General features: G+C 47.2%; 1 protein-coding gene across 1 annotated transcript; it reads right to left on the bottom strand.

The window, feature by feature from the left end:
• Positions 1-9604: 9604 nt before the first annotated feature.
• Positions 9605-38856, bottom strand: BRPF3 (bromodomain and PHD finger containing 3; the record flags this gene model as incomplete). The annotated part of the gene is made up of 12 exons (XM_079713014.1): positions 9605-9788; positions 11112-11266; positions 15366-15463; positions 18278-18375; positions 21934-22027; positions 24928-25437; positions 27059-27361; positions 28103-28415; positions 28709-28837; positions 31174-31305; positions 33660-33816; positions 37406-38856. The coding sequence occupies 12 exons, from the start codon at positions 38854-38856 to the stop codon at positions 9605-9607; spliced, it is 3624 nt and encodes a 1207-aa protein (XP_079569140.1).
• Between the last annotated feature and the right edge of the window lie 11856 nt (positions 38857-50712).

Here is a 50712-nt window from a genome sequence, read left to right as displayed (position 1 = left end):
TAGTCAGATTTCCATATGATGGAACACTCTCCAGTCCAAGAAAAGAGGAGGAAGTCCTTACCGCTCTGATACAGGACAATTGCCAAAATATATTTTAAGTAAAAAAATTCAAAGTGCATAATCAGGGAAATAAAAAATTTAAACCACAATGAGTTATGATCCCACATGTATCAGCCTGTAAAATTTTAAAAACTGATAATTCCAAGCATCGGTGAGGGAGTGAAGCAAAGGGAACTCTCAAACAGCTGGCAAGTATGTGAACTGACACGACCACTCTGGGAAACAGTTTGCCCTTATCAACTGGAGTTGACAATAATGTGTGTTCCCTAGGCCCCTGCAAATGCCCCACGGAAATCCTTACCCCAACCAACCCCCCAAACATACATACACACCAGGAGAAACAATTAAGAACATTCACGCCAGCACTGATCCTAGCAGCAAAAAATTGGAAGCAACCCAAATGTCCTTAAATAGTGCAATGAAAACTTAATTGTGGTATCTTCATACGATGGAATTCCATACCACAGTGGAAATGATTGGCATCACTCAACTGAACCTCAAGACCCTTAAACTAATCGTGGGTGGGATACAAGCAAGCTGTAGAAGACTGCAGGCAGTACACTTCCTTCCCTTCAAAATCCAAAAAGGTGAGACACTACCCCATACTTATTGTATGGTGACATGAACATATGGCAGGACTATAAAGGAAAAAAGGGCATAATAGCATAACACTTAGGACAGTATTTAGGGGAAGAAAAGGTGAGGCTGGGAAGGGCCACAAAGAGGATTTTAAAGGCCCTCTTTCTTTGTCTAGGAGAGGTGGTAGGTACCAGGTGGCTTATTGTATCATGTTTTTTTTTTTAATAGATATATATTGTATAACTACTATTTTTATAACTAATCAATATTTAATAAAAACAATTTAAAAAAATGAGGGCTAGACCAATGTGAACGGTGTGCTACCATTTGTATAAAAAAAGGGACACACACACCCACAGACACACATGTGCGCACGTGCACACGTACGCTGATATTAAACTACCTCTGGAAAGTTACATACGCAACTGGAAGAATCAGTTGCCTGTGGGAGGGGAACTAGGAGGCTGGGGACAAGGAGGGAGACTTTCCTGAATATTTAAATTTTCTGAATCACTTAAATCAATTGGAGTTAAAAATAATAAAGAATAATAAAATTTGAAGAGAGACAGAGAGGGAGACACAGAGGGGAGGGAGAAAGGGAAGGGAGGGTGTGAGGAAGGGAGGAGGGAGGGACAGGGGCAGGAGGAGGAGGAATGGCGGGGCTCTGGCCGCCAAAACCTTCCAAAACCTTGGGAGTGTGTCCAAAACCATAAGTGGACCCAGAAGCCCCACTGGACAGCCCAGGGAAGCCTGTGTCCTCATCCCACAGCTTGGCCTAGACCCCAACACGTTCTTGCACCTAAGGACAGGGCTGGCTTCACACGATTGCCCACATCAATTCGGGCTCTGCAATCTTTTGTTTCCAGAGCTTTGTTCCCAAACAAACAAGACTCCCTCTCTGGGCCTCTTCCCCTGACCCTATGGTCTTATCTCAGACCTTCACCCACCTGTGATCTGAACAATTCCTCTGAAGTCGATTTAGTGAGCCGTCATCCTTGATGGCTCTGAAATGTGTGTCTGTGTCACCAAGGTCAGCCAAAAGCAAATAGGCCCTTTTCATCCCCTCTTTAATCCTCCCCTCAAGGACCCGGTGTCCTTTGCTCTACTGCCTCATCAAGACCTGCTCACACATTCTTTATCACGCTGGGATACCAGTAATTCAAAGGAAACCAGGGCCACAGGCATGTCCCCAAGGATCACGGCCTTGAGAGGTAAAGGCATGAAGTGCTAATGGAATTTCAGATACCAGCCAGTGGGCGAGGAAGGATTTGGATACAATGTGCAGGGGATGCCTTCTCCCCTGCTTGTATCCAGGATGACTGAGGAGTGAAGTATTGGCAGTGTGGGTCTGTATGAGAGAGGGAGCCCCTGAAGCTGGGCTCAGTCCCCCAGAGTCCAATGGCCAGGGATGAGGAGGAGGGGGCCAGGGAGGATTGTGTTACTCTGAACTAAGAAGTTCCTTATTCCCCAAAGAGCCAAAGCAGGATCTGGGTGGCACCATAGTACAGAGGTAGGTGCTAAGAGAAGGCTGAGCCACACAGGACAGGATCAGTTCTTCCACCTCACCCATCCCCTCAATGGGGGGTTCCCTAGTTGAAAACACCTTGGCAGTTCATAACTCTCCCTTGGGAGCAAGGTAGTGTTGTACAGGAAGAAAGAAGCCTTGCTGTATGATGGCTCTTAGCGGAAGTTGTTCAACAAGCAGGTCTAGAGCAAACATCATGGGCTGACAATACTAAGTGCTGGCAAGGATATGGAACACCTGGACTGCCATTCACGGCTACAAGAGTGTAAATCATCCAACCAATGGAAAACTGTTTGGTAGAACTACTAAAACTAAACACACAACCAACCAGTGACCTAGCAATTCCACTCCTGGGGATTTTCTGAAGAGAAATGAGCATTGTGTCCACCAAATGACATGTACAAGAATGTTCATAGCAGTGTTACTATGGCAGCTCAACATAGAAACAACCTAATGTCCACCAGCACAAGAATAAACACACTATGGTATATTTGTACAATAGAATACTACTCAAAACAAGCTACAGCTACGTGCATAACAGGAATAGAGCCCAGAGACATGATATTGAATGAGAGAAGCCAGACAAAAAAGTACACACACTGTCTGATTCCATTCATATGAAGTTCAAGAACAGGCAACACGGATCTATGGTCATAAAATCCTGGAAAATAGTTACCCTTGGGGGATGGGGGGAGTAGATATTGACTAGGATGGAACATGAGGAACTTTCTGGGGCACTGGAAATGTTCTGTATTTTGATCTGGGTGGTGGTTTCATGGATGGTTACAAATGTAAAAATTCACAGAGATTCAAGGTTGTGTATCTTAATTACTGTATGTAAAGTTATATCAAAAACAACAAAAATTGTTTCTGGGTCTAAAGCTCTGTTGCTCTGGCCCTCTGACCCACCTACTCAGCAGCTGGTTTTGCACTCAAAAGAGTTTTGTGTCCACCTTGGAATGACCTTTCATGCCAGGTGCTGGTGCTGTACCAGAGGGCAGAGAGTGGGAACTTCTCAAGCTGAAGAAGAAAGTATATGGCCTTTTGGGGGCCACCTCGCTCACAGGTGTTTGAACATGGGGTGGAATTTGGTCCAAGACTTATTTCCATGAAATGTACCCCCAATAGCAAAAGTTCTTAGGATGGAGAACTATAGCTCTCATTCAATTTCAACTGTTAGAGTCTACCAATATCTTAGCAAAATGACGGGAACAAGCAAACAACAATAACAGGCAATGGTTGGCACAGACCAGTTCATGATACTCAGCAAGTGAGGAAAAGTTAAACTTGGGCAGAAGAGCTGTTGGGCCTTGTGTTCCAGTCATGCTGAGAACTTCTGCAGTGACTGCAGACAGCTATCAACTGATTTCCCACAACCCAGTACAAGAAACTAAAATACATGCATGCTCTACCTAGAAAAAATGAGACAGTAAGGAATTACATTAAAATGGTGGAAATGGTTATTTCTAAGTGGTTAAAATAGTCTTACTTTCTCCTTTGCACTTAAAATTTTTTTTTCCCAAATTAGATAGCAAATAACAAATTTTATATTTTTTTGTGACCAGCTCAGATAAAATCCTTCGGCAGTCTTCTGGACTGTGAAGCTGGGGTGGGTGGGGAGGGCCTCCTCTGGACCCCTATGCATCCTGCACTCTTGCCCACCAGGAACCATCAACACTGCATCCCCCCAACTATCTTTACGGCCCCAAAAGAAGCCAATACAAAGCAGAAAGGAAGAGGAAGGAACTCAAACACTGCTTCAGAAGTGAGGGGAGTTAGACTGAAACCCTCCACTTCCAACCAGCCTTACAGGTGCCAAGCAAAGGACACACAGTGTTCTTTGAAATAACAACACAACAACCCTTTTGAAGTTTGGGGACAATTCGCTTTTTCTACTCCATGTAGTCTGTGAGTCCTGGCCCTCTTAAGAATATTAAAATTGTAGAGAATACTAACATATATGTAATTATATTGCAATATATATAATATATAATATAGCATGCAATATATAAGTAAATACAAACACATCTTTATCTTTTCTTTCCACCCTTTAAGGCAAAGGACAAGCAGAAGGGAACCCCCAAGTGCCAAGGTCAAGTCAGAGTTCCCCTCCAGCTCTGGCCCAGACACACACCTCCTTGGCCCCTCTTCTCCACCACACAGTCAGGCAGAAACTTCTTCCCCATCTTTTGAAGAAACTATTTTCCTCCTTCAAAGACCTCCTTCCTTTGTTCCTGGTAAAGGCCAGACTGGCTGCAGTTGGCAGGACCAGATGTTCACACTACTTGCCCTACAGATACTGTGGAGAGCCTGCAGAGCCAGGGGCAGACAAGGCTCCCATACTCAATCTCCCTTCAGCACCTGTCCCAGAGCCTAGCAGTCCTACCATTCACCCCCTCTTCTCTCAAAGCTCACAGCCTGGCCAGGTCAGAAGAGTCTATCTGAAAAGCAAATTCACACTCAAATGTTAATGGCAACTATTACATTAATGAAAGTGGCCAAGCTGACCAGGGTTTTGGCAAATGCTTTTAATGATTTTTTTTTTTTTTTTTTTTGCGGTACGCGGGCCTCTCACTGTTGTGGCCTCTCCCGTTGTGGAGCACAGGCTCCGGAGCACAGGCTCAGCGGCCATGGTTCACGGGCCCAGCCGCTCCGCGGCATGTGGGATCTTCCCGGACCGGGGCACGAACCCACGTCCCCTGCATCAGCAAGCGGACTCTCAACCACTGCGCCACCAGGGAAGCCCCTAATGATATTTTTTTAACTTGCTAGGAAAGTGAGATTTTCTTTTCCTGGTCGGAGTGCCTCCACATGCTCCAGTATCATATTTCAGACTTGAAGCCATGAATTTTAATAACAGCAGTGATCAAATTAATTAAGGAAAAGTCTACTCACTTCCAGGGCTCTGAATATGTGGGTATGGAAAGAGTAGAAAGTGCTGGGTTCTGGATTGCGATCCAGCACTGCCTCTTCCTGCTCTGTGATGCTGAGCACACCTGACCTGCCTCTCTGTGTGAAGTGAGTTGGTGGGGGGGTGGGTTGGTGGCTAGATGATCCTTAGGGCTTGACATTGTGTCAGGCCCTCCCTGGGGGCCAGATACCTCTGAAGGCGCTGTCTCCATCCTCTGTCCCCCAGCCCCATCCTCTAAACGTAAGAGGCTTTCCTCAGCTCTGCCCTTCCCCCTCCCTCCCCTTGGCCATTCTCCTAACTACACTGATGGGCTTCACTGGCTCCACAGTTCTGTCATCTGCTCCTACCTTCCTCTGGAACTCCAGGTGCAGTTCCATCTGCTTGTTGGGGGTTTTTCAGATGTCCTGGGCTTCCCTGGTGGCACAGTGGTTGAGAGTCCGCCTGCCGATGCAGGGGACACGGGTTCATGCCCTGGTCCGGGAAGATCCCACATGCCGCAGAGCGGCTAGGCCTGTGATCCATGGTTGCTGAGTCTGTGCGTCCAGAGCCTGTGCTCCGCAACGGGAGAGGCCACAACAGTTAGAGGCCCGCGTACCGCAAAAAAGACAAACAAACAAACAAAAACAAACAAACAAACAGATGTCCTGTAGGCAACATAAACTCATCAGAAACTAAACTCTTCCTCCCTCCTCACCCAGCAAACCCACTGCTGGTCCCTCCAGCCACACAGTGACCCTGCCATAACACTCCTTTTGGACTCTGATGTCTAATTAGTTGCCAAGCCGCAATCAAGTTTCTTCCCTATTCAAATCCTTCAATAGATGCTGCCGCCTACCATGTACTAATGCCTCACCCTGGCTTCGGGGTCCTCTATTAAATCAGTCTGAGAGAGGCTCAGAGAGGTCCAGTACCATGCTTGAGGTCACACAGCAAGTGAGTGACAGGGCTGTTAATCCCAACACACTGCCTCACTCCCTAAATTGTTTCCAGTCAAAGGGGATGGCAGTTGGTCACTGGAGTTGGAATACACACCATACCTCCCAGAGGCTGCCCTTTGTTTAAGCTGCTTCATCTATTTACAATGACTTCTTTTTATCCTCCTCTACTAAAATCCTACTCATCTGGTCATTTTTCCTTTATTTGCAAAATGTTCTATAGGGTGAGCTTGTAATTTCGCTCTAAACTGCTTTTGTAATTCAAAATATAAATTCATATATAGGTATTTTTAACCCCACTTGAATTAATTGCTTCATTCTTCTGGAAGCTTTTACAGAGTTGTCTGCAATGTGTCTTATAAATCAGGTTGTTAACTTCCTGGGATTAGGAGTGTGTAGCTTTGCACTCTAACACATAATATAAGGACTATCAGTACATTAGAGATACTTTGTTAATGTTATACTAGATTGACAGACTTTACACTTCAGTGACTTCAGTGATAAGAATTTCAAAGGCCCTGTGGAGGAGGTGATCAGGAGACTTCTGTGTCCTCCAGCCACACACTGAGATACGTAACTCCCAGCCAAGCACAGGAGCCAGGCAGAACCAGAGAGAATGGGTCAGGGAAAAGCTATCCTAGGCCCAACAGTTTGTCCCAGGGAATACTCCTGCTTCTGCTCAAGATATCCCTTTCCAGAAATGTTGGAGCCAGAGCCACAGAGAGGGGAGGGAGGCACCGAGCAGGCCAGCATAGCCTTGAAATTCTATGGAGCCCACAAAAAAAGCCTTGGCCAGATCGTCGTCCCACAATTCTGCCACCGTTTCTTGGCTGGCTGACCTTGGCCAAGTTTTTTAATCTTGCTGGTCTGTTTCCACATCTGCAAAATGAAGACCAGGTAAGCTCAAGGCTCGCTTCCAGCTCTAAAAGGAGTCAGGCTCATGTTCTGACTGTGTGTTCCGGCTCCCTCCCTCTCTATAGAATGGGGATGGCAATAATGTCAAAGGAGGTGGGAGCAGCCTAGACTCTCCAATTCTGCAAGCTTGGTGAACAGGTGCCCGAGATGTCCAAAGGGCCACTTCTCCCACTGAACAAGGAGCAGATGCTCCTAAAGGAATGGGGCTACAGAGCAGCCAAGGCATGGGAAGTAGGCTGGACCTTCCACAACTCCCAAAAGGCAGTGCTGTTGGGGAGGAAAACGTCAGAAATCATTCTTGCACCCCTCCCAGAGGTCCAAGAGACAGACAGGCAGGCAGGCAGACAGAGAGACAGAGCCCTGTCCAGCTGGGAGTCTGCAGCAGCTAGACAACCCCATTCTTAATAGGCCCTGGTGTCTTGAAGAGAGGGAGGGCTGCAGAGATTAGGAAGAGAAAGGCAGGCCCCACTGACGACATCAAACACACACAGCAACTGCTGCCCATTAGAACATTTATTTCTCAGAGAGAAAATAAGTTTAAGACAGTCATATTACAGTAGGTAAAATTAACTTTTGTATTCTTTACAAGCATAGATTTTTCTCTGTTTATTACCTCTCTTATACCATCTGTTATAAACAATTCTAGAAAGCAAATAAAGTCACTTTCTACAATAAATAGAGCATCGTGTGCTTCACAGCAGACGCGACTGAGACACATAGGCCCCATGCCACAGCAGGATCTGAGCCGTTTCCCGTTCTAAAAGAGCAGTTTTAAAAATGAGACTCAGAGAGAGACTGAAAGATTCAGAGACTGAAAAAAAAAAAAAAGGGAGAGAGAGAGAGAGAGACTAAGAAAGAGAAAGTGTTGGGGGGAAGAAAGAGACAGACACAGAAAGAGAGAGGGAAAGCCCCGAGATCTTACAACACAGGTTGAGACGAAGGTCACATAGTCCACAGCCGACCGACTACCTGGGGAGGGGGGACGCATTGGCTCCTTTAAATAAACCACACTGTGTGCATTTAAAATACTCAGCCACACAATGGAGGACTCCAGTAATGGAAACTATAGGCCTGAATAATTTAGAACAGTATTTTACAACTATATACACTATGTCCTTCCCTAGCCATAGGCTGTATTGTAGTATTATTATTGTACAAAATCCAAAACCCCATCCTTTACGTTATAGAGAGTTTTGTTGGTTCCCTTTTAAACTCTGGCTCATGTCCCAAACGTATAAGAAGTCGTGGCGGTTGGTTGGTTGTATTTTTAAAAAGTGTGTAAAAATGGCAGTGATCTCCCCAGTGACTTTGTTTTGTCCAAAGCTCCCCTATGAAAAATTTAAAACAATTAAAAAGAACGTCAGGTTAAAAATCAACATGGCAATCAGTGGCCTGCAACCTGGCCCTGCAACTTTGGTGCTTAAGAGGTGAAAAGAAACATCCAGAGAACAGACATCGAAGCCTCTGAAAGTTGTGTTGGTTTGTCAGTCAGCATTCCCGTTTCACAGTTTTTTTTCCTTCTGTTTTTGAGAAGGTAAAGGTGGAGAGGGGGTTGAAGGAAAAGAGGGCAAGGGACAGAGGGTTTGAAATCAAAGACTGTGTTCCCTGGAGTTCAGAGCAGCAGAGGCTGGGCAGGGCAGAGCGCAGGACAGGAAGATGCTGGACTGCAGGCCCCACGCCATCCCTAGTGGTAGAGAGAGGCTAGAGGCTGCAGGTGCAGAAAAGGAAAAGCCCACGAGGAGACGCTAGGAGGAGTGAAAGGGCAGACCCAGCCAAAGGGCACAGCTTCACCCAACAACCCTCAGAATCCACGTGGACAGATGGACACTGACACAAGCAGCCTGGTCTGCTGACAGGAGCCCGTCCAGCCTGAGCCCACCTCTCTGCAAGACAGAAGAGGGCTGGAGGGACCCTGCCTCAATCTAAGCGGGCAAGCTCTCACAGGCTGGCCTCAGCTGTTTGTCTATAGCACATGTAAGGGGGTGGGGAGGTGTGCTGGTGAAGGGGTCACCCAAGTGGTAGGCTAGCAGCTGGCCTCAAAGGGAATGAGCCATAAAAAGAAAAAGATCAGTTTGGTGATGGTTTCTGTCAGTTTGGCACAAGAGGAAGTCGGGAAAGGAACAAGGGAAAGAGACTGGGCAGAGGTGCAGAAGATGGGACAGGGAAGAGGTATGAGGACGGGTGATGGAGAGAGAGGGTGAGCTCCGTGAGATTCCCCGCGGGACCCTAGTGTATCCACAGCACCTCTGGGGTCAGTGTCAAAGCCTCGCTCACCCTGAGGTGTAGTTAGTTGGGAATGGGTTGGAGGGGGCCAGGCACACCCTTGAGAAAGCCTAAGACCTCTTGCTTTCTGGGGCCAGGTCTATCTCCTCGGCTGGGCCCAAGCCTCACAGCTGTTTCTATTTCTAACTGGTTCTTCGGTGGACCAGCCCGAGGGAGCTCGGTGGACCAGCCCCTGAGGGAGCTCAGGTGGGAGTTTTTGGCACACAGCAGGCCCACCAGGGGAACCATGCAGTTAGTCAAAACTGGGGCCTTGTCCTTGGGGAGGATACAGCCCAGTCCCTGGCCTGCCATGGAAGGGGCAAGCTGCCAGCCGTACGTCTGGCTGGGGTAGGAAGAGGCTTCTCTGTGCCCCACAGGACGGAGGCAGGGCAGGCAGATGCAGGCCAGGCCCTGCCCTTACAGGTAGCTGGAGGTGACAAAGGAGTGGGGTCCCCGCACTCGGCTCAGGTGGATCATCGCACGGTCGTAGGCCACCTGCACTGACTTGCGGATGCTGGTCTTGCGGCCTTCCAGCATCTTGAGCTTGTCCACAGTGTCTTCCACACCCAGGGGCAGGACTTTGTCCCTCGGAAGCCACTGCCTAAAATACAAGCACAGTAAGAAGGCTGGACCGTGGTGGGTCCCAAAGGAGGCTCTTCTGGACCCACTTGCCCAGGGCCAGCAAAGCCAGGGGGAGGGGACAGGGCAGAGGGAGGCAGACTGGGATGCCACAGGCAGGAAGCCACCAAGGGACTTATTTTGCAGCCAGGCCCTTGCCTGGGCCCAGAACACTCACTCAGCTTAGACGGTTGCCAGAGGGAAGCCCGTGTGCCCCCAGGGAGACTAGCTGAGTCATCTGGAGGGCTCTGAGCCTCACCCTGCCTTGCGGAGTCAGGGAGCTACAGCTAGGAAGTGGAGCTGATGCCAGGAATCGATGAAATGATCTCTGGTGGGGCCTGCACCTGGTGTTTTTTAAAAGGTCCCTGGGTGAATATAACATGTGGCTAGGAGCCCAGCCTTTGGAGCCAGATCTTGGTTTGTATCCCAGTTCTGGCTATGGATTCTTGGCTTTCTGAGCCTCAGCTTCCTCATCTGCAAAATGGATTGGGAGGGGATTAATGAAGATTTAAATGAGGACCAAATGAAATCATGCATGTAAAGCAATTTGCATAAGGAAATAGAGAAAATGCTCAATAAATGATAGCTATTAGCTAGTCCTACCTCCTCACTCTACAGAAGCAGAGGTGAAAGAATCCTCCTGCTGGTGTTTGTAAGTCACGAGCAGACAAGCCCCTTGCGGTGGATCCTGCACTGCCCAGAACTCTCCGCCCAGGACTGAGACATGCTTCCCTGCAGCCGCTGGGAGTGTTGGCAGATTACAGGCTCTCAAGTGAGTCCCGCTCCAGGAATCAACCCCCATCAATGCCACCCCCCTCCCCAGGCGCAGCCAGCATTCAATGACTGGTTGACATGGGGGTACAAAGGCACAGCCCCAATCCCTGACATCTCTAATGAGCCACCCAGCTCCAGAGCTCCAAACAGGATGAGGCTTGCGGCAAGCGCACTGCAGTTCAACTGTTTCCTCTGCCCAGTGCTGCGCCCCCTCACCCTCACAGCTCCTCCCAATGACTCCTAATACAAATCTCCATCTCAGAGTGTTTCACAAGGAATCTGATCTGCCATACCCCTTAGTTACTATTAACACCATTAATCAGTGTTATTAGTAACACCAGGTTACTGTTAACATGGCAAATGCAGACCAGCTGCTGGCAGGTAACCCTTCACTTCACCTGGGTGGAGGCAGGGTGGCCGAGTCCACAGCCCCTCTGTGTACCTCTCCGGCACGTCAGCATTAGAACAGCCACCTGGTTGGGCCCCTCAGCCTGCATCCTGGTGCACCCTCCCAGCAGCAGCACCCACTCACCAGGTGCGTTTGTTGTCAAAGAAGAGGACAAGGAAGAGCTTCTCTCCAGCCTCGGCCTGTTTCTGCTCTCCCAGCTTCAGCACATCCAGTGGGGGGACGGGGATGGGGACGCCATTGTGCAGAAGGCCCTCCCGGGGCATCTTGGGATCGATGATCTGGAAGCAGGAGACAGCATTCAGCGGCGGGTGGACGGGGTGACCAGTGCACTCTGCTGTAGGACTAACCACTGAACCACCGTACACCAAAGCTATGCAGGGGATTGGCTCTGCCCACAATGCAGTGGTGGAGGGGCTGACCTCTTCCAATGACCCTCAGTACCCCAAACAGAAATTCTGACTCTGTTTCCCCAGGTATTGTCCTAATCCTTTGGCCCTTTCCAATCAGACCTTCCGACAAGGGAGCTTGCTCCATCAACTGTCAGGCCCCAGAGCTGAAAGAGAAGTACTGGGAAGCCAGGGTGGGGGGTTTCAGAAGTGAGTGGAGCATCTCTGACATCCAGGCCAAATAGACAAACGCCTTCCTCCCAATGTCCCTTAGGGGAGAGGAATGGAGGCCATTTTTTCCCCTGTCAATTTCCCTTTAGAACCTGTGCAATTCATTTCAAAATCTCAGGGGCTTCCTAGACACCATGGCTGTGAAGAAGGTCCTGAATCGGCCAGAGGGCCCATCCCTTTGGTTCTACCTAAACAGATCTCCTGGTTACCCACCACCTTCCTGTCTGACAATAATCCTTCCTGGTGCATAGACCAGATACAATTTTAGCACCTCCACGGTAAAATCAGAGAGAAGGCAAAAGACTGAGTGTGGAGGGTTGCTGAAGAGGGGAGAATGATGTGGTCGGAAACAAGGGCCACTGGAAGAATGAGTCCTTGAGGCTGCAGGCTCCACAAGGGCAAGAGCTCAGCAAAATGCCTGGTGGCATCAACACAACAATAATTCTCCAGCTCTGTGGAGCACTGACAAAGTTACCAAAGCTCCTAATTATTCACACATCATCTTATTTCATCCTCTTGCTGATGCTGAGAAGTCTGCTGACAAGTATTAGCTGACAGAGGAGAACGCCAAGCACAGAAGGATGTAGCTGGCTGGGACTAAAACCAGGCGCCTGGACAAGGCTTGGGCCTCTGCTGCCCACTGCCTCCTACACAGCCCCTGCTTCCAGAGCAGCTGGCTGATAATCTCTGTGCACCAAGGCCAGGGAGACTTTGAAACTTACGGAGGAGGCAGCTTTCTCCAGAGATGGAGCAATCTTAATTCCTATACCCTGCCCCAGGGAGCCTCTTATAATAATACATTGCTCTATTTACTTCTGGGTGTCTGCCAGCTTCCCTGCATCCTTCTCAAGATAAGCAGCTAAAAGCAGGTCCTCTAGTTAAGAGTTTACTCTAAGGAAGAACCACCACTACCCTGCCCCCAGCTGTGTGATTTGGTAAAAAGTCTAACTCCCAGCCTGTCTGTCCCTCCTGGGACTGAAGCTAAGGGTCCTAATGAGAACCACCAGACAAGCCCTCCTGAACTTCCTCGATTATCCACAGTGGGGATAGTGCCTGGCTTGAAAAGTGGGCAGACTGTGAAAAGTGTCCCCCCAAGGGCAGAAGCAAGATGGGCAAGCCTGCCTCTTAAGGGGAGCTCGCCTCCCTTTTTAAAGAAGACAGAGGCAAATGTATCCCCAAATAATAAATAATGGTCCATTCACTCAAATGTCATGCAGATGTAAAACAACATGGAAATAAAGTCTGCGATAACATTTAACACATTACATAACAAATGTGTACACACAATATTGTTACAGCTATAATATATAAACGATAAATAGAAGCAACAATACAAAATGCTTATAGATGATGTCATAATGTTGCGATTTGTGTTGATTTTCTCTTTTTCCAAAGCTTCTGTAATGTAGATATATAATTTTTACAGAAAAACAAAAAACAGTTTTTTAAAGAACAAGAGCCTCAGAAATTTAAAAACCGTATAGTCACTATATGCACAAGTACATATTTAAGTATGCAGAGGAAAACGACTGGGAGAGCATAAACCAAAATAAAAACACAGGTTGTATTCAGGTGGTGGGTTTTTTCAGGTGGTGGCTGAATTTCTTTATCACAAAAGAAAATGTATGATTAAGAAGGTAATTAAAAAGGAAAAAAAGAGGGGCTTCCTTGGTGGCAGAGTGGTTAAGAATCTGCCTGCCAATGCAGGGGGACACGGGTTCGATCCCTGGTTCGGGAAGATCCCACATGCTGTGGAGCAACTAAGCCCGTGCGCCACAACTACTGAGCTTGTGCTCTAGAGCCCACGAGCCACAACTACTAAGCCCGCAAGCCACAACTACTGAGCCCCCATGCCACAACTACTGAAGCCCACACGGCTAGAGCCCATGCTCTGCAACAAGAGAAGCCACGACAATGAGAAGCTCGCACACCCCAACGAAGAGTAGCCCCCGCTCACCAAAACTAGAGAAAGCCCGTGCACAGCAACGAAGACCCAACACAGCCAAAAAATAAATAAATAAATTTAAACAAAAAAAAGAGAAAAAAAAAAGAGACTAGTTTTAGACTGGCTTTCTTTGTATTGTGAGATTAAAAAAAAAACAAAACTAAACCTGCACAGTCTTAATCAATTCTTCAACAACTAAGCTGGAGGTCTCACTGACAGCTGGGCATGGAGCCTGTGAAGGCAGCCCCAGGTCCAACCTCCTCAGTGCTGGATCACAATGTGGATCTCCCACCTGCCACTGCTAAGCAGGGGGTGAGGCAGGTAGCATGGGTTCCAATATGACTCCAGCAAGGCGTATAACCTCTTGGAGCTACAGTTTCCTCAGCTGTCCAAAAAGGATCAGAGTTCCTGCACTCTTCACCTTAAGAGGCTGCTGTCTATGAAAAGAGCCATAGACACAAATGCGCTGGGAGAGGCTCAGAGCTCTGTGTGCACGCATAGGCTGGCAGGGCGGTTCTCAACACCCACTATAGATCAGCTGGGGAGTGTTAAAAAAATTCATAAAAAAAGAAACAAAAATATTCACGCCTTGGTCTGGCTTTAGAGAGTCTAATACAGTTGTTCTGAGATGGCGCCCCAGTATCTACATTGTTTAAAAAATTCCCCCAGATGATTGTGACATGCCCCAAAGGTTAGAATCAGTATTTTCAGGGCCAGATGGATATTACCTCCCTAATATAGAAAGAGCCCTAAGACATAACAATCAGGGTGGTAAAAATTAGAATTTTTAGCTACTGCTACTATGGAAAAAATGGAAATTTTAGCTACTGTTGGTGGGAGTATAAACCGGAACTCATGTTCTAAGGGGCAACTTGGCAATTTGCATCAGAATTTTACATAGATGCCCCAAGAAGGCATTCCTAAGACTTCTTCACTGTGAAGAAATAACCATGGATGCGCACAAATGTTAAGCTACAGTGATGCTTACTGCTGGCTGTTTATCATAGTGAAAAATTCAAAATGATCTAAATGACCAACTAGGGAACGGTTAAAATAAGGTACACGCATACGACTGAAGATGATGCAGTAATGAAAGTGTTGCTGATGAAGAATGTTTAATGGCGTAAGACATGCATGCTCATGGTGTGTTGTTAAGTGAAGGGGAGGTTAAACAGAGTATGGTCTCATATTTATGCACATTTATGCGTTAAACAGAAAAAAAAGGGCTGAGGATACACATCAAGAGGTAATCTCTGAATAGATGGGACTGTGGGTGATTTTGAACTCAGTGGCTCAGAACACAGGCTTTGACATCACACACTTTGTGCCCTGGGCTCAAATTCCAACCCTGCCGCTTAATAGCTAGATGACCATGGTAGCAAATAGATCTTCAGTTTTTTCCCCTAAAAAATGAGAATAACCATACCTTCTTCAGCATTTCAAGAACTTAGCATGACAGACATTTAGTAAAACACCTAAGCATTATTAACAGCTTTTACAATTTTCTACAATGAGCACATATTAGTTTTATGCATAATAATAGATAAATTTTTTATTTAGCAAATAAATACATGCTATTAAATCGCTAAGAGCCCTAGCTTCTGTCTGCATACTTTAACCTATTTTAAGTGCCTTAAGCAGGGAGTCTAGCTGGTGTGACCCACCCAGGCTGGGATAAAACCTCCCTCCCCTTCTGCAGCTAAAGGCACCCTGACTCCCAATCACACTCTCCTGGCTTGATCCAATCAGATAAGCCCCCAAGGCAAGGCAGGGGCCAGACCACCCAGGGGAGGGAGGAGGATCAGGCAGACTCACCAAGGCGGGGTAGGAGGGATAACCTCGGCACTTGGCCCACACCAGCTCCAGGGGCTCCAGGTCTCCACGGTCTTCAAAGGGCATCAGGAGGCTTCTGCCTGGGGGTGGGGGAGGGGAGGAGACAGTGCCCAAGGGGGCATGGAATGGTGCCCAGGAGGCCTGCCCGGGGCCTCCATTTGACTGGGGCAGCCCAGGAATGAGTCAGCAACATCCCCTCCACCCTTCCTCTTCCCTACCCTCTCCTTAGTTCTTAAGACTAGATCAGGAGACGACAAACTTGTTCTTTAAAAGGCCAAATAGTAAGTATTTTAGGTTTTGCAGTCTCCACTGCAACTACTCAACTCTACTATTGTAGCATGAAAGCAGCCATAGACAATTGGTAAATGAACAAGCACTGCCGTATCCCCATAAAACTTTATTCCTGGACACTGAAATCTGAATTTTGTGTAATTTTCATGTGTTACAAAATATCATTCTTCTTTTGATTTTCAATCATTTGAAAATGTAAAAAACATTCTTAGCTCGTGGGCCCTACAAAAACAGGCAACAGGTTACAGTTTGCTGACCTCTGAACTAGAACCCTAGGTTGATGTTCCTTGGAAAAATATAACTGCTTCATCACCAGGACACCAGGAAGAAGGACTATAACCCATCTTGGCAAAGCCACAGACTGCTCTCTGGGCCTCCCTGACTGGTGGGCCTCATGGAAAAAGATGCCTGGGATGGACATCCCAGTAAAACTATTTGCTAAATGAGTTCTTTTCTGACAGGGCCATACCTGGCTATCCAGGACACCTGGCTGCACAGCACTCAGCAGAGCCAAGCAGGTCTGCAGATTCTTTTCTTGCCTGTTTTGTCAGAACCTTACACAGGGTGTCCTGCCTGGGGCAGGCACCTCATCTCTTCGGCTTACTTTGTTCTGCACCTAATGCATTAGCACACATGGATGGGTACTTCACAAATGTCTCTGAACACACAGAGGAACCTCCCTTCCCCTCCCCAGTCTATAAGCTGGCAACAGGGAGGTGACCACACTCAACTAAGGAAAAGATCCAAACTCCACAGAGTAGAAATTATGTTCCTAAGGAAACATTACCGTCTACATATATAATTTTTTATAAAGTGTATTCCTGATAATGAGGTCTTGTTTTCTGTCTATTAAATCCATAGCAATAACAACAAAAAGACAAAATCCAATACTGAAGAGGCAGGCTGTGGGGAAACTGGTGCAATCATATACTGCTGAGGAAATTGCAGACCAGTCTAATCCTTTCAGAATATAATTTGGCAGTAAGTCTCAAGAGCCATTAAAAAAAAAGTATGAACAATCTACTCCAGTGAATTCTTTCCCTGGGAATTTGTTCTAAGAAAAATAACTTTTAAAATGAATAAGAGGCTTTTGAACAAAAATATGGGTTCACTACATTATGTATAATGTTAAAAGTTGGAAATAACCAAATTCTAACAATGAAACAAGTAAATTATAATGCATTGATTGGAAGATAACATTGAAAAAAGCAGAATATGAAAGAGCACGTGTTTTGGATTAGCATTTTGTTAAAAATGTGCCTGAAATAAATAGAAGGCAACATAGAGAAATGAAGACAATTGTGTTAAGGTGATGGAACAGTGGAAGGTCAGTTTCCTTTTTAAATTTCCTTTGGCATCATTTTAATAATTACGTGGTTTTAAAAATAAGAATAAAATGTCACCACCAGAAGCACAAAGTACGTGCCAATCCGCTCCCAGTTTTGCACTAGATGCTGTACAAATTAACCTAGACATAAGCCCTGCCTTCTGGGCACTGACAGTCAGACAGTAATGAAACATGCAGGCATGCATTCATCAACACACATATGAAAAAGAAACTGATGCTAAGGGAAAATAAAGCGGTTGGAAAAAGGAAAGAGGGGAAGAGAAGCCCTGAAGGCTGAGTGTTAGATGGAAGCTTCAAAGACAGGGCATCCAGAGTGCACACCCCCCATAGGAGGGCTGGACAGAGGTGTGCTCAGAGAACAGCCAGCCCTGCACCTGTTCCACCTGAGCACCACCCAGTCCTCTCCTTTGGCTCTGCCCTGTCCTTTATTCCTTCAGTCCCAGGAGATAAGATCCATGTGTTTTACTGTTTGGACCTGCTGGAGTAGAATGGAGACATTCTACTCCAGTAGAGAGTAGAAGCATTGGATCACATGAAATTACAGGGTTATGTGTGAAATTGAGTGACACAGGATATCATATTACTCCTGTGAGGGCAGACTGGAAATATCTATCAAAATTACAAATGCATACTTCCTTCAGTACAGCAATAGAGTATATCTATAGATATACTCCCCAGGAATACAAAATGATCTTTGTACAAGGTTGCTCACTGCAACACTGACTATGACAATTAAACGAAAACAATCTAAATGTCCATCTGCAGAGGGCCAGCTAAGTAAATGATAGCACACCTATGTAATGGGACATTAGGCAGCCAATAAAAAGCACAAAAGAATCTCCAAGATATATTATTAACTGAAAAAAGGCCTGGTTTAGAGGAATGTGCAGGTTAGGCTTCTCTGCTCACTCTTTTAAATATACACACAAGTTTTTGGTTTGTGTACGTATGGATTACATCTGGAAAGACACAAAAGAAACCGCTAACAGTGGCTATTCTAGGGAGGGGAGAACTGGCTTTTCATTATGCACCCTTTTGTACGTTTCTGATTTTTGTCACCATGGTATGTGTTACTTATTCAAAATAAGATGAATTTAAAAAAAAGAAAAAGGAGTATGAATGACCTGGGAGGAAGGGCCATTTCCCTGACCAGTGCCCCCAGGTTTGGAGGAGCTCAGGGTCTGGCTGCAGCCCGCAGAACTGGTTCTCTGGAAGGCCTGGTCCCCCAAGATGCACCTTGTACATCACTCCTCACCTGAGCCGTTGTAGTCAGAGTCTCCGTTCATACCTTCCAGGAAGGGCACTCGAGACAGGGCTGGCTTCCCTCGGCTGCGTTTGGGGGGTGTCAGACCACTGCATATAGAGCAGGGAGGGAGAGAGGAGCGAAATGAACAATTTCAATGAGTAACACATCCACTCCTGCTCTCCCATCTCTGCTAGGAGCAGAGCTGCAAAAACCCTTCAAGGAGAATGGTTTCTCACCTTCCCCTAAAAACTCATATTAACCCATGATATACTTCTGACCAGAATGTTCCCACGAGGCTTAAGGAAACATTTCATCCATGTGGAAGGACTGAACTTGGAAAGAAAGGCCTGCTCCCCTGCCCAGGGACACTGGATTTCATCCAGAGGGAAGGTCACCCAGGCACTTGTCAATCCTTCCAGAGTCTAAGCAGCCTGGCCATGAGGAGGGCCTGCCTCACATCTGCCCAGAATTCTTAACTCTCTGGTTCACACTGCTTCTCTAGAAACCAATTTATTTCTGAGGTACAAAAATCTGCCTCTTCCCCAAATTTTCTATAATGGACATGCCTTACTTCCTTAATTAGAAAAGACTTTTTAAATTGGAAAAACAATCCACTTCTCACTTCTACTTTATGTGTGTGACGTTTTTCTTAGACAGAGATGGATTTTTTTTTAACTACCAAGCAGACCGTTTTTTTTAAAAATATGGCTACTGCAAAGAGATAAAAAATATATAGTAGACAAAGACTAGAAGGTAATAGGCAAAAATGAGAACAGTAATACAAGAATAATGGTATAAATAGAACCCACCCAGGCATCAGTATTTTTAAATTGCTCCCAATGCAATTCTAATGTACAATCACAGTTAGAAAGCCTCTGGGCAAGAATGATGTGGCTATGGTTTTTTCCCATTCAAACTTTAAAAAATATTACTGCTATATAATTATTTCAACAAAAAAAATTGCTTAAAAGACAAGTCAACAACCTGTAGTAGAGCAAAAATGCTTAAGAAACCCCTAATGGGATACGAAGAGGCCAGGGTTAAGACTGGTTGGAGAGTAGGGTACTCCTGCATTACTGAATCATAACTGACTTTATCATGGTCTTATACAGAAAACCTGGCACAATGAGAAGCTGATGAATCATAATCCTTCAGTTACTAGTAGGTTGGGAGCTTTCTTCCTGCTAGTCAAAATTAGGACCTGTTGGGGAAAAAACAACACCCAGTTCACATTCAGGATTCAGTTCCCATGCACCCTACAAAAATCTGTCACTGGACTTAAAGAATCTGAGTCCTTATAAAAATGTAAGGTACTGGTAGTTCTATTAGGAACGCCTCTCCAAGTTCACATCATGGATCTGGGGAGACATCTCCAAATACAACAGAGGAGGGCACAACCAAGCAGTTAAGAGAGAAACTCTGGAGCCAGACTACCTGGGTTCAGAACCTCACTTTTCTACTCATTCATTCTGTGACCCTGAGCAAGTTAACCTCTCTGAGGCTTGTGTTCCTCATATGTTGCTGTGAGGATTTAATGGATTAATACACAGAAAGCACTCAGTACAGAACACACCAAGTATTCAATAAATAGCAGTTATACAGTAAATATTATTATATAAACGGCAGTAAATTTTAATGTCTCACTTGAATATTATAAACTACCAACATTATACTATCAGAGGATGAGCTCTGAGAAGGTTGAGCTCAATGAAATAGGATGCAACACCAAAACGAGGTCCATATGTTCCTGTTTCATAGAAAAACGCACAAGTGACTCGATCGTGGCCTGCATTTCAGCCCTCTCTCTAAGTTACCCAGGTCTAAGCAGACAGCCCAATCTATAATTATTTTGCTTACTGGCTTAACATTTATCTCTCCCTTCTAGATGATAAGCTCCTTGAGAACACCTTATCAGGGCTTAGAACAGTACCTGGCTCACCATAAGTGCTCAATTAATAATTGAACGAGTGACCCAAAGAAGAGGGTGCAGCTCCAAACTGCTCAGAAAACCATGAGAAAAGATAAACCCAGGGACAGGATGGGAAGGGGATGGGATTAGTGACCAGAAAGTCTTTCAAGGTTCTTTATTCTGCGATTATATGATTCTGGTCTAATTAATAAGATCTTCCTTTATGTACTTACCCCCACAATGTAGGAAAAAAGAAAAGAAAGAAAAAGAAAAAAAACCCCCTATAGTTGAAGTTCTGAATCTCCTGTTGTAAACCGCGAAATTCTACTGAGAACCACTGAGCTAAAGAGGAAGCACCTTCCAAGGGCATTGTTCCCACACTGAGCAGGGCCCCAGAGAAATTGGTGGCTTTGGCATATTCTGCAGAAAGGCAAGTAGTCTGAATGGGCAGGCTAACCAGAGCCTGGCCTGGTTTGCTCCTTGCGGCTCACAGCTGGGAAGAGCACCCATTGTGGAGGGAGGGGCCGAACACACCTTCTACCTTTAGTCAAGGACTAAGAGGGGACAGTTTGATAACCCCACTCCTACCCCACCCCAGTGAACTGGGTTTCCAGGCACCTTATCTTTGAAGGGAGTCAGGAACTCCAACCCGGGACCGGGCTAGAAGCATCCTGTATGATTTTGAAATCTCTGCCTCTTCTCTATGCCTGGTAACTGTGTTTTCCCATCCACTCCTCCTATATCTCTAGAGCTGCAACATGGAGGGAGACAGCTAGGACATTTCTGAGGCTTGGTGGGGAAGAAAATCTCTAAGGAGCCACTGAAAGCTGGGCCCTGCTACAGCAGGGGAGCAGTCCAGGCCCAAGGGGCCATCTGGGGGCCTCCAAGAGCCCAGAACCAGTGTAGAGTGAGAACCCAATAGAACCTACACCCAGCCTGACTTTGAAGCACTTCAAACACAGACACATAGTATTTTGGTGTTGCCCTGGGACCTCTCCTCCCCTGCTCTGAACCCAGAATCCATCCAGTAGCCATGTGGAGGGACCATGAGGTCAGCCTTCAGGACAAGTCATTCTTCTTCTGTGGCACCGAAGGTCTCCCATTTGCAAGAGTCCCACACTCCCTGGTGTCTTGCAGAGCATACAAATACAGAGCAGAGATTCAATAAATTCTTAGTCGTGGAAGAAAGTTGAAGGTTCTGGCCTCGGAAATCCTCCCTTCAGGTGAAAGAATGGGAAAAGAAACCCATCCCTTCCCAGCTCAAAGGTGGTAGAAGAGCTGGGGCCTTTGTCAGACTAAAAGCCAATTCCAAATTTCCTATCTGCCCATTTCTTATTCCTACACCACACTTCTAAAGAGGCCACTGCTATGAAGCCCCGAAAGGCAAAGGGCGAAACCATGTCTATCACTGGGTTATCTAAATGGGCCGGGGGTGGGGGTGGGTGGGGATTGGCTCAAATGCTAACTTCACTGGGCAATACAGAGGGTGTCCCCACCCTCTGGAGCCAAATTCAGCTCTACAAACCCTGTAAAGCATCAGCACCACTCCTCCCCCCTAGTCAGATCAGGCCTGGCAGTCAAGGGTCACAACGTTTCCTAGGAGCTACCAGAGTCACAGATGAGAGGCTTCAGGAAATAACAGGAGTGCGGGAAGAAAAAAACAGATAAGCAGGAGGAGGTTCAACCTGCAGCTGAAAGGAAAATAAATGGAGAGGTGGCAGAGCTGCGAACACGGCTTTGGGACAAGTGTTCTTACCTGCAAGCTTCAAATGCCAGTCCACCACTGAGACCCAAACTACATTCTGAGTCAGACCCGCTTTCAGTGTGTTTTCCAAAGCCGTTGGTCACACCTGCCAAGGACACACAAAGTGAGCCTGAGTGTAGAAACCCCCCCACCCCTGACACATGCTGCAGTGTGAGGCAGCCACCTTGGGAGGGCTCAGCAAGGAGGGGTGGAGAGGATGGCTGGTCCCTCCTCTTGGGAAATGGGTCTTGGGTGGTGGAGAGAACCTGATAAAGGTTTGGGGGAAATGTTGGCTAGGGCAGTGAGCAGACACTGCATTTACCTTCCCATCCTTCTGGGTTTATTTGAAGGAAAATAGCCCATAGCTCATTCCAGTTACTGTCATTTGACTACAGTGAGAAATACCAAGACTACCTCACTCCGGCTGGCTCACAAGTCCCTGGATCTGCTTCTAATTTCAAGCCTCAATTATCAGGGAGTCTCCTCTGCCTCTTGGGAAGCCCACCCACCTTGCCTCTTCAGATAAACACTCACACACTCTATCCATCACACAGCTGGCAATAGCTAGCTTCATTCTTTTGGGATGGTGTCAGGGGAGGTTGGAGCCGGATAAGGACTGTGTCAACCACACCCTGAGATATCTAGCAGAGCTAGTCAAAGTTGAGGATGGGGGAACTTTTCAGCAGATCTAAGGCAGACCAGACCTTCCTGGGATGATGGGGAGTCAGACTCCCTGGGTTCTAGACTGGGCTCTGAAATATGGGTCCCTTTTCCTCTTTAAGCCTTGGCTTCTACTTTCGTGAAGTGAAGGTAATACCTTCTTACTTATGGAGGATGCTATTAAGTATGAATGAGGGAAGGTCTGTTTACAGCAGGGAGCCCTTCAGAGGCACGTGAAGACTGTCTGGTCATCCCAGGGACAAGACTCTCACCTGCCGTGAAAGCTTCAACTCTCCTCTCTATCTATCCAATTCCCAACCACCATCCAGAATCCCACAAGTCTGACAGCTGAGCCAAGAGCTCAAGAGCTCTAAGTCACATATACCTTAGACAGAAAACTGTGAGGCAAGTCACACCTGTAAGAGCAGGTGTCTGAGCCAACATATCTGGACCCTAACCTGGCTCTGCCTCTAACATCATGACCTCAATTTAAATCACCAAAGTCTATTGTGCCTCATCTACAAAGGATTAACACCTGCTTTTAAGAGACCCCACTAAAGTTGTGCAAAAATATTCCTGGGTACCAGGTAGCTGGGATGGTGGAGGAGAAACAGATTCTAGCCCCCAAGCGGTGGGCCCTCTCAGGTTGGATGAGCCTGATGTCTAGACCTATTTCCCAACAGCAGGATTTTTCATTTTTAGTGCTCAGTGCTGTTTGGCTGTGCCTGATATAACTGAGAGGATGACAATAATAAATGCTACCAACTACTGCTATATACCAAGTGCTTTATATAGGCTACTTCCAATCCTTAGAGCCCCACAAGGAAGGTGTCACTAGCCCCATATTAGAAATAAGGAATAGGCTCACAGAGGTTAATTGATAGGCCCCAGGATACACAGCTAGTAAGAAGATGGGATTTGAATTCAAGTCTGCCTAACTCCAGGCCTCAAGCTCTTGACTCCATATAAACACCCTACTGCCCTAATACAGGGAAGCTTGGACCAGACAGGAAAGGAAGGTACTGCTGGAAACAAAGTATTAGGTAGGAAGACAGAAAAGCAGAGAAAAGCATGTGCTGACCACACAGCCCAAAGCCACCACATAACAGGACATGAGGAGCAAAAGCCAAGAGCAGGCCCCTCCCTGCCAAGTGAGCTGGCCTTCCATATCCCACCAAGACTAAACAACTCTGTCTGGTGATGGAGGCCCTGCATGTCCAGGTCCACCTTGCCCACAGCATTGGCTCCTGATGCCCCTCTTCGCTTTGGAGAGGGAAGCCCCTCTCCAAACTGTCCCTCACAGGGACTCTGTCCTTGTTTCTACACACCTGGGCCTGAGCCCTTTGTTCCTTTCTAGTCTGTCCTCATCCCCAGGGCCAGCTTAGGCACTGTCTACTCATGAAGCCTTCCCAACTCCCCCAGTTCCTATTCCCTGAACACCTCTAGCAGTGCTGTCACCTGGCACATAACCACAGACTGTCCAGCACTGGGATATCTCTGCACCTCAGGACGCCACCTAGTCTCCCCACTGGACGGTAAACTCTCAGATTTGGACCTGAGTCTGATTTACTGCTCCCCAGTGACCAGCTTGTGTTGGACATGCAGTAAGGACTCTTTAGTGACAAGCCCCTATTACCACCTCTGAGACCCCATCTCCTATGATCCCTTGGCTCACTCTGCTGTGGCCACACAGGTTCCCTCACTGTTCCTCAGATATGCAAGCATGTTTCCACCCCCATGGCCTGTGCACTTGCTAGTCCATCTTTTTGGAACGTCTTTTCCCCAGATACCCAAAGAGCTCACACCTTCAGCTCCTTCAGATCTTTACTCAGAAGGCCTCCCCTGGCCACCCTCTCTAATATCACCTCAGCATCCCCTCTCCCCACTTCCCTGCTGGACTTTTCTCCACAGCTTCTAATATGAGATACAATTTACTTATTTGCTTTTAGTCTACCTCCCCTACAAGAGAAGTGACTTGTCTGTTTTATTTACTGATTTCCCCCCCTATACTTTAGTGCCTACAATAATGCCTGATATAAATATCTGATGAATAAATGAACTAAAATGAAGGTAGGAACCATTTTTATCATATATAGCTTTATACGCTGCTCAGGGTCAAAGAGAGCCCCAGACACAAGCTGGCCCTCTCAAAACACTTGCTCAAAGCCCATTTCCCCAGGCCACTACTCGTGTACCAGGCCCAACTGTGAGCTACAGAGCCCTCAGTGCTACTACTGGCATCCACAGGGGCCATTAGGGAGGCAGCTGACTGGGGAAGGTGCTGGCTGGCAAGGCAAAGCAGGAAAGCAGATGAGAAGCAGCAAGAGAAGTCACAGGCGAGGTCACCTGTCTCCTCCTCCTGCTGGGGGGACCTCTCCCCTTCGCTCTCACTACAGCTCCTGCTCCTTGGCCGCTTCCGGGAGTGCTGTTCATCCTCGATGCCGGTGGGAGACGCAGGAGAGCCCACTGTGCCATGGTCCTCGCCGTTCTCCAGGGCCCTGTCAGGGCTCCTCTGTAGCTTAACCCCATTCTTGGCCTTCTTGAAGAGGACTGATGTGCGACGGCCCACGCCACTGAGTGGGGCGCCAGCGGGGGATGTATCGGGGGTCATGAGGGACACTCTATTGATGCCATTGTCACTGAGCAGGCGTTGCAAGGGCTCGCTCCCTAGCTGCAGAGGTGATTTTTCCAAAAGCTCATCTTCTTCCACTTTTCTTGGCTTTGGGAATCGGCTTGGAGGTTTGCTATCATTGATGGGTTTCAGAGTGGGGGGATCTGGAGGGGATTCTTGCTCAGACAAGGAAGGCGCAGGCCCAGTAGGCTCCAGGGTTGGTGGGGGAGGCATTTTGGAGTCATCTGTTAGAGAAAAAGAGAACCTGCTTGAACATTTTAGAAAAAGTCTGCCCCTACAAGCCAGATAATGACACTGATAACTAAGAACCAAGAGCATAGGCTATTAGAAGGTTTGAGACGCGTCTCAGGTCTAAGGTGAAGAGAAGGTAGGACTAAGTTGTTCCTACACTAGTAGTTCTAAACCCTGGCTATGTATTAGAGTTACTTAGGTAGTTTCTTAAAAATTCCAATGCTGAGGTCCCACCCCAGACAAAATGAAACCAAATAGCTAACGATGGATTTTTTTTTAAAAGCTTACCAGGTGAGTGTGATGAAGTCAGGGTTATAAACCACTGCCCTACACCCAAGAAAGCCCAAAGCCCCCTGCTTAATCAATAATTAGGTAAGTCTCAGCCTCACAGATTAGGGGTCTACAACTCTCTTTAGACCCAGGTGTTTTCCCATCTGTCAATGTATCTTGTTTCATATCACAAGTGAAGCAAGAAGGACAAGCAGAAAGAAGCAGCTTACAGATATGAAAAAACGAGAGCAAGGAAGTTAAATCAGTGGTTCCCTAACATGTCTATTCAACCTCCACCTTAAAAAATGAGACTTTCAAAACAGAGCTCAGATTTCCCTAATCTGAATTTCTGGGAGATGAAGCCTAGAAATTTTTTGAAACCTCTAGAAGCTGCTGCAGCTGGTCCACTGGGCATGACTCTGCACTGCCTTAGCCCAGGAGTGGGGATGGATATGAGTGGCATGCTGACTGCCACATGGGAAGCTGGCAAGGGTCACAATGGACACGAAGCCCTCTAATGCTAAATCTGACCTCTCAGCCACATCCCCGCTCTCCCCCAACCTAAAATAAAATGGGCCATTCCCTGCAATTTGGCCCCTTTTCCTCTGGAGATAATTCCCAATCTTCTTGATTGTGTGGATGACAGGCCCTCCTGAGCTACAGGCTCAGATCCAAGGGCTGGTAAGAGGGAGACAATTCTGTCCCCAAAGAAGCGGAGAGGATGGAAAGCAACTCAGGTAAGGCACCTGGATCTCTGAGAATCACTTCCCCCAGCTGTCTTTTGCAGTTCTGGGCTTTTCTGCTTGGAATGGGCCTGTAGACTTGGCCAGCTGGGGTCAAAGCCATGAGCCCAGACCATCCTTAGGGTCTTTCTTTCTTTTCTATTCCCCCACACCACAACCTAACCTGCTCTAAGAGCCTCTCTACATGATGGTATAAGTTGAACTAATATTTAACTGGTATGTGCAATATGGCCATACCAGGTGCAAAATATTGAAATACTTCTTTACAAGTTAGTAAACAGCTACTGGGCCCTGGCGTCTGAAACTCCCTGAACCCACTCACAATCCAACAACTAAATATCTGAATCAGAGGCCCTCAGGAGCCCCCTCCAATATAACAGCCAACATCTACTCTGACGGATGAATTTTGGTCTCTATGTATTGTTAAATATTTTGAGTATCATCCCTGGGTATGCATGAAAGTGTGACCCCTCCCAGGGCTTTTGCTTGCCCACAAGGGTCACACCTAGAGTCGGGGAAGGATGTTCCCACTACGGGATTTCAGCTTAACCCTCCCTTACCCTGGCCCGCAGCCCCTGGCCTGCCCGTGACTGTCTCTCACCTCTGTCCCCATCGTCTTCTGGCTCCTCCTGCGGGGCCTGCTCCAGCACAGCCACATCCCCCCGGGGCCCTGCTGGCAGCTCCCCATTGGACACAGTCTTGTTTAGCGATGCCAGCTGCGGCGGTGGCGGCTGAGCCAGCTTCTGCCGAAGGGCATTGATCTCCCGGCGTAGCAGGCGGACACGGCGGGTCCGGGCCCCACTGGAACGCATGGCACTCACCAGGTCCAGTTTTTCGAGCAGCTCCTTCAGCTGCACCTCTGGGGACAAGTGGGCCCGGTTCTCTGGGATGAGGATGTTGTCCACTGCCAGGGAGAAGGGAGGACAGAAGAAGGGGCTGAAGGACCTGACCAGCCCAGGGCAAAGGGAAGGGCAGGGGCCAATTCCTTCGGATGCAAAATATTCTCCTGGAGTGCCTGGGCCAGTGGCTTCCAGCAGCATCACTGTGGGGCCTTGGCCCTGGCAACACCACTCCCAGGAGGGCAGCCACAGGGACAAGGTCAGAATCTGGGAAACACCTGCAGGAAGCAGTTCACAGTCACGATTATGGGCTCCGTGGAGCAGGCACAAGGCAGCTTGGCAATCCCCCAGCCTGAGTGACTGTTTGGCTGCTGCCATTGAGAAGCAGAGAGCAGGGGCAGGCAGAGTAGGGAATTACAGAGGCAATTCCATTTTTCTGATGCTCTACCTGCACTCTTCTGAATGAGCCAGACATACACCAGTACTGCACTCCTGCTGCCCATGCTCCAACGCCACACAGAGGGAGTCCAGGAAAGAAAGACCCTTGGTGAATCTTTAGCTTTTCAGACAGACAGCTAGTACCTGATTCCCCTTATCCTACTATTCAAGAAGTGCTCAGGGAATTGACTTTAACCCTCGGAACTATTCCAGCCACAAGCACAGGTACCCCAGCCTGTGCCTGTCCCCAGCTTTGCTCCTGGAGTCCACCCTATAGCCCCAAGGCCCATCCTGATCCCTGGCTCTCTGGGCTCTATCCCTGTGCCTCCTCCTGGCCCCTCTCCTCCCTGCCCGTCCAGGCTTCTCACCGTCTTCCCAGGAGAAGCGGTAAAAGTCCTCCAATTTGGGTGACTCGGGCAGGTGGGTGCCCCTCTCGGGGTCATAGCCGATGTTCTCTGCCTGCCGCCGGGCGTGCCGCAGGATGGCCCCTCCCAGGTCCCGCAGGCGGACAGCTGCTCGGTGGAAAATTGTGTCTTTAGCATTATACTTCATGCAGTTGGTAACTATAAGGTTAAAGTCCTCCTCAAACTCCTCCAAGGTGCGGTACAGGTGGGACTCCAGCTTCCGCCTCATAGTAGAAAAATCCATTGGCTTGGATATGAATTCCAGGTAATCTGGAACCTAAACATATAAAACCTGTACAATTACAACAACCATTTACTAGCCAAACAGGCGCACCCTTCAGCGGCACTCTTGCCACCCCATTTTCTGGCTTGGCCATGCCAGGCTCACTCACAGCCCCAGGGCCCTGGCCCACCTTGGCCTGCTGAGCCCTCACCGTGGGCAAGTCTACTAGCCTTGCCAGACACCCCCAGGTTTTGTATACCCTGTGGCCCAACCCCTTCCTAGCCTACTCAGACCCTATTTCCATTTCAGGCGGGGCTCACTGCTCAGGAAGTAGGGGGGGAACTTGCCTCACTCAGGTTGACGGGCTCAGCAAAGATGTGTGCGGGATCCTTCTCCTGCAGCAAGTCCAGTGTTGTCCTCAGCAGAACGTTGAACGGCATAAGCTCCAGCTCCATGGCGGCCTGCTGGACCTTGACCTGTGGGGGAGGTGGGGAGAAATCAGGACACCCCTCAAAGAGGCACCAAACTTTTGCTTGATAACTTGACTTTCGCCAGTTGTGTACAACAAATTTTCACAAGATAGTAAGCTGACCACTATTTGAGGAGTTATCACTGAACTTTTAGCCTAGAAATGATGATACCAACAGCTACCACTTTGTGAGCATTTCCTATGCATTCAGCGCTATATCAAAACTTACAGTAATAACAGTTAATACCTTTACAGTCCTTACAAAGTGCCAAGTAATGTTCAAAATAGGTACAAATGAGGTATTTTACCAAGAGGAAACTGAGGCACGGAAGGACTAAGTAAGTGACTGGCCCAAGGTCACACAGCTAATAAGGGACAGATTGGGATTCACAGTGTGTGCTTTTGACTACTATGCCACACTGCCTTTCTACTTGTATTACCTCAGTTAATCATCACAATAACCTCGAAGGAGAAACTGTTGTTATCTCCATTTTACAAATATGGAATCTGAGGTTTGAAAAGAGTATGATGAGGAGTTACTAACCCAAGGTCACCTGGCTAGAAAAGAACAGAGACGGGACTTATACCTAGGTCTGACTTAGTCCAAGAGGCACATTGATGATATAAAATGTCCCTTGGGCCAGAATTCCCAACTAATTGGCCCTTGGACCACCTAGGTCGGCCTAGCGTGACCAGGGCCTCAAGGCTCACCCCCTTGGGCGGCAAGCAGCCTGACATATTTGCAGCAATGTGCTATACAAATGTTATTTTCCATGTGTGCCCTAATGTAAAAAGGTTGGGAAGCCGTGTATTAGACTAGAAGTTCCTGCCTCTTGGCTACATCAAAACAGGCCTGCCTGCATCCCCTGCCTGCTTCCTTTTCCCTTACATTTCTCTGGACCAGAAATGGGAAGAGAAGCTCAGCTGTGGGACCAGGCCTGGGACGGCACAGACAGTTTGAATCCATAGACAAGGTCCTGAGATGTCCTCCATGCCCACCTGTGCTAAGTATGGCAAGAGCTGCCCAGTCTCAGCGGTGGAAACTCGGGCTACGGGACCGTGAGAGAAGGGCTTGTGCTGGGGCTGAACAGTGTAGCAAAGTTCGGAGAAAGAGAGAAAGAACATCTTTAACCCAGGCCTCTGAAGCATGAGAGTAACAGCTGCTATTCCTGGACCAGAGAGAACAGTTTTGGCATTCAATTAATAGTTTTTGCTCACTGTCATGTGCAGAGTGCTGCCGTAGACACTTCAGGGAGGCAAAGAGTATCAATAATGATGATGATGATAGCAGCTGACACTTCTATAGTCTTATTATGTGCCAGGCACTGTTCTAAGCTCTTTATATACACTAAGTCATCTAATCCTCACAATCTTATGAGACGGGTTCTATTATTACCCCCATTTTATAGTCAAGGAAACTCGAGGTATAAGGAGATAAAGCAACTTAATGTCATACAAGTAGTAAGTGGCAGAGCCAGGATATAAACGCAGGCTGTCTGAATAAAGACGCAGACATAGAGAATGGACTTGAGGACAGGGGAGGGGGAAGGGTAAGCTGGGATGAAGTGAGAGAGCGGCATGTACTTCTATACACTACCAAATGTAAAACAGATAGCTAGTGGGAAGCAGCCGCACAGCACAGGGAGATCAGCTCGGTGCTTTGTGACCACCTGGAGGGGTGGGATAAGGAGGGTGGGAGGGAGAAGCAAGAGGGAGGGGACATGGGGATATATGTATACGTATAGCTGATTCACTTTGTTATATAGCAGAAACTAACACACCACTGTAAAGCAATTATACTCCAATAAAGATGTTAAAAAAAAAACAAAAACACGCAAGCTGCCTGATGCCACAGCTCATATTCCTAATTCCTAGGCTACACTACCTACCTCAACATTCCCCATGCTCAGAGGCTTAGAATCTCCTTGAAGAGAGGTTGGAAAATTTAAATGATTCAAGACTATAAGGGTTTAAAGGCCAAGTGAGAAACCCCAGAAGCTCCCAGGTCAAAGGTGATACTCGTAAGAATGGCTTGAGAAGCTCTCCAAAACATAAGGCCAGGCTCCCCCCGCCACCCCAAGATATCCTGAATGAGAAACTCCAGGGATGGGCCCAGGCATAGGATATTAAGCTTATGCCTGAGGCCACCAGGAGCTAAACTCCCTAAGTTCGAAGCCATCAGCAGCACCACACCCAACGCAGAGTAGGCAGGCCTTGGAGCCCATAGTGCTGGGCAGGAAGGTAAGAAAGCTGACACCAGGCAGGGTCTCCTGGGTCTCCTGAAGCCACACTGACAGTAGGAGAAAAAGATCTTGAACAAGAGCCCTGGAGGCTCCTACTCACCTGCTCCCGCTTGAGCTTTTCTCTTTTCCGAATCAGCTCAATCAGCAGCCGTGCCCGCTCCAAGTCGTGCCGGAGTTTCTGCCAGTATTTCAGCTCTTCCTTCACTGCGTTTGTCTTCTCGTCCTGCTCCCGCTGCAGGAGGGAAGGGAAAACATAGAGGAGCTGTGGGCCTCCTTCCTGCCCAGAGTCTGCTCTCTGCTCAAGCCTCCTGGGGCCTCAGCAGGTAAGAGCCCCATCCCCTTCCTGGACCCATGGTCCCGGAGAGCCCTTCCACCACCTCTACAACCCTTCCTCCAGTGCTTCCCCAGCCTTATAACAATGTTTCTTCACTATAGCACAATAACCATTGCTGGTGTGAGAGCTGGGACTGCTTCTCCTTACCCCCAGGGACACCAGAGAGCAGCTGTGCATCCTCAGGGCTGGAAAGAATTTCAGAAGGAAACTAATAGACACCTCAGGGTGGAAAGAATTTCACCCTAGAGCTTCGACTTGGCTAGAAAACAAAGCGAAGTTTTTACTATGAGCTTGTGCTTACTGACTTGAACATACTTTAAACCACCACCACCACCACCAAAAACGTGATTCCTGCCCTAAAAGAGGTTACAGTGTAGTTGAGGGAAGAAAGAGGCCCAGGGTTTGATACACAAGGGCACAGCAGCATAAAGACAACAAAAATTGATTGGATAAACTGAATATAAAATGCTAACAGGACATAAAATAGAGAAGATCTCAGTGGATTGGGGTTAGGTCAGGGATTCCTGGGGCGAGCAATCTTACTAGGGTTTCACATGTAATGATGCATGTGGATGAAGAAAGCAGTAAGAAAAGCCTCTTTTGGAACCGAAGGGACCACAAAGCAGAAGTATGAAGGCAGCATTAGTGATTCTTTGCTTGTTGAGAAAAACGGGCTGGCCAGAGCAGAGAAACTGGAGAACCACAAAAGCCAAGGAAGACCCAGGATCCAGCTGGCAAGAAGCTTCAAATGCCAGGCAAAAAAGCCTGGACGTGGCCTGCCTGGAGAGGGGGAATATATTCCGGAAAAGGAAATGACAGGATGGAAAATGGTTAAGTGTGTAAGACAGTACCAGCTGTAAAGCAAAAAAAGAATTAGAGGCTGGAGACCACCTAGAAAGCTACTGCTGAAATTAAGGGGGCATGGGTGAGCATGGTAGCTGTGGAATGGAGATAAAGGGCCATATACTGATAAATCCCCCAAAACAGATCAGGGGATGATTAACTGCAGCTCCTTATGGAGGAAAGAGCCAAAAGTAACTCCAAGGTGGGCAACATCTGAGGTCAGGAGGAAGAAGGTTCCATAACAGTAATGGCGAAATACATTTACGGAGATGAAGGAAGATAATGAATTCAGTTTCCAATATCTGAGTTCAGGAAACAACATCTACACGGACATCTATAGTTCCTCTGCCCCAGAGGGACCGAGGGCAGAAAAAAGGGAGGGGACAAGACAAGAAACCTGGAGCTACTGCTACACAGTTATTGACAACTACGAGAGTGGACAAACTCTCCAAGCCAACAAGGAGGCAACAGAGCCCCTGGGAGTGTTACCATTAAGGGGTAAGAATTAGGATCAGCACAGGGTACAGTCAGTGGGATAGAAGGGGTGGGAAATGGTGTCACAGAGAAGCTGTAAGACAAAGTGATCGTGGTGTCAAATGCAGTCCAACAGTCTATAAAGTGAGAATCTGAGGAAAGACTTGCTTGGCTGAAGGGGTCACTGATGTTCTAGAAGAAGCTACAGGACAGCAAGCAGACCATTTCAAGGAGAGATTGGATATACACTTTCCCTTCAGGACTTCAGTTACAAAAGGCAAAAGTAAAATCAGACAGAACAGAGGGCACCAGAGTCATGGGAAGGCTTGCCTCGTCTCTGGAGTAATGGTGTGGGAATATTTAAAGGCAGAAGTAATGGAACAAGTGAAGAGGCAGAGAGAACTAAATATGTTTTCTAAAAGTCTCTCAGGAGGCCTCCACCATCTCGGAAAACACTAAACATGCAGCAACTCCAGCTGCTAATGTCTAAAAGATCACCCCAACTGGGCAGGCTGTGCGCTACAACCTAGATGGTTAGTGTATTTTTTATGGAACATTTAGGCAGATGGCAGTATAGTGTCTTAAGGAAAGTATGCCTTTTCCTAACTTATACAACATGGTCACCTGACTCTCACTCAGCCCACTTCTTCCTTTCTGCCATATCTGAAGGGTTTTCCCCAAGTAGAGGGAAAGCTGGGCTTGCTTTACACTCTCCCCTAGAATTTGCTCCAAGCCAAGCCTCTCTCATCTAGAAGGGCTGCTGTCTGGTCTGAAGAGCTCCACAGTCCTGGAGGTCACTCCTGGGATGGACCACCTAGAGAGGTGATGGCTATAGGCAAAGGCCCCGCAGAGGGCTCAGGGAGGGTTGCCCCAACCATCTCTCCTTCGTCACTCTCCACCTCCCTCCACTGCCCTCAAATAACTACTTCACCTACCTGCTCAGCATTCCTTTGGGACTGCAGGTGGGAGTGCAGGCGCCGTATGAGGGGGACACCGTTCCGTGCCTGCCGCTTCAACAGCCAGTAGTTGTGAAGCCGCTGCATGAACTGGTTTTTCCTCTGAAAGGAGAGACCACTACAGATCTTGTTCAACCTTGAGTAGAGGCAGAGGGAAGTGAAAGACAGGGTCAGTGGGCAGCCCAGATTACAGCCTCCTATTCAGACCCCCTGGTTCATTTCTGAACCTTATAGAGGAAGACAGAATAAAGTAGCCAAATGCCTCACCTCAGAGAAAGCCTTGAAAAGGACAGCAAAGTTAAGCAGCTCAGATTCAGCATGGGATATTTCACTTGATTTTCCACCTCCTGCCTTGCAGTCCTGATCCTCCAAAAGAACCCTCCCTCAGGAACCCTGACCCTATAGTCCTGGACTCCCGAGACACAGGTCTGCGCCCCAACACCCCCACTCTTCTCTTGATAAAGGCAGCAAAAGAGAACAGGAACTTGCATAAGCTGTGGGCAAAGCGGTCACTATTTCCTGCCCCCTATAGTTAAGGGTCCCACCAGACCAGGGAGTAGTCCACAGCCAAGCTGGAAGGAAAATTAGTAGGAATACAGCAGGCTACTGCCTTCTGAACCCAAATACAACCCTTTGGAGTTGTCTGACCTCTGGTTTTTCATTAAAAATTTCAGTAGCCTAAAAATGTCTAATTTTGAACCAAATGAAAAAAAAATGGATCTAAAGATGTAAGAGGATAGAGAATCTGAAAATTCAGCTGGCTAGACAAAGAAAGATAAGTACTGTATGATAAGGCTTATATGTGGAATCTAAAAAAGACAACAGGGGAATACCCTGGCAGTCCAGTGGTTAGGACTCGGTGCTTTCACTGCGAGGGCCCAGGTTCAACCCCTGGTCAGGGAACTAAGATCCCACAAGCCGTGTGGCGTGGCCAAAATAAATAAATAAATAAATAATACAACAAGCTAGTGAATAGAACATAAAAGAAGCAGACTCATAGATATAGAGAACAAACGAGTGGTTACCAGTGTGTGGCAGGGGGGTGGAGGGCAATACAGGGCTGGGGGAGTGGGAGGTACAAACTACTGGGTGTAAGATAGGCTCAAGGATGTATTGTACAACACAGGGAATATAGCCAGTATTTTGTAATAACTACAAATAGAAAGTAAGCTTTAAAAATTGTATGAAAATTAAAAAAAAATTTTTTTTAATTTAGCTGGCTAAACTGTGCCAAAAGAGAAGTCTGGAGGTCAGTGTTCAAGCCAATAACACGTGGCGGGGGAGGAGTGGGAAGGGAATTAATGAGCTCCCACAGTCTCTACCATAATGCCCAAACTTCAACGTGGGTCACATTATTCCATGTTACAAAAGATGGAAAGGCAGCTTAGGAACTGAGGCTGAATACATTGTCAAAGTCACTAATGCAGCTAAAAAGATGGTGAAGCTGGGCAGGATTTGAACTCATGATCTCTCTGCTACAACATCTGTGTTCCGAAATTGGTTGAGCAAGGCCTCAGTGCTCCTGTGGCGTTTCCTCTGCTTCTTCTCTTCCTCTTACTCCACTGAAAGGAAGACAACTGTGGCTAAACAAGAAGGTGGAATCTAAGAAGGATGTTCATGTTGGGCTAGACATTGCTCACCCAGGCCTTGTGCCTTTCCATGGTCAGACATTCCTGCCCCAAAGCCAAGCTTACAAAATCAAGGCCTAGGCCTTTGCCCAAAGGACAGATCCCCCCAACACCCATGCCAAGCACACCTGCCCAGATGCAGGCACCCCCCTCCCTCTACAACCTCTTGGCCATGGAGGGTCCCAACGGCATTTGTACAGGTGGGGAAAAGAATAATAATCAAATAGCAGTAGCAGCAGCAGCCACCATTTATTGAGCGCTTACTATTTGCCAGGCACTGTGCTTTACTTGTATTATCTCATCTATTTCTCCCAACAACCCTATGAGGTAGGTTCACTTACAAATAAATAAACTAGGGCTTCCCTGGTGGCGCAGTGGTTGAGAGTCCGCCTGCCAATGCAGGGGACATGGGTTCGTGCCCCGGTCCGGGAAGATCCCACATGCCGCGGAGCGGCTGGGACCGTGAGCCATGGCTGCTGAGCCTGAGCGTCTGGAGCCTGTGCTCCGCAACGGTAGAGGCCACAACAGTGAGAGGCCCGTGTACCGCAAAAAAAATAATAATAATAAATAAATAAATAAATAAATAAATAAATAAATAAATAAACAAACTAAGGCTGAAAGAAGTTAAGTGACTTGCCAAAGATCACACAGGTAGTTAGTGACAGAAGCAAGATTCAAACACAGGTCTGTCTGGTTCTTAGCCAGCATGCTGTGCTGGCCCCTGTAAGAGACCACCTACAAGAGCAGACCTGACAACCAAAAAGTCTAGCCCCAGGGCATAACCACCCTACAGATGGAGACTAAGCATGGACCCACTGACCTAAGGGAGGAGGGGAGCCTAGAACAGCTCTGTGACTAGAAGGCCCATTTCCAGTTGACTGAATCTAACTCCAGCCATGGTTCACAAGAGCCTCTCCCTCTGGATCTTGTCAGCTCTTGTGTCTTCCTTCCAGACCAACAAGTCTGGTTGCCTATTTCCCTCATACAACTCACTCTCCACTGCCCTCTAGTACTCCTTTCTCCCTATCCCTTATACCAAGAGAGACAGACAGCAGGAACAGAACCTAGAGGCATCACAAGCCCCAGCTTGTCCAGGGTCTGTCGCTTTACCCCTGGTTCCTTCCAGCCCTTAGAACAGGACTTGGCATATAGTAAGTGCTCAATAAACATCTCATTGAATGAATAATGGAGTGAACAACTTTACCTCCTGTGACCGCAGTTTCTTCATCTGGGGGTGTGGGAGAAGGTGCAAGGACTATGTTAGATGAATAATCTCCAAGATTCCTTCCTGCTCTAACACTGTATTCTTTTTAGTGAACATCATCAATGAGATGGGCCTCCGCTGGAAAATCTTCCCTGTCTCTTGCTTGTCTGCCAAGCTCCCATCCCTCCAACAGCGCCAGCTACCTCTCTGATGGTTTAAAACAGGCACAATGGTTTCTCTACAGATTCGGTGGGAGCCAAGGCTGCTTAGTTACACAGCAGAGCTGAGTGATTCTCAGGAGGAGACATAGCATATCTTCCCCACATGACCACCCCCTTACACAAAGTCCCCATCATTCCCAGGACAGAGCTTTCTGGAGAGCAGGTACCTATACTGACCCCTTGAAACAGTGGTTCTCAATCGGAAGTAGTTCTATCCCCATAAGGTTACTAGAAACATATGTAGGGAGGATCTGAGGTTGTCACACAGAACAGGCAGTGAGGGAGGGGATGCAAATGGCACTTACAGACAAAGACCAGGGATGCTAAACATCGAGAAATGTACAGGACAGCCCTAATAATGAATTACCTCCTGTCCAAAATGCCACTTGTGCCCTGTTGAAAAATATTACCTTAGACATCCTGTCACCTGGGTTCCTAAGCAACTTAAGTGCCTGTCTCACCTTGAATCAAAGGAAATACATTGCTTTGAAGGGCACAGTCAAAACCACAAACCAGGCCAGGCGAGCCCATGGTCTAAAGGAGAAGTCTAAATTTGAGAGCACAGAAGAGAACAGGTATTCACCAACCTTGGGGAAAGAAGCCTGGCTCAGGGCCAACACCAGCCCGAGAAGAAATCATGAGTCCCTAGGGAGCCCTCCTGGGCAGGCTCACCTGTAAGAGGGTATCTGTGGGACAGTGACCATGGGGACAGTGGAGGGTGTGTCTCGGCCCACTTCCTCTGGCTCCTTCTTGATCCTTTGCTTCAAAGTCATCTTGTTCTTCTTGGACACTCCCTTGAGGGGGCCGCCTACCCCACCTTGGCCTTCATCTTCCTCCTCCTCTTCTACCTCTTCCTTCTCTTCTTCCTCCCCACAGCCCTCCTTCAGCCCTTCTTCGTCCCCAGCCTCACTGAGACTTCCTGGGGAGTCGCCCTTCTTCCTAGCAGTGGCGGCACCTGGCGGCGAGTGGGCCTCACAGTAGGCGGTCTTGCGCACTGTGAAGATGGTGCCATTGAGGCTGGTCTCACGCATAGGCTCAATCTTCATGAAGAGCCCAGCCCGCTGTGCACACGTCACATGGAAGGCCGTGTAGCAGTTCACCTTATGACACTGGATGGCTGCACCCAGCCCCTTCTGCTTGCAGATATAGCAGGTTAGTTTCCAGCGGGCAGGTGGGATATTGTCGATGCCCTCAATAGGCTCCAGGAACACGGTGTTAGCAAAGCAGACTTCAGGGATCCAGATGGCACACACCACGTGGGCCCAGTGCCCATCGCTGGTCTGTTTGAAGGCGCCACCCTTGTTGGGGCAGAGGACGCAATCCACAGGCCGGGAGGGAGACTGTAGGCAGCAGCGGCATAGCCACTGGCCCTCAGGGATGTAAGGGACGCCATAGCACTCCTGGTGTACAGCCAGGTTGCAGATGTCACAGAAGAGAATGACGTTGCTGTTGTGGCATTCGTCATCCAGGCATACGCAGCAGAAAGCATCTTCGTCAATGAGTGACTGTTGGGCCCCACTGCTTCGACTCTCCAAGTATGACTCCTTCTCAAGCCGGTCCACCAGCAGCTCAAAGGTATCTGCCGACACCAAACTGTGCCCATCTACTCGCCGCTTCTCATTTACCATGTCCAGCCAGGCAAGGTCCTCCTCATCCATGTCGTACTCTACTTCTGCATCCAGATCTTCAGGTGGCTTCTCAATGTAGCGGTAGTAGGCAGCAGGCAGCGGGGGTGCTTCTGGTTGACTGCCTGAGTCCACCATGCGGAAGCTGGGTTGCGGGAGGTGGAAGGAAGTGCCGGATGCATGCTTGGAGCAGGACTCCTTCTTCTTGCCCTTGGATGAGGGTTTTTTGGACTTGACAGGGAACTGAGGCTGCTCACTGTTTTCCTTGTTACTGTTGCATTCGGTGATATCCTGGGCGGTCAACTCATCCTCTGTGATGATCTTGAGCGGGTCATAGATGCTAATACGATGCAGACGTCCATCAATGTCCACCTCGACGATCCGCTGGGCCTGGGCATATGTCAGGGTCTCCCGAGTGGGTGAGCACTTCAGACTATAGGGGGATGGGGAGCGCCGGCCCTCGGCATTCTGCCGTGACTTCCGGCGAGGCTTCCTCATGGCACCCGGGAACCAACGAGACAGGCCTAAGGAGAGGAGGCCAGGAGACTGTGAGCCAGATGTTCAGGCATGCATGCATTCATTCACCCTTCCATCTGATCAAGTGGCCACTGAGCAAACTGGCTATTCCCTCTGTCTGAACATCCTGCCCCTCAGGTATCCACATGGCTTGCTCTTTCACCTCCTCCAAGTCTTTCCATAAACAGTGTTTCTCAGTGAGACCTATGACCATTCTATCCAAAATTGCAAATCCTTTTCCCCCACCAGCAATCTTTCTCCTGCTTTATATTTCACTATAACACTCACCGATTTTTACTGTGCTATGTAAGTTATATATTTATCATGTGTATTTGTTTCCTTCCTCTAGAATGTAAGGTCCATGAGGGGAGGGATTTTTGCCTGTCTTGTTCACTGCTGTAACTCCAGCACCTGGAATGGTGCCTGACTCCTAAGTAAGCATTCTATAAGTGTTAGCTGAGTGAAATGAGAAATCAAACACTCATGATCCCTGCCCTCAAGGAGCACTGTCTGATTGAAGAGACAGAAAAGTAAACACAACAGATCACTACAGATCAATGCAACATGGGGAGAGAGCTAATGTTCTAATGAGGTACATAAGGCTGTGGGTCAGCTAACTATGGAAAAGGGGGCTGGTGGTGAAGGCTTAGGAAAGGAGTAAACAAGAACAGCATCCACTTAAAGCTCTACACATGACCTGTGACCCCATGGGGGATCAGAAATCCACAGATCTAGAGCCCTCTCCCAACCCATCTTACCATGATCCATGATCCGAAACCCTATCCCCAACCATGCCCAGGGGTGAAGGGGTAAGGCACCTGAAATGTCTATCGCATGTGGTCTAAGGACTTCAAACTACAATGTGCAGGGTATTCTCTGCAAAAGGCAGCACTCAGGATGCATTGGCTAGTACATCTCTAAGCAGAAACCCTGGAAGCTCTGGGAGTGGCCCCAAGTGGCCTGTGTGGGACCCTCACTGGACCTAAAGCCAAGGTAACTGGGGCAATATCTGGGGTAAACTCTCAATGCATCTGTTACTTCAAAAGCCCCTCTCCCCCAAAGTACATCCAGTCCACCCTTGTGCAACAAAAAGAAAGCTCTAAATTTTTCCCATTGTTCTCTGGGATGGAGGAAATTATGACAAGCTCACAAGGAGCTGCGGTCACAGTTACTGAGGCCATCAATACTAAGAAAGACCTTTGGCGATATGGTGCCCTGAGGTGCGGGCAGAGACTTGGAAGGGTATGAACAGGGAGACGATTTCAAGGAGAAAAACAGAATTTGTTACCTTGCTTGCAGGATCTACCATCTTTATAAAGTGGAGATGGTGATGATAATGTAGCACTCTTTCACAAACTACAAAGCCCTTTTACTTTTAACAGTTTTCACAACTACCTTGGAAGGGAGAATAGATATCCTCATCTCCATTTTACAGATGAAGACACAGAAGCTCAGAAAGGTGTCACTCCCCCTAAAGCTGGTAAGTGACAGAGCTACGATTCAAACCCAGATCTTCTGATCTGCTCAAGCCATCTCACTAGGACATAAGAACACCACAGAGATGCCATGGTCTGGTACAAAAAGAGGCTCTGAGGCAATCCAGGTTCTTATCTTGGCCCTGCGTGACCCGGAGAAAGACACTGAAACGTTCTGTGCCCGCACACTCCATCAGTAAAATGAAATTAATAAAATTTATTTCTTAAGGGTTGCTATTTGTTAATAAGGTATTCTTAACATCCTTATTTTAAAAGCCTTCCAATCCCAAAGTCTGACTGAAAGAAACAAACAAAAAACAACTTGGCTGAGGCACAGTGCCAGGCAGGCACAAACCCTATTTGGAACCAAAGGAAAGAGAATCATTCGCAGAAATTCTGTCCAGGCTCCAGAGACCCTTGGCCACTACATGCCTGACAAATGCCAACTCCCTGGGGGTGGCCCGGGCCAACAGACCTGCTTTATTATCCCCACCCTGTCAAGGGCATGCAGACCCTTGCAGAGGTGTAAAAATCTATCTCAACAGTAACTTGAAATGGTTCAGAAAGGGGATGTAGCTCCTCCTTTGTCAAAGCCACGATATATTCCTCCTCCCTACCCGCTACCTCCTAGGCAACTGGAGTATCTCTCAACCAAGCAGCAAGTATCTACAGAGGCCTCTGCTGTCTTATCCAAGCCTCTAGACACTGGGGGGCCAACTCCAGAGGGGGAAGGGCTGCTGCTGAGGAAAACGAAATGAGTTTCGCCCTCAAGGAGCTTACAGTCTAGTTTTTTGGCGGGAGTTTCTCATCCCACACAGCCCTTCCCACATACACAGCTCCAAATACCTCCAACACCCGCAGAGGTCTACCCGGCATCCCCTGAGCCCCCACTCGCCCACCCCACCCAGGTCCGCGAAGAATAAGGAGTTTCTGCAATTAGACTGTTCCCCCTGCACCCCACACGAGATACTCATGAGACAAGTAAGGACCCCAGCCAAGGCTCCCGCCCCTTTAAAGGGGCACCTCTTCCAGAAAAATCCTGACCCTTCGGAGAGGAAAGGAGGGAAATAACATCTCCTCACCAGAGGGGAGGGAGAGAGCGTGCCTGAGGCAGACAAACGCGGAGTCCGACCCTCAGACAGAGAAAGCTAGCGCCTGCGAAGAAGCGGGGCACAGAGGCAAGCACCCATTGGCTGCCTCACCTGCCCGTCTGGAGGAACCGGGGGCCAAGGGACGCTCAGGGGGTGGAACTCTCCTCTGGCCTGACCAATTGGAGAGAGTGGCGGGGGCGGGGCTCGGCGGCTCGGCTTCCAGGGCCAAGAGGGGAAAAAAGATGGCGGCTGCGGGAGGGGGTCCTCGCTTTTCAGCTCCCCCCTCACCCGCCTTCTCCTTCTCCGCTGCCACTCTGGCTCCAGGAAAGAGCTTTCGCGCCGCCCCCGCCCCGCTCGGGAAGCCCCTCGCTTCCCTCCCCCATCCCGCGCAGTCCCTGGTCTCCGTAGGCCCCGCTGCCCCCGCCCCCGCTCCGTCCGGCCCCGCTGCCGCCCCCATTACCTCAGCAGCCGGCCCGGCCCCACCGTTCGGGGCTCCTGGGCGCGGGCGGGCCGGCCGCCTAGCAGGTCAGCGCGGCCCAGGGAGCGGAGCGCGGCCTCCTCCCGCGCTGGCCTCCGTGGCCACCGCCGTGCCCCCTCCCGGCCCGCGCTGGGGCCCCGGCCCGGCCGCCGCCGCTCCCGGGGGAGGAGGGGGAATGGAACCGCCGCCGCCGCCGCCGCCGCTGCCGCCACGGAGCCCGGCCGAGGGGAGGGAGGGATCAGCCCCCAGGCAGGATCCGCCCCTCCGGCCTCCCCCCCTCCCCCCGCCACCTCCACCCCTTCCCTCGCTCCCTCTCTGGCTCCGCGGGCTCTCCCGCTGAACAGGAGCGAGAGCGCGAAAGAGAGGGGAAACAAGAAAAAAATCCCCCCGCCCGTGCCCGGCGCGGCGGCGGCCGGGGCGGCGCGGAGAGGAGCGCGGAGCCGCTGCCGCCACAGGGCACCGTCCCCTGCTCGGCCTCACGGTGGCGGTGCGGACGCGGCAGGGGCGCGGAGCAAAGGCGGGATCTGCGCCCGCCGCGGCCCCGGCTCACGCCGACCTGGCTCGCCACGGGGAGAGTCCGACTAGAGAGCTGGGGGGCGTTCGGGTCCAGCTGGGAAAGACGGGGTCCCTAACTCCTTAGAGTGGTTAGTCATCCCCTCCCCCAGCCCTGCGGGGGAGGTGGCTAAGGTTTGGAGCAACAACCCCCCTCCCTGAGCTAGAGGGTCCCTCCAAAGGCTAAGTCAAGAGCAGTCATTGAAGACAAAACCGTTCTGTAGTTTCTTGGGGGTGCAGGTGCCTGCAGTACTCCCAGAAAGTCGCCCCCTTCCCCCCGTGCTCCAGTCCGGAGGACAAAGGTCTATCGATGTCCATACACTTCCCCAGTGAGGACAGCCGGGGAAGACCTGCCTCTGTTGTGTAAAGGTGAGCCTCTTATTCCCCACGAGACGTCTTTCTTAAGAAACAGACTTGACTTTTCGTTGTGTGCCATCCTCTCCCTTCTGTGTTTAAAAAGAGTAAACATAAAAGAGTAAACAAAAGTTTGACGGTCTACTTAAGAACGTCTGGTAACTCGCTTGTCAACATAGACATGGGAAACACTGTCTCCTTAAACCTTATTTGGCTAGGAGTCGGTTAATTTAATGCAAAAGCCGCTTTATAAAAGATGTTTGACAAATGGCAACTTCAGACTTTCAGATATAATCAGCCTGGCTTTTGCTTTGGTAAATAAATTTAAGAAGAGAAAAGGGCTCCTTTGCCACCCCTCTTTTGCCTATAAATTGGAAAGCTTACCTCATATGACTGAAGTCTTAAGCACCAGTATTTAACGATGTTTATAAAGGATGTATGGATAGACTGCCTTTAAATGTGAACATGAATGACATGTTTTGAAAGCGTTTCCTCTGCCCGCGCTGGTGGTGTAGCTTGGTAAGACTCACAATTTCTTGCTTGGTTCTGATCATCAATGACACAGATTGTAGAGTCAGAGGATGAGGGTAAAGGCTTAGGATCCAGGTCTTCCAAATGCTTAAACTTAACGAACTGCTACTTTTGAAGTATAGATGTTCATTATCCTAAGGAATTTAAACATATTGTGTTTTGGATTTGAAAGTTTGATAAAAGTAAGGAAGCTAATTTGTATGACAAAGATGTTTTCCTGATTACATGGTAGCACCTTCTGGCAAAATGATAGAAAAAATACTTCATGCACCAATTTTTTTTTTAAAGAAAAAAGGACTGGCTTGTGAAGCTAAGCAAGGACAGGGCATTGTTTTGAAAGCTGTGAAGGTGAAATAGTATGAATTAACGTCAAAAGGCTAGGGAGAATAATCATTTGGAGGGAAGGTGTAGAAGGAAAGATGATTAATTGTGGAAGGGAAAGCCCCAGAGGCAAGAGAATATTACAATTACTTTTAGTTAAAGAAAAAAAAAAAGACTAATAGAAACAAGAACACTGAATTTCATTTCTTGTTCTTTTAAAATGTGAAATATAACCATTTCTACATATAACTAGTAACTTTTATTTCTTGATGGATGTTCTCAAAATTTATTTAGTACAATTCCCATTTGTGTGATTGGGAGCTTTTTCCACTAAAGTTAATGAATAAATACTTTGAGGAAAGGTATTGGTTTCCATTTGTAACAGTAAGTCAAATAATTATTTAAATGCTGTTGAAAATGCATGTTAACCTGATACATATGATTTCCAGGTTTTTCTATTCAAAGCTTTCATAGAAGACCTTATTCAGCCTAAATGTTTTTCTTCCATTTTCAACTTCCATTTTCAACTTCCACTTTCTTAATGGTAACTTTACAGTTGTCCTCGCTTCTATTTTTGACATTTGGAATTGGTTTCTGTTAGTATAACTGCGCACATAGCCAGTTCACTATGATGTAATCTTAAATGTAACATGGGACAATTATGTCATTAAAAACAAATTTGAGGGCTTCCCTGGTGGTGCAGTGGTTAAGAATCTGCCTACCAATGCAGGGGACACAGGTTCAAGCCCTGGTCTGGGAAGATCCCACATGCCGTGGAGCAGCTAAGCTCGTGCACCACAACTACTGAGCATGCGCTCCAGAGCCCGCGAGCCACAACTCCTGAGCCCGCGTGCCACAACTACTGAAGCCTGTGCACCTAGAGCCCGTGCTCTGCCACAAGAGAAGCCACCGCAATGAGAAGCTCGTGCACCGCAACAGAGTAGCCCCAGCTCGCCGCAACTAGAGATGGCCTGTGCACAGCAACGAAGACCCAACGCAGCCAAAAATAAATAAATAAATTTATTTTTTATTTTTTTAAAAAACACAAAAAACAAATTTGGAACATGTATCAAAAATCCCAGAGGCACTAAATTTAATTCACTTTAATCTTTAGGTATTGTAAATAGTTTAAATTCACCAGCCCTTGGCCTTTCCATTAAACCATTCAGCAATTCAGTTCAGCAGAGGCACAGACCTTTGATTCCCAATAGTAGTTTTTAAAATCCTCTATTTCTAAGTAGACACTAACTTAATTTGGAGCAGGAGACTATTTTACCACTTAAACCCAGAAAAGGAAACATGAGTACAAAAAGTTTCCCCCTCAATTTTTTTTTCAGCATCTCAGGATATCTTTGTCAACAATTTACTATTATCATTAGTTTACCAAGGCAAGAAACCTCTGAAGGGTCAGATGCAATACCCACTGGATTAACAAAAATATGTGTAATGGGGCCTCCCTGGTGGCGCAGTGGTTGAGAGTCCGCCTGCCGATGCAGGGGATACGGGTTCGTGCCCCGGTCTGGGAGGATCCCATATGCCGCGGAGCGGCTGGGCCCGTGAGCCATGGCTGCTGAGCCTGCGCATCCGGAGCCTGTGCTCCGCAACGGGAGAGGCCACAACAGTGAGAGGCCCGCGTACCACAAAAAAAAAAAAAAAAAAAATATGTGTAATGAAAAGAAAGTAGACTTTGAGTAATGGTTGAATGTTTTTCTTTTTTTTTTGCGGTATGCTGGCCTTTCACTGTTGTGGCCTCTCCCGTTGCGGAGCACAGGCTCCGAACACGCAGGCTCAGCGGCCATGGCTCACGGGCCCAGCCGCTCCGCGGCCTGTGGGATCTTCCCAGACCGGGGCACGAACCCGTGTCCCCTACATCGGTAGGCGGACTCTCAACCACTGCGCCACCAGGGAAGACCTGTTGAATTATTTTTAATAGAATACTCCTTCCTTAGACTTTGGCTAAAAGAATTCTAAACCATACGTAGGAAGAATATGGGAGTTTGAAATCATTGTGATATTTTTATGCTTTAATGAAAATGCTGTAAGAATATAGTTTGCTTAGAAAAAGGAAAAAATTTATGCTAACAACAGGCTTTAAATTGAATACCACACCCTCTAAATTTAATTGCATTCATTTATTCCTGTAATAGACATTTATCGAACATCTGTGTGTCTAACACTGTTCAAGTTGCTTTGGAAAATAATGACAAAATCTCAACGTAGGGCACAGTGATCATATGTAAATGTAGAATATATTTTTCTTTGCCTTGAGTAGCGTACAATCAAGAAGCAACCTAGAAATAACTAGAAGATACATGTAGGAGAAATCAGATAAGGCAGTGAACAGTGTAGAGCCACCGCTATTCAAATGGAGGAGAGGGGACTTCTTTTAGCCTGGTTTTAAATAGTGATGGATGTGAATTGGCGAAAAGAGTGTGGAATGACATTATTAGGTTGGTGACAGGGCAGCCCAGGCAAAGGGACAACATGCAGGGACTAATAAGTAAATTACCCTAGCTGGTCTGTATGGGAAGTTATTAAGAAAGAAAAAGTTGAATTGGATATGGCAAGGGTATAGGGATAATAAAAATAATACCTAACACTTATGTGCAAGGTACTGTGCTCAGTGCTTTACCTACTGTATTTATTAAAAATCTTTGTTGCGCTTAGAAAACAAACTAGTTTAATTAATAAAGAAAATCTATTGATTCTCATAACCAGAAGGTCCAGGGGTGCATCTGGTTTTAGGTAAGGTCAAGTCAAGAGATTCAGATTACTTCATCAGGACATAGTTTCTTGCAGTCTCTCAGCCAACCCGAACTAATAGCTGTGGCCAGAAAGACATGATATTCTAATGAGGTGTGGTCATTGTTCACTACCAGAATCAGAGGACACGGGCAGGAGATGATTCTCCAAAGATATAGTGGGCACTTGCACAAAGTAGGTCCAATATGCATGCTATATCTCATTTATCAATTTGTAGCTCTGTGAAATTATTATTATGGTCCCCATTACACATAGGATAAACTAGAGCAGGAACAGTATTAGGTAACCCAGGAAGAATTTATAGTATTTGTTGTGAAAATAAAAGGGCATTAACCAGAATGGTGGAAGAGACTGTAGAGAAAAAGGAAAGGGTCAAATCAGAAATCAGAAGACAAACAGTTTTATGAATGATTGGACATAGGAACAAAGGAGAAAATCAAAGATGAATCTAAGCTCAAACTTAGGAGGTTTTGACGATGCTAGTATGGTCATTGCAAATTAAGAGGTGGCAAAGGGTTACTCCGGAGCTCCTTTTGGGTCTGAGGGCCTGAGGATTGAGGAAATGATAAGTCAGCCCAAGTTATCTGGAGCCCCTTTTAGTCACACTAAAATACATATTCATTCAATAATTATCTGTGAGCTGCAGGTAAGGTTGTATTTTATGCCTGTAAAGACCACAAAGGTGAAAAGGCTATGCTGTCACACTTGAAGTCACTTAAAATCTAATCACAGGAATAAAGCAAGTATATTAGTAACCGGAACATGCAATGGCATATAAGCACCTCAAGAGAGATGCAAGCAGAGTGGCATGAGAGTTAGAGATGAAAGAGAAGAGGGGAAGGCTCCATGAAGAAGGTGCCAATTGAGCTCCACCTTAAAGCTTGGGTTGAGTGTTAACTAGGAGGATGGTGGAGTGTGGTCCAGGCTGAGCACCATGAGCAGAGAAAGGTGGGACACCATAATATTGATTCAGGGGACAGTGGGTTATCCCGTTTGACCAAAAATGAGAGATGTAAGAGAAAAGACTGGAAAGATAAAGTCCGAGCATGGAGTCTGTTTTATAAGGAACTGGATGTGGTAGTTCCTCATGATTTTTAGAACAAGGAAATGGCTTGAATAATTCATGCTTGAAGATCCAGTCAGGCAAGAGAGTATGGTACAGTATGGTTTAAATTATCCACCTAGTATGGCTTACATTATCCTCTTTGGACTTGAATTCTGGCTAGAACATTTTACCATATTCTTAGTGAAACGTTAAACCACAAACCTAAAAGTAAATAGCATGTGGCAAGTGTAAATTGTTCAACCTGATTTAATGTCCTTTCATTTCAACCTTTAATTAGCATTTCTGTTAAGTCCTAAACTTTTAATCATGCGTGAAGTCAGGACACCATAAAATATGTTATTTCCATATTTTAACAAAAGAACTGACCCTGCAAGTAGCCACCTATTTGGTATAATTTTACTAAAGAGAGAAAATGAACAAAAATAATAGCACCTAAAATAAAAAATAATAGCATCTGCCAAACCAGAACCTGCATTTTAACAAAATCCCCCTAGGTGATTCATATATGTGATGGTTAATTTTATGTGTGAAGTTGACCGGGCTAAGGGATAGCTGGTAAAACATTATTACTGAGTATCTGTGAAGGTGTTTCTGGAAGAGATTAGCATTTTAATTGGTAGACTGAGTAAAGAAGATCACCCCTAATAGTGTGGATGGGCATCATCCAATCTGTTGAGGGCCTGACTAGGACAAAAAGGTAGAGGAAGGTTGAATTCGCTCTCTGGTTGAGCTGGGACATTATCTCCTCCTGCCCTTGGACATAGGTGGTCCTGGCTCCCACGCCTTTGGACTTGGCTAAGTTATACCAGCAGCCATCCTGGTTCTCCAGCTTGCAGATGACAGATCATGGGACTTCTTGGCCTCCATAATTGCTTGAACCAATTCCTATAATATCTATTTATTCTGTTTCTCTGCAGAACCCTGACTAATACAATGTTCATATTAAAGTTGAGAAGCAGTGGATTAGAGGATATTAGACAATTCCAGGATTAAAGTGTTTTAAGGTCCTTGCATTGTCTGGGAAAAGGGTAAAGCTCAAGAATTAATATTTGCCTTTGATTAGTCAAGAATACCTGTTGTAATGTATGATTCCATTTATTTGAAATTCTTGAAAATGCAAACTAATCTATAGTAACAGAAAGCAGATTGGTGGCTGCCTGGAGGTAGAGGAGTGTACTGACTATAAAGGGGCATGTGGGAACTTTTGGGAGTGATGGAAACATTCTATAAGTTGATTGTGGTGGTAGAGAAACATTTGTCAGAAGTTATCGAAATACTGGGATAGCCGTCATGTATTTTACATAAATTGTACCACAATTAAGTTGATTAAAAAAAGAATACCTGTTGTAATTTTTAGACTAATCATTAAAAGAATGAACAAAAGAGTATATAACTCACAAACTAGTAGAGAGGAAAAAAGAAATAATAAATATTCAACCAATCAAAAAGAAGACAAAGAAAAAGGAACACAAATAAGCAATAAGAACAAAAATAAGCAATAAGATGATGGCAGATATAAACTCAATCTACAGTCTAAATGGTAGAATGAACAATGTACAATGAGAGGGACATTTTGGGGAAAGTTTAACGACAGATGGTTAAAATGTGTGGATTGAGCACATGCATTTATCCCCCAAACTTCACTTAATATGTTAATAAAGGATTAAAGAAAAACCCTGCAAGATAATAAAATCCACAAGAACAGAGAATGGGGGGAAGAAACAACAGCAATTGAGAACTGTCAATAAAATTTTGGAGAATGGAAGTAGATGGGGGAACAAATCAGAGAAAGTTAAAGGCTGCAAGGAGAGCCGGTAAAAATCAGCTGATTCACATTAGACCACTAGAAAGGCTTAGAAGTAGGAGACTGCAGGTACTTCTGAAGAGATGTATGTGCTGCGGGGCAGGGGGTGGTGGTGAGGGGGTGGCAGTGGCTTGGAGAGTAGGCCTGAAAGTAGGATTGGCTGAAAAACCTGTTAAAAGGGTGGTTAGATGCCATCAGATCTCCCCACTACTCCTTGGAGATTTGCCATCTCAAGAAATTGAACTAAAGAGATCTGGACTTGGAGATTCCAGGCAGGCACCAATGAAGGCGGGGACAAAGTGCCATTCTGAAAATGGCAATTAGAATGAAACTCTACATACTGAATGGTGAGACACTCCATCCCCACCTCATTTCCCTTCTCAGTGCTGATAAAGAGGAAGGGAGAAGCTGGTACAATTTGATGGGATCTGGTGGTCCAGAAGGGGGCTGAGGAAAAAATCCCATGAAAATATCTTTAGCCAGCTTATCCTTTCAAGTGGGGAATTGAAAAAAATGTTTTCTTGATATCAAAATCCTCAGTGGCCCAGCCTCTTCCCCCACCTCACATTTTAGAACACCAGGATCCAAATATATTAGCATCTTGCTATTCAGATTGTTGCCCAAGAGCCAGTAGTATTGGCATGCCCTGAGAGGGGGTTAGAAATGCTGACTCTCAGGCCCCACTTCAGACCTGCCAAACCAAAATCTGCATTTTAACAAGATTCCCCCAGGTGATTTATTTATTTTTTTAAATAACTCGTTTTTTTAATAGATTTTATTTATTTATTTATTTATTTTTGGCTGCGTTGGGTCTTCGTTGCTGCACGCCAGCTTTCTCTAGTTGTGGCGAGCGGGGGCTTCTCTTGTTGCGGAGCACAGGCTCTAGAGGTGCAGGCTCAGTAGTTGTGGCGCACGGGCTTAGTTGCTCCGCGGCATGTGGAATCTTCCCGGACCAGGGATCGAACCCATGTCCCATGCATTGGCAGGCGAATTCTCAATCAGTGCACCACCAGTGCATGTTTTGCATGTTAAAATTTGAGAAGCAGCGGATTAAAGGATATTAGAGAATTCCAGGATTCCTCTCTGAAAGTAAGTCCTATTTACAAATATTTATGGAGGAACATCCTCAGTAAAAAAAAAAAAATTTCAGTTTGCCGCCTTTTGCCTTATATTGAAGCCTACCAGATACCAAAATACCCCCTCCCTTTGCCCCAACACACACAATTTTAAACAACTTTTTATTACCTCACTCAAAATTGAGTAGACAGTCAAGAACCAACAGATATGTGAGGAAAATCTCACGAACGTCATAGCCCAAAACAAAGGAACAGGGGAAACAGTTAATGTAGAGAACCACAGAAGTTTTAACAAACAAAAATCTCAGCCTCAAAGAGTAACATCCA

Source organism: Hyperoodon ampullatus (genome assembly GCF_949752795.1).
Source record: "Hyperoodon ampullatus genome assembly, chromosome: 10".
Lineage (NCBI taxonomy): Eukaryota > Metazoa > Chordata > Mammalia > Artiodactyla > Ziphiidae > Hyperoodon > Hyperoodon ampullatus.
This window is presented reverse-complemented; position numbering and strand designations above follow the sequence as displayed.